The following is a 72,089-nucleotide window of genomic DNA, read 5'->3' as shown; positions in this document are numbered from 1 at the left end:
AATATTCTACTCCTGAATACACATATACATAAATCATAACATTTGGGCCTCTCTAGGCTTGGAACCCCACCATACAATAAAACATTAAGACCTAGATAGATGCCTCACCTAAGAATTCGAGTCTATCGACACCATAGCTGTACCTTGGTCATCCATAAGAACCAACCCAGATGTTACACGAAGGATCCCCTGAGGGCGACACTAAAGTGACCAATCCACTACAACAGAGACACCATCATCAATCCATGAAACCACAAACTATAAACCAACATACCACCATCACAAAACACCTCTGGCAAGTGAACACTGAAATTACGAGCCCCAAATAAGTTGAGATACATCATAGTTAGGAAAAACAACACACCCAGCTAAAACAAAAACACATGGATGTGACTTTGATAGGTCACCGTAATCCAAGAAATGAAAGGCCAACCAAGGCCTATCAAAACAAAAAAGCAGGAGATTTAGGAGAGAGCCATTTACCATCACCCATCACATTTTATTACTTCTCATTATTGGAAGATGCCACATTTGATAGAACTAGATCACTTGATCTAGGAGGGTCTCTAACGTCTTCATCATTAAACACACAAGGAATGTGGCTCTCCACATGCATGAGGCGAGCATCCATTCTGTCCACGCAGAACCTCAATTTTCTCAACATTCTTTTGACATCCTCCAAGGATGCAAAGATGTTTTACTTCTCTACTTGCTTATCCCTAAGTACCAAACCCAATGATTTGTCAATGAAGTGCAGTCGAGTTCAAGTAATATTTATTTCTACCCTTGGTGCGCCCGAGGTATGGCACCCACTCTGTTAGGTCCTCAAGCAATTTAAAGTCAGACATGGACTGCCTCTCCTTGTGTAGAAATATGTCACCACAGATTTGTTGGGAAATAGCCTTACCCCTATATCCAATTTGGGTTTTTCCACCACCACCCGTTCTACTCCTCTGCCTCTTTCATGGCGACATCTCCGAATAGTGAAGAGATAATTCTAGTTCCTTGTGGGCATTCTCCCTACTTACAAATGAACACATATACCAACCCAAACCCCCCTCAACCAAGTCTGGACACCAACACACAAACTCATCAAAATAACGCCAGATAAAGGAATGAAGGTTTGGGAATAATCCACCAGAGAAGGAAGAAGGAAACACTACTTCATCCACAATTTCAACTCCCTCAACCATTGGAAAAAATAAACACCAGCCCAAGACTACGAGACAATAAAAAATTGATGAATAGAGACCTAACTTCAAACCCCACCCACAATGCCAGACTCTATATGCAAATAAAACAACCCAAGCCAATCCTCGCCACATTAAATAGTTAGAATTGTGCAATCAGCAGTGGGAAACTGACCTAGACCTAGACACCAACTCACCTTAGAATGCTCAAGAAAAAATGAGACTTTAAAAGGAAATTAACATGCCGTGACTAAGACATGCCTCTTAAGACCCAATTTACCACAAAGGCACAATAGGACATTCACCAACACCAAACAAGAGACTAATACACAAGAGATTAACTTACATGCCAGGAAGTCTAGCCCTAATTGAAATGGTTTAAGTTCCGATGCCCAACATGACCCAACTACAAATTCCACCACTACCTCCACACATCAGAGTGCAAGAACTCTCGAGATGAAAAACAATTGTTTTTTAATTTAAGGGAAAAATCCATTCTTTTAAAGAGGAAAAATAATTAAAATACAATACTAAAAAAATAAAAAATAAAATTTTCCTTTAAAATTCCAAAAAACACCATTTTTTTGTTGATAAAAAACACTAGATTATATTGCCATTGATAAAACAAGTACATTCTAATTTTCTATCGCTCTTCCTTCCTCATTCCGACCAAAATTGTTGGTGAGGAGAGCTGGAATATGAGACAAAAGATTTAACAATTTACCCCTTATTTCTAGAGGGTTACGTAGCCATACAAGCTAAAAAACTGCCAAAATAAATAGACAACATGTCAATTTCATATCAAGGTGGCGGACGAGGATGGTTCATGGATGGAGCAATCAATTAACCCTTCTACTTGGGCATGTGGTAGCCAATGTGCTCGAGGAAGGCCTCTAACTCGTGTAGGTGATCATTTGTTCACCTCTGGCTTTTGCGAATACTCTCTAATTGCTCCAGGATTTCCAACTGGGAGAACTAAATGTCATTAATGTATGCCACAAGATCCCTTTTGTCTTAATATCGATGCTCTCTAAGGATATCTACATTGGCCTGGATCCCTCGTAATTGATCAACAATCATTTCCAGGGAAGGAGGTTGAACAACATGACCAGGAGAGGGAGTTGGATTCTGGGCTAGCTCCTCCTCCCTTTCCGAGCTGGTTGAGTGATCCCCAGTGAAAGATGGTGCATCCCTTTCACGAGTGGTAGGATTTCCATGTTTCCCCCTCCCCTACAGGGTCTTCCTAATTGTTGTGACATACATGAAAATGAGAGGAGTTCTTAGATATGGACATGACCCTGGGCCAGATTTGCTTCAATATCACCACTATACAATAGGCTCCCAATTCCCCCCCACGACGAAAAACTATGGTAGGGAGCTGCCACAGTTGTATCAATGCAACACAACCTATCTTCCCTAATTCCCCCAACACACAAGAAAGGTAGCCACCCTGTGAGCGGAGTTAGCCACCAAGAATTTACACAATCAACCCCCTGGAGTGGCGCCAAGAACCCAATTTCCTACCCAGGCTCTAAGCCAAAATAGTCTGGGGTCATAAACGAACGAGGGAGCCCCAAATGACCACAAATCCATGAGGAAAAAATGAAATAATTCCCCACAGAGACCAGGGGCACCAGCTACAATTGACTGACTCACACCTTGTCAAACCCACAAGAACACTGGACTAGGATCCCACCCTATAACTTCTAATCATGACCAGAATAAGACAAAGATACCATCCTCTCTCAGGGGAGATTACCACAATAGGCCTAAAAAAATGGAATTAAAAGAAAAAAAACAAACACCAATGAAAGGTATAATACATTACCAAAATATTCCAACCATGGCAGTGCGCCATCAATGCAGATAGGATGTGGCTAGCGTATGGGAGAGAAACAACCCAACAAGGAAACAACCACCTAGAAGAGTAGAATTACCATCCACACACACTGCCAGATCCCAACAAAAATCCCGAGAGCAACACCACACACAAGAGATGGCATCCGTGTTTAAATCTTTACTAGCCCAACATTTCAACTTTTGCTCGCAGGACTAAATAGCAATCTTGACCGTTACCTCCATCTACAACGTTTCTTCTCATCACCCAACACAACCAACCTCTCACATACCACAACCAGAGCATATAACTAAAAACCACCACTTCTAGAACAATCCGACATCGGGCCAAGTTCCGTGTACTTACCCTCTTTAACATTTGCATGGGGGAAGATTGGCTAGGGGTGGGGATCCCAAGCCCTGCTCAACCGAGGGTCGGTCACCCCATCGGAGGAATACCATAATTTTTTTTTAAATCTAAAAACTAAAAATACAAAAATAAAATAAAAACTTAAAAAATATAAAATACATAACTAAAAAATTATTTTAAAAAGTTATTAATATATTTAAGGAAATTATAAATTAAAAGAAAAATAAAAGAAAAAAAAATTATAATATAAATGAAAAATGTTAAGCAAAATTTAATTAAAAAATTTAAATTAAAACATAAAAGAATTAAAAAAACCAAACCAAAAAGAAGAAATAAGGGGGCAGGGGAAGGGGGCATCACCCCTCTATCCATGCAACTAGCCTACAACCCCCACACAAACAAGAGGAAATTTGTGACCACGAAACAAGAGTCACCCAGGTCAGACAAATGCAATCAGATTTAGAAATGCATGAGACAACCACTAATTGGCTCCTAGACACATGAAATTTATGGGATTGTCACAACCAATGCTTCCATTTGGTTACACTTTACTGGTATATGAAAATGTTGTTGGGTCAAGTTCTATAAGGGAAACAAGAGGAATCTAATGATATTTTTGTATTCATGAACAACATCCAACAAATTCAGAAAAAATTCCGCATCAGTCTGGTTAGCTTGAATGCTCGACTTGGGGACATTGAAAAGCTATTGAAAAACAAAAACCAACCTACTTCAGATCCTAATTTCATGGCTTCAACTCCATCTTCGTCCTTCAATGAATTCTGATGGCTTAGGTTTCCTGAAGATTTTCTTACTTTTGGATATGCATGTTATTTAGTTTGTTGGTTCTACAACTAGGTCTTGTTTTTCCAACCAAAAAGTCGTCTCCTCTATCATGCTTGCTTTTAGTGGTGAGTATGAATGCACAATACACTTGTATTTTTGTATTAGCTCGACAATACACAAAATAACAATTTTGGGTCTATGTTACAAATTGAAATTTTATCTCTAATGTTAATGGTATGTTCTCCCTTGTGGAAGACACATTGTATTTTTTGAAATATGAATTAATGGAAGTAGGACCATTAAAAAAAAGTAAGTTTTTAAATATTTTTTAAATTTTTTGTGTATCATTTTGTTTTTAATTTAATTTGGAAAATAAATATTTTTTAGCGTAGTCTAATTAATATATGAAATAACTCTTTCCCATCATTGTTAACTGGGCTATTTGGAAATCAAGGAACTGCGCCATTTTTGATGACAAACCTATTCACTGGCCCTTGCTCGAGGCTAGTGTTGTAGCTGCCCTGAGGGAACTTCCCGACCCTACCCCTCCGCCATCTAGACAACCTGTTCCGCCTCCTCCCATCGACCCAAGCATGCCTTGGGCATATTTCGACGGCGCTGCAAACCAACAGAGCTGTGGAGGAGGCTTCATCCTCCATGTAACAGAAAATCACCATTACAAAATTAAGGCTGGTCTGGGGGTCGGAACAAACAACTTTGCTGAACTGATTACACTTCGTCACCTTCTACACTTTGCATTGAGGCACAATTGCATTAGCATCAATATTTTTGGAGATTCACAGATCATTATTAATTGGATTAATGGCACAGCTACTTGTCACATGCACTCTCTCAGCACTATCTTACAAGAAGCTCTCGATCTCAAAGCAGCTTTTAACTATATTTCTATCTCTCATATATACAGGGAACACAATAAGGGTGCCGACAAACTTTCCAAGGAGGCAGCGCTGATGGACAGAGGACTATGGGAGATTACAGAGATCACTGATCAACAGGAGCAAAATTTTTACCACCGGCCATATATAGATCCAGGATACCCAACCCTGGATCAGCAAATAGCACATTAAATATATTTATTGTTGACAGCTCTCCACAGAAATATACTGTTATTTTGGTTTTTTGTTAGGATGAACAGCATAATGCAATGAACTGATAGCATACCCTGCGTGGTAATGCAACAAACAACAATTGAAGATACTCTGTATATAACAGACTCTTATGTAAAAAACTGCTTATTATTGAAATATATAATGATTTTTCCAGAGGAAAAAAACTCTTTCCCAAACACTTTTTCAAGTTAATTTTACCCAAAATATATATATATATATATATATATATATATATATATATATATATATATATATATATATATATATATATATATATATATATATATATATATATTTTTAAATTATAAGTTTATGATGTTTAATTTGCAAAGTTTGAGTGCCTCACGGGGTTTTTAGCGCTATAAATCTTTTTATAAATTCAAAAATGGATTTTAAATCAGAAAAAATCACAATCTTGCTTGGAATTGTATAACTAGATTTCGGCCAAAAAGCAATTTTTTCCTCATTAGAGAAATTTTGAGGTCTAAAATGGGTCTCCTAAGGGATATTATAAAATAATAGTGGAAATAATAAAATAAGATTAGATTACCTCATCATGTTTTGGAGGGAAAAAATAAAAATTTACTTTTTCAACTTATATCCCTATGATTTTACTCATTTTTCGAGCGAGAGCACCCATGGAATGCATAATTTAATTTTGCATCCAATGAGTACGAATGTTGCATACTTTTGATGGACCATACTACACGAAAAATGTGAAATACATGAAAAAATGAGATTGCAATTATGCGTTTTCATGTATTTCACATTTTTCGTGAAGTAGGGTCCATCTAAAGTATGCAACATGGGTACTCCTTGGATGCAAAATTAAATTCTGCATCTAACGAGTGCTCCCACTCAAAATTTGAGTGAAATCACAAGGAATCAGTTGAAAATACGAGTTGGAAAAGTAGTTTTTTTTGTTTTTTGTTTTTTAATCATTTTACCTTTTTACTCCAAAAGTGTTGAATCATCCCCAATGGTTGACATCATCATATTGAATCCTATTGGTTCTCATAAAGTTTATTTTTGTTGTACATTTTTATTTTAGGGTTCATTTTTTACCTCAAAATTTCTCTAATGGATTGCGATTGGAGTCTCAACCTCGCAAGTCATTAAATGTCACTCACTTAGCCTTTTCTAGTTCTAGATCCCATTGAGGTTGATTCCCCCAATCAATAGGAGTATTTTTCTTACTTTATTATTTTATTACTTCAAATCCATGAAGGCCCTCCAATGCATCGACCAATCAAATCAATGGTGGTGGTTTAAATCGTAGAAATTCATGGCACTGATGTTTTTGGAACCCACAAGACATTTGAGTTTGGAATGGTTCATTTTGGGTTGGGAGAATCCAGAGGTTTGGAGGTTTTACAAGTGGCCACTCTGTGAACAGTGGATGAGCTATATATCCAATCTTATCTGATATTCCAATACTTTTACAAATGGCTTCGATCTACCTCGAGCCGGGTGGTTGGATCTCCTCGACACTAGGCCCCATGCCGGTCTAGGGTCTTCGCACCTATCTCCTTGAGAAAATTTTCAAATCAATTAGATGTCAAACATAACATGTATGATTTATAAATGTGTCAATAATATTGTTTATAAAATCCTATTTGGTTGGAATGCATTACCACTGCAATAATAATTTCACGATAGTTTAATTGATTGAAGGAAAAGGTAAATGGTAGGCTATTAAATTATCCTTTAACATTCATGACAATTAGAACTTTTTAGTTTGGCTGGAATGCACTACCACTACAATATGAATTTAATAACCATCTCTTTGATCAAAGGAACAAGGTAAACCAACAGGCTGTTTAATTATACTTTTGATGTTCGTGATATTTCTAACTTTGCAAGTACATAGACCTGTGTTGTTACTGCTAATTTTGGGATTACCTATAATTTGAGGTTTTATCTTTTTATGAAAGTGCATGGATAAAGGGCATTGAGTTAGAGATAAAGAACGATTTATTCAAGAAATTTGAACAAAGAATCTCAAAGCAAGGATAGAATAACACAATACAGTAGTAGAGGATATAATAACATCTTAGATACAGTTGACCTTTATGTCTTTGATGAGTGATTGTTGAAATGCTACTGGCGAAGGAAGACCTCCTTCTCTATTAAACTAATCCCATTTTATTCATGGTTATCATATTTGATTATTTTTCTTTCCAGATTGAATAGGAAAGATGAAGAAGTGAATGGGAAGTAACAATGATCCAAGACTTTGAGTGAAGGAGCTTGCTTGCCCAATTGGTAGGTACTTAAGCAGAGATAGTTAAAAGGCATAAGCTAATCTAATATTCATAATAACTATATATATATATATATATATATATATATATATATATATATATATTCCATTTGTTTATTTATTTAGTGGAAGGTATTTACATCTTTTATACCGCAAAGAAAGTCTTAACTTGGCAAGTAATGGTTAAAAAAAGCGATAAAAAGGTAAATTACTATGCTAAGCCGATCTCCAAGGTAAAATTATGGAGATGGAGTCTAATTTTTTTGATATTTATCAACTTCCTTAAAACTTAAATTATATGTAATAATTGTGTTCATCTCGTTGAGACCTTTCCAATGATATAAAATTTTCCTCAATCTAACTCCCATATCAAGAGATATGGCCAATTGTAGTATGGCCTATCAGGTCTCACCACGTTACTCTGACCTACCATGTGGGAAGAAAAAACTAATCACATGAATTCTTTCACCTCTCCTCCTACACGACTTCACCTTAGAGTGGACCCCCAATGCCACATCACCTTGGGACTATGCATTCGTCCAAATTCGTCGAGGTGACATCACCCATCCTTATCACTCAGGTGATGTGGAAGTCCACCTCAATCTACTATATTGTACTGAAAAAATCTCATGGGGTTAGGCCTCCGCTTACACTTGTGCATGTCAGATCCACCACAGATTTAATGGGGTTAAGGCACTAGGGTGGCATCATTGATTTTTATCATCGAGGTGACATCACACCCCCCACATGGATCCTGTCCATGAGTGACACATGTCACTGATCTACAAGCCATTTGGCCCCACCAAAACCCCAAAACCATGTGACAAGTGTCTTGCCTCCTAGGCCACCATGTCGCTTGAGGCCACGTCTATTGTCACACTGGCCTTAGGTCCCACCAAACCATTTTCTCCTTGGAAAAGTGTAATTTTATGTTATAAAGTACTTATAGTCCCTCCATCGGGTTATGTTGAAAATCAAGAACGTGGCCCCACTGTGCCACATTGTCCCAACATTAAAATCATGACAGGATCACCCTGGCCTCCTTGTGAAATCATCGGGGTAATTATTTTTGGGTTCATCCAATGATGGAAATGCATCGTAGAAACCAATGGCTTGGAACACTTCTACTGTGCTAGGTTAAGGTGCCTGATTATAAGGTCATCTGAGGTTCAGAGCCCACTCCTTCGTAATCATGTAGACTCCTAGCGCTGCACATCCTACATGGGAGAATATGTATAGCTAAGCTTTTACCCAAAACTCTAGCACATTCCTCCTAAACCTAACATCAAGTCTCAACCATGCATGGATATTTATATATATAAACATATATACCAAATACTATCCTTCTTTAGCTTTGCGAGACTCGACCCATGCCTCTCTCTCTCTCTCTCTCTCTCTATATATATATATATATATATAGACTCCTTCGTAATCATGTAGACTCCTAGCGCTGCACATCCTACATGGGAGAATATGTATAGCTAAGCTTTTACCCAAAACTCTAGCACATTCCTCCTAAACCTAACATCAAGTCTCAACCATGCATGGATATTTATATATATAAACATATATACCAAATACTATCCTTCTTTAGCTTTGCAAGACTCAACCCATGCCTCTCTCTCTCTCTCTCTCTCTCTCTCTCTCTCTCTCTCTCTCTATATATATATATATATATGCATACAAAGAGAAATACCATCTGATTTTTTATCGCCTCAACCCAACCTTTATGTAGATAAAACAGAGCTCTACAATTTATTATTATTATTATCCAATTTTAAGGTCATGACCAAGCCATACACCAAATTGGTGTACAAGAACCCCTTGTTTGTGGGACAAGGGACCCGCCTCTGTGCATCGATTTGACTGCTAATTATACAAAGACATACATAATCTACCCCCCTCTGATTTTGAACTTATGACCTCTTAAGAGGAAACACATGTTATTAACCATTAGGCCCACTCAAGCTATAAACTAAGGTCTGATGGCCAAAATAAAATATACAATCAAGCATTTATTAGAGATTTGTCTCTCTCTTTCATGCTTAGGCCTTTAGACAATTATATTTATTACATAATATACAAAACATAATTCTATCCATTTATTTCAACTTAGGCCCCTTGGACTAGTTCCATGCTCATAACAGTTCAGATCTATATGCCTCTTATGCTGGTAATAAACAAGAAACAAGCTCATGATGGCATACAAGAATCCATTCAATTACTCAAGAGACACATAGGAAATCAACATTCCTCAAGAAGTAGGAAAACACATTCTTGTTGTAGCTACTACAACCACCCTCCAAATTTTTTCCTATACTGTGATTTTGGAGCCTTTCCTTATGTCCACACTAGCTTCTCTTTTATTACCATCAAGTATTCATGGTTTCATCAATATTTATTCTTTTCATTTGTGCTTGTGTTTGCTTGTTTTCATACTTATTTGATATTTTGAGTCACAAGCTAACCTTGTGACTTGAACTTGTAGTAGTCTTGGGCTTGCCTCTATAAACTGCACAATCATGGATGGAAAGCCAACCTTAATGACCAAAATTAAAAAATCCAGAATGAAAGCTCAACCTTGAGCTTGATAATTGTGCACTGATGGATGGCAACCCAACACTAAGATCGCAAAATGCGCAATCCATTCCCTGAGCTTAGAAAATATGAAATGCACTGAGTTGGGAAGTTGTCCAGTTCCCTGTAATTGTGCAATCTTCCTTGGCAATGTGCATGGAAAGTTTTCTGAAAAAGAAAAAAAATCAAAAAAAAATCAAAAAATAAATCCCTAGGAAATAGGGATTCATCATTAGTTTCCCGAAGGTGGTGTTATTGTCTATCAGTCCTGCTAGTCACCAGTGATCAAATGTGTTCTTTCAAAGTTTGTTGATAGGGTTATTAGGTCAAAATATTATATTTTCAAATAAAATTTTATCATTGGTTAGTTCTAGGTTGTTACTACTCCCTCCATTTCATGGTTTAATGCCATCACGGTCTTGACATTACTCCTTGTAAATAAAGAGCGTCTTGGTAATATCATCAATGAGTCATGTTGGGACAGGGTCCCCCGTGGTCAATTTTGGGGCAAAATCCCAAGTTTTGGGGTAGAAAGCCCAAGTTTTTGTTATGTAAAATGTAAAATATCTGCAAAATTTGGTTGCGTAGCACGTAGATAGTAAAGTGTCATAAAGGTTTTTTCCCTCTTTTATGTAAGTTGTGTCGACTTTAATAGATCTATCCATGGTCTGCAGACCATGAGATTTTATAAAAACGAGAGTCTTAGAGAGTCTAAGGTAGTTTGTAGTTGAGGATATTGATGAAGATGAATGTAATGGGTCATTAAGAAGTGAAGGGCGAAGAGTCTTAGAGTAGAAGAGAGGCTCTGCAGCTTTGTGCGCAGAGGCCTAGAGTAGAGTCCGCAGCTGAGTGCGCAAACCCCTGCAGCTGAGTGCCCAGGCTAGTCTTGAGTTTGTAAGCAGAACTCAAGTATCAATAAAGTGATTATCCCAGAAATATTTGTGTTTTTTCTATTTACTTCAGTTATGAATGAATGCAATTATATTATGATGAACGATGGGTTTACGATTTAATACTGTATTGATGCACGATTTTACACAATTTGTACTATCATATGAACGCAAGTAATAATAACTGTTTACGCAAAGAATATCTTGTTGCATGTTAAAGATATTAGATGCTTAAGCTGATATGGGTAATAAAAAATTAGGAATAATCACAGAGGTGCTTAAGCGGTTGATTTACCTGTTTAGGGTCCACGAAAGGCAGTCGTAGACCTTCGCGAAGGTCTAAAGGATGATTAGGAGAAGTATATCGACAAGCCCTAAAGGGATTATCAATCTGTGCGAAGACAGAGTTAGGGAATAAAACGACAATAAACTAATCTCTGGGTGTGGAAACTTGGTTCCAGCATCCCCCAATACTTCTTCGGGTGAGACTTCAGTCCGTGCTCCGTAGATTGATGCCGAAAGGGATAGTAGTGTAGGGATTTGTTTGGAAAACTTAACTCTGAACTTGGGTCAGGACCCACTAAGTTATCAAATGGTTCCGTTGCAAGTATCGAGATTTTAATAAAGAGATGTGTGATATTGCATCACTAGAATCCAACAAAAAAAGAAATTGAGGAGTGGTTGGATAATAATATCCACGAATTCACGATGCAAGAAAACATAATCTGCAATTGATGAAAGAACAGTGGTTGGACAAATATCTATACATAGAGATACACAAAATCTTCTTTTGTTCCTTCCGGATTGAGTTATACGAGTGGATCGCCAAATTAGCAGACCAGCAAGGAAGGTGGAGGCTTGACAATCCAATAGTGTGGACCCCGGAGTTAGTGCAGAGATTGGAAGCCTCAGAAGATAAGATCGCGCGCAGTGTTGATCACTGGATTGATCATGTCATTGGAGGATTTTTGATAGAGTTTCACGGTCGATACCTCGGTCATCTACAATGAAATAGAGTGACGCTTCTTCAAAGGACCACAAGGTAAGTATTTAAGGTCTTTGAATACTTGGATTAAAATGCTCTTGTGTGAAAAGCAGGTTATGCAATTACCTTGATGTTTGGAGCTACACGAAGTGGAAAGTTATTCTAGGATAGAAGGAGAATAGGGCTCGAATATAGCCCGCTGATTGAGCCTCCTTTGAGTGACAACGAAGGAGCAGCACAGGCTTCGCCATAAAGCGTTGTCCAGTTAGTAAGGCAAGGGTTCTAGTGAAGTTACTCGTTTTCAAGGGCTTGGGAAATGAGGACCTAGACCAATTTTGGTTCGTTGTGAAGGCTCTGTGGCAAGCCCAAAACATTACATATGATTAGATGAAGAAATAAATGTTGGTTACTCCTTTATAGGATCGCATGCTAACGTGGTACATTAAGTATTGCATTGATAACCAACAGCTATGTTGGAAGACATTCAGACTGCGTTGAATATGGAATTTAGTAGGCCCAAGTCTGAAGCGCAATCAATCGTTGGATTCAAGAAAATCATGACGAAGCCAAGCAAGACACCCTAAGAGCTGGATCAGAGATTGAAATGTAAGATCCGCGAAGCTAACATGAATATCACGGATGGGAAACACCGTGAATGGTTTGTGGCTTCACTCTTTCCTCATATAAGGGTTACTTTATCACAACAAAATATTGGGACCCAGACGGAAGCCTTGGAGATTGTGATAAGATTGCATGAGACACCAATTCAAGATGTTGCTGTGGGAGTTTAGCAAATTCACGCGAAGTTGTAAAATCTTTGCTTAGAGTTCCAAAGTCTGAAGAAGGATAGAGAAGCTCAGCCAAAGGTGCACGAAGAAGTTTGGTGTTTGAAATGTAAGAGTCATGGGCATGATAAAGATCATTTCCCTCTCTTCGAGAATTATGTTGCAGGAGGAGGGCCAATGCCTCTGAGGCCGGAAGCTCAAGAAGGGCCAAGTACAGGGCCCTTGTTGTGGTGTGTTATCTATCAGGTAGCTAGAAAACATGTGATAGTCAATTGTCACTTTCTACAGAAATTTGTATAGACACCGCAACAACTCTTCTACAACTTTTGCAATTCAGTAGGTCATGATGAGCGCAATTGCCGTAGTTATGAGTTAATGATGGAGAGAATGCCCACATATCGGAGGCAGACAGAAACTCGACCTCCAGATCAAGGCAATGGGGGAGCACGAGGAGGATATCAGGGGCGTCGACGAGGCCAAGGCGGAGGAGGACTTGCGAGAGGTCGGGGACAAGTTATTTTATACAATTATGGAGGGCCAGGACACTACACAAGAGAATGTATGAACTCGACTTGTCTGTCATGCTGATACTGTAATTAGTTTGACCATGCAACAAAATACTTCCCTGTATTAATAGATAATACACGCGAAAAGGGGACGCAACCTACCCAGAACCTGTAGATGCTGAGGGATAAACCCCACGAAGAGGATCCTAATGTGAATATCGTGTTGCGAAGTGGAATGACGACTGTTGAAGATAAGGGAAAGCAGCTCGAAGAAAGTGAATGGGCTCGCAAAGTTCTAGAGAGGGAGGTTGGATTTGATTTAGAGCGTGCAAAAGAAACCTTCATGGAAGCGAATAAAAGCTTCACTGAGGCTTCTACCTTAGGAAGTTAGGATAAGCAGTCTGAAGAAATGGACCCATCCATGCTTACTACCTTTTTGAAGACCTGTATGAAGCTGCTACGTGATAGAAAGGCTGTAAAAGGATTGCAGGAGTTGATCAATAAATGTGATGGTAAAGAAAATGCTCTTGAGGGACCACGCATGGTCAGGGAAATTGGTAAGCATAAGGCAAGAACAAGGCGTGAGATGAGTCTCACCGTGCAAATAGGGAATATGAAAGGGATCAAGTTATTTTGGATCTTAGGTTCGATGAAAATGTTTTTCCAAAACAAACATGGGAGACAATGGGGAGACCTATGCTGCAGTGGTCTCTGATTCAATTGAGGATGGAGAATCAGCAAAAGATTATCCCCATGGGAAGATTGCAGGGAGTGATAGTAGATATTGAAGGTGCGAGCGCATTGGCTGATTTCGAAGTGAGAGAGATTGTGGATGATAGAGATTGGATATTGACATGAATGGGGTGATCAATTTGAAGAAGCAGACGATGTCATTTGAAAAAAAATCACTTCGCATAGTAGTAGCTTTGGACCCTTCAGAAGGACCGCGCTATACTGAACTAGTTCGCAATTATGGAAGTGACGATGATTTGGACCAAATCTACAAGATAACAGTGCGAGATCAAGATTGGGTGAATCCGACAACTGATGGATGTACTGCATGGGACCGTGAAAGTTTTTGTACATCATATTCGGATGAAGAATTAGAACATTGCTAGAATCGATTGCACGAAGTATCTACGTTGCGTTGTAACATGATGACTAAATCCATGTGCTGTGTATCATCGAAGGTAAGGAGTTTTCCTTATTATGATGGTTTAACTAACGTAGATAAATTTTTGGATGCATTTGAAAGGGAAGTACCAGAGAAGCATTGCTTACAAGCCTTGGATTTGGCGTTGTGCGCTATGCTCACAAGATGGTGGAGTACACATAAAGACAATTTTGATGGATGGCACGAATACAGAAGAATGATGAGGGTGTGGTTTGGTCACCCAAAGGTGCGATTGATAGAGAAATATGATGGGAGGAGTGATCTGCACGGTCACTTAGCAAAATGGATTGATGCTTGTGGAGCAGAACCACAATCAGAATGGGTGCATTTGTTCTGTCACAATTTGGATGTAATACCAATGAATTAGTACTTGGAGACAGAGCTCTGCCATGACATGGATGAATGGGATATTTTGAGACTAGTGTTCTTGATGACATTCAACTTTAAGGATGGATTCAAGTGCGTCGATGAAGCACTGCAGGAGGTCAAGGCAATGATATTCAGAATCCCACAGGATCCCCTGGATTTGATTCAACCATATTGGACCACCCAGCTACGCCATGCGCTGGAGTGCTACAATGTGACTGCTGAAGAAGAAGAGGATGATCTAAGGAACATTAATATCCCAGAGGTAGAAGGTCACCACGAAGTTGAGGGGCCATAGATAGAGAACCCATATATCACCGCACCGCTGAAAACTAGACAAGTGAACATTGGAACAGAGGCAGAGCCGAAGTTTGTGAAGATAGGGGACTACTAGGATGATGCTATAGTGGATAAGGTCGCTAAGCTGCTCCACGAGTACCAGGATTTGTTCCCTACAGAGTTTTTAGACTTGAAAGGGATAATAGGCAATTTAGGAGTGATGAAAATAATGTTGAAACCAGATGTGAAGCCTGTGAAGTAGAGGCCATATTGCCTTAATACTAAGTACAAGGAGAAGGTCCACTTGGAGTTGGACAAGATGTTGGCAGCGAGTATTATTGAACCTGTGGAGGAGTCTTATTGGGTAAGTCCAATGGTCATTTAGGAAAAGAAGAAGAAGGATGAGATAAGGATCTGCGTATATCTTAGGAATTTGAACGATGCTTGTGTTCATGATCCTTTTATAACTCCGTTCACAGATGAAGTGCTAGATAATGTTGACAGGCAGGAGGCCTATTCATTCACTGATGAGTTCTCTGGATACCAACAGATAAAGATCGCGTAGAAAGATAGGAGTAAGATTACCTTTGCAATCGAGTGGGGATGCTTTCAGTATACAGTAATGCCTTTTGGACTTAAGAATACACCAACGATATTTTTTCCTGTAGTTATTGCGGCATTCAAAGAGTTCATTCACAAGTTTTGGAGGTTTATTTGATGACTAGATTGTGTTTGGACTAGTCAAATGCCATGTAGCTAGTTTGCGCTTGAAGCTGGATACGTGCCGAAGGTCTCAGATCACGTTAAACTTGAAGAAGTGCTTATTTTGTGTTCCTTTCATAATCTTGCCGGGTCATGTAGTGTGCAGACAAGGATTAATGGTGGAACCTGCAAAGATCACGGTCATAATTAACTTGGAGGTGCCAAGGAGTGTTAAACAACTGCACGCAACACTGGGTCATAATGGATACTATCGAAAGTTCATCATGATTTATGCTCAGATTACCACGCTGATGGAAAAACTATTGAATAAGGATGCTACATTATGTTGGAATGAAGAATGTCAGTGGAGCCTGGATGTGTTAAAGGAGAAACTGGTCACTGCGCCGACCCTAGTCTTCCTGGATTGGAAGAAGTATTTTCATGTGCATGTGGATGCATCATGTATTGTGCTAGGAGTAGTACTAAAACAGGCCGACAAAGGAGAATTGGATCACCTAATGGCATTTGCAAGTAGGAAGTTGTCTAAGGTTGAAAAGAACAATTCGACGATGGAGCGCGAAGGGTTGGATATGGTGTACGTGCTCCAAAATTTCAAGCATTACTTGCTAGGCATATACTTTAAGATGTACAAAGACCATTTTGCATTAAAGTACCTGGTCAACAAGCCTATGTTGGGGGGAAAAATATGCAGATGGCTGCTGCTGTTTTAGGAGTACGATTTCAAAGTAATTGTGAAGCTAGGACGATTGAATGTAGGGCCGAATCACCTGTCGCGCATTGAAACATGGGAGGAGCCTACCAATTTGGAGGAAGGGTTGCCTGACACGCAGCTCTTTGTGGTGCATGTAGTAGACAATAATTTTTCAAACATTATCCATTTCCTATACAGGAACGACTCTAGAAGGATACATGAGTCAACAAAATAAGGAATTGGTGGTGCGCATGACATATTTTTCTGTTATTGCAGGTCACTTATATAAGATGGTATCAGATGAAATAATGTGACGCTATGTGCCTGATTTTGAATGAAGTAGTATCCTAGCTAAAGCTCATGGTGGAGCTACAGGAGGTCATTATGCAGGAAAAGAAACAACGTAGAAGATTTTCCGCATTGGGTTGTGGTGGCCAACATTGCATAAGGATTCGAAAGCATATTGTAGGGAGTGCGATGCATGTCAGAGAACTAACAGGCCATCATGGAGGGATGAACTGCATCTGAATCTGCATGTGTCATTGTAGCCATTCGAAAAATGCACAATTGACTTTGTAGGACTGATTCATCCTCCAGGAAAGAAGAGAGGTGCACGGTACATCATCACCACGATCGAGTATTTGACTAGATGGGTGGAGGCACAACCTATAAAGGACTATACAGGGGCAGCCACAACAAAATTTCTATTTGAATATGTGTTGACCAGGTTCACTTACCCAAAGATTTTGATGAGTGATCGCGGTACGCATTTCCTTAATGAAACGATCAAAGTGCTGACAGAGGAGTTCCAAGTTTATTATCAAAAGAGTATGCCATATCACCCTTAGGCCAATGGGATGGACAAAGTGTTTAATAAGATATTGGAGAACGTGTTGACAAAGGTTTGCAATGCGCAACGAAATGATTGGGACGAGCATGTACCAATGGTGCTATGGGCTTATAGAACTACTTGTAAGAAGTTGACTGGACAAGCACCTTTAAGGTTGGTCTATGGCGTGGAGGCAGTGATTCCTATGGAATACATTGTGTCTAGTCTACGCATAGTAGCATTCACAGGTATGGCAGATCATGGAGCCTTAGAAGAGTGGCTCACGCAACTGACAAAGCTTGAGGAATATAGATTTTTAGCTAGATTACATCAATAAGTTCAGAAGGATCGCAAAAAGGCATGACACGATCGGCACATCAAACTGTGCACCTTCAAGGTAAATGATTTAGTTTTATTATATGACAACAAGTTTGATAAATTTCCAGGAAAATTTCAGATGCATTGGTTGGGGCCATATGTGATCAAGGAGATTACCGATGGTGGAGTACTTCAACTTGTGAAATTGAATGGAGATCCATTTCCAAGAAAGGTAAATGGCAGCTGATTGAAGTCATACACCAGGGATTTGGCTAGATGACTATATGATGGTAGCACAGTCTTAGCGCTCCAGGTAGCTGGAAGGAGGCAGGGGACTATAAACTACACTTTCCGGGTTGTAGAGCTGCGCAATCAGGGGTCTGCGTGAAACATGAGGATGTCACAATACCAACAGAAGTGCGAAGGGAGTTGTGCTATAGGGGTGGAGACCATGAAACATAGCCAGAAAGGGACCATTACCGTCATTGTTCATGATTTGACTACTAGAAGACAATTAAGAGGAGCGAGCGGCTGACATTTAAGGTTAAACTCAAGTGTGAAATCTATGGAAATCTACCGCCAATCTCCCATTTATGGATGGATTTTGGGGCGAATGGTCAAATTTGAATTTGAATTTTCCTATAAATTACAGGTGGCTATCCAGTGAGAAACACTTTTCATCCTGAGAATTTCTGAGTTGTGCTGTCTGTTGCGTGAGCTCTTTGAGAATTTTCTTGCAAGCCCCGTGTCTGATCAATATCCCGAGTCCGATCAGAACCTCATTAACAACTTCATGTCTGCACCAGCTAAGACAATTAGTACTGGGGGTGCTGTCACCTCTCAGGGAGCTTCCTCTGAGGTCATGAGTATGGAGGTTCCCGTAGCAGTGCCTAAGGCGCCGAGGTCACCTAGGCCGACGCCTACGCCGAATAGAGAGGCTCCCAAGCCTAAAAGGGATAAATAAAAGAAGATGATGCCAATCCACGAGTCACCAAGGAAACATCCAAATACATAGGCTCAGAGAAAAGAGAAGAAAACCACATAGGAGAAAGGAAAAGTGGTAGAACTAGATGCTGAAGAGGGCGCAAAAGACATAGATATTGAGGGGGTAGACCCTATTTTGAAGCTGCTGGAATACATCCATCCATGCCAGGGCAAGGTGGAGGTCCCGAAGGACCCAAATGAGGGATAATTCCTTCTTAACACACCCTTGCTTCCATAAAATATAACTTTTGAAGGTTCGCGCTTGGCGCACATCCCACATCTGAAGCTTGAATATTTGGATTTGGGGGACATCGAGTGGTTCCCCCACTTGGCTACAGATACCTTCATGAAGCGAGTTTTCTACAAGGAGTTTGGTGTCATCGCATTGGAGCTGATGGAATGGATTCACGGGGTAAACAAGGTAGGGTTGTTGAACCTCCTATGGGTGCATCACTACCACCACGACCCTATAAATTTAATAGTCATTAAGCATTTGCTGTGCCTTTTTCATGACAGATGCTTTTGGTTGAGTGAACCGATACCAATAAATGATATGTTGATCCATCAGATCACATTGTTACCTCACTCTGGACTGAATCTGACAAAGGCATTTGGTGGAAAGACGGGCGAGCACAATCTCTTTGAGAGGTTGAAGGACAAGTTCAAACTTGTCAAGAAATCGCGCAGGTATTCCATTTCCAGTATTACTGACCCTGCAGTGAAGGTGGACATCCAAATTTTGGTTGGAAAATTGATGATGAAGTGCCACGCGGATGAGGTGTTGGAACCGGTGGTTTCATTAGAAACACAGTGCAGGAAGGGCATATAGTTCAACTGGGCACACTACCTGTGCAGCGAGTTCCTTGTGAACTGTAGAGAGGCACAAGACCAAAGTAAAACCTTTCCTTACTCATGGCTATTACTATTAGTTGTGTTGGCCACATGGGAGTTACTGGAGGATAGCTAGTTTCCTCCAGTCGAGACATATTTACCAGAAGCAGCCAATTTTTCTTCTCTCTGGACCACAAAGGATGCTGTTCGGGTTTGCGAAAACAAAATATTTTGGGTACTGATGGAGGTAAGCATCCATGCAACCATCAACCGAAATCCGTGGTTGTCGCTGACCATCTTTGAGTAGTTACCTGGGTACACAAATTTCAAAGCGGACTTCCACCGTGTTTACATTCGGGTGCGGAAGGGTCTGGATCAGAAGTGGTATGATCTCCCCTACTTGGCTACGGATGATGCCATTGCCGAAGTCCTTAAGCGTTGGCCAAAAAATTGGCACACAACATCGGATTTGATCACTGGGACTAGCAAGTCTATGGAGAAGCAGAAAAAGGAAGTGACCTAACTGAAGGTTCAGCAGTTGGAGGAAAAGAGAAAGAAGGAGATTGAGGAGTAAGCTCAAGCAGAAGCGGAGTACGCCACAAAGGAAAAAGCAGAGCAAGAAGACCGCAACTCTCACAGAAGTCAGAAATTTCCTTTGCCCCAAACGAAGGAAGACGAACGGTTAGAATAGGGCGGCAGAGATCAAGAGAGCACTCCTTTTTATGTAAAGCAACATAGGGAATATGAAAAGGAGGTACAACGAAAGAAGACAAAATCCTCCAAGTCGTCACTTGACCCAATCACCTTGAGAGAGGGTGACTTAGATGATATTGGCAATAAAGTAAGGGACACAACCACAGAACTACTGCAACAATTTGAGCAGCAGCAGAAGCAGGCACTAAGTGCCATATAGACAGGTTTGCGCAAGAGATAGATCAAAACAAATTGACTCCAGGACGGTGTAGGGCAGAGTAACGTGACATCAACTCGCATGGCGCAGGGGATCGCTCAAGCAGTTGAGTTGGTTCGATCCTTGGATCTCTGTGTATTCGTGCTGCCTTATGGAGCTCTGAGCATGGAGGCAGATGCTAACAAGGCTACTATTAGCACTTTGGGGAATATTGGTATGAACTTGGCCATGCTCCCCAGTGAATTCCTTCACATGCTGCAAGAAGGTGCGATTGTAGAAATTAGGGCCCAGGAGCAGTGTGTGATAAGCTTGATCAACGAGCTGAAATTCAACAACGAATAGATGTTCATTGAAAATATGACAGTGATCGAAGCATGGAAGAAGGTTCAGGAGCATAATGAGAAAACTGTAGCCGTGGTAACTAAAGCATGCAAGACGGTTCCTAAACTACACATAACAGAAGAAGCACTGTTAGAGGACAAAATTAGAAATTTGGCTGCAGGTGTGCGCGATGCGAAAACAAAAATGGCCATAGTTTAGTTTGAGCTGAACATGAAGATCACAGAGCTTGAGTTGAAGTGTGGTGAAGTAAAATTATGACTGCAGACACAAACAATTCCTCTAGCTTGATAGCGGGTCTAGCCACAACCGATACATTCTATGGAAGATCTCCTTAGGTTAGAACCAATTAAGAGGGCCTACCTCTTATTATGCTTATCCTGTTTGGTGATGAGCTTGCTTGCTCGCTCCAGCTATTTGTCGTTTCCTTATTCAAACGCCTGAAACAAGTAAACAAAAGCAAACAACAACCATGATAATAGACAAATTGTAATTCAACCTACTTAACAAGTCAAGAAACATTAAGCCATAAACATGTGAGATGACACTTTATGTAGGAAATCAATCGATAGTTGCGTATATATTGAATCGAGAAGAGATTACAACCATTGTCTTGGCGTTGTTGTTCTCCTCCAACAAAAACCAGGTTCCCACACAATTTCGTTAGCATTCCATGATGGCCTCAACAATGATAGTTTTAAGGCTCTTCCCTTTAGGCTTCACACTAAAACAACTTCACGCTTCTCCCTCACACACAACTAGAGAGCTACAAATATGAATAGCTTGCTGTTTACTCCAAACTTAATTAGCACTAGCACACCAACATTAACACTATCTTGTGCTTGGGAAAAAGGGAGGTTTATATAGCATGAATGGATGGGAGATGGTTCCTCTTCTCATGGGAGAAGGTATTATCTCTTGAGTTAGTTCCATCCTTATAGGGGAAATAGCCCAGACATCCTCGACTCCATCCAGCTCAACCATTTACCAGACTTCCGTTACGAAGCTTCTAGATCTGCAAGCTTTAGCTCCTTATTTAAAAAACTTTCCAAAAGAGGATCGACGTGATTGAAACAAAGCTTAGTTGCTCCGATCGGTGCTAGGGACAGTGTTAATCCCTGCATATCGGCGAGACGAGGACAAGGGTCATTAGCGTCGGTCTTGTAAACTAGGAAAAAACAGAAGATTTTGGGGAAATGGTGCAAAAGGGAATTGTTCTGCTCATGAAGAGGGACATAATGGGAGTTTCTTCATGAAGGGAAATTTAGGGTTCACTGTAGAGGTCCTTCAGAATCGAGGAATGGGAAGTACAGGGAAAGTGACAAAATGTTGTGTAATAGATGCCCCCTAAAGCGTGAATGCCGAACTAGAGTGAGGGATGAAATGCTTTATGAATCAATGTGGGGAATCAGAGTGTGTCATTAGAAAACCTGCAAGCAAGTATAGATACACATACATAATTGAAAACTCTATCAAATGATACATGAATCGTGGTATGGATGCAACCATCCAGAGAATGATCATGTAAATGGATCTAGGCATGGGTGCAGCCATATGATAAAGAGGATCATATCGAAACCAAGGTATGGTCGCAGCCATCCAATAATGAGAAAGATCACATATGATAACTCATGGTATGGTCGCATCCATCCATCTGAGAGAGACATGCATACCGACATAATCATGTCACATCATCTTGCAACCTAGAATTTTTGTAATCTGAGCTTAGGATCTTGTGCTCCAAAACAACCTGATCAAAGTAAAAATTATAACATGTGAAAAGATGCGTTGACGTCGAACGCGCTATAAAATCGCTTGATTACCATCCAATGATGTGAAATGTTAACAAGCGTGAGAGAAACCATCAATAATGACAATGGTCCTCAAGGTACTAGCAACAAAATCCATGGAATTTGAATAGAGGGACATAAGTCGAACACCCATGAAATCACTCGATCGAAAGCCAATGATGTGAACTTGTCGTCAAGTGTGAAGAACTTTCCATTAGGGCATGCAAGCTCTAAGGTACCAGAAGGGAGTCTCTTGGTCAACTTCCTGGATAATGAGCTGAAGTTGACAAGAAGCGACCGTGTCGAAGGAGGGACATAATGTATCCCACATCATTGACATGAGACAAAAGGATGCAAAATGATTTTGGATGATACAGAGAATCAGGGGTAAGTGCAACTGCAGAAGGACAACTCTTGAACATATAGGCGACACGACTGGAAGTTTGGAAGCTTTTGGATCCATAGGATCAATCGTCATGATGACATGGTAGAGATCAAATGGAAGGCAAAAATAAACGTCCCAACCTAGGAAGGTCAATGATACAAAGGAGGATATCCCAACCTGACACGAAGCAGAAAGTGTCATGTTCAAGAGTGAGATGCTGACACAACTGATTAGATTTCCAAATTTCTCCCCACCATTTCTAGCAGGTACCCCAATTATTTTTTAATCGTGAGCTTGAAGGGGATAGCAATCTGACCTAGTAAGTTTAATGAGCCTTAGGAAGGAGAAGCTCATGTTCGTCATGGTGACGAATTTGATGTCATTATATGTTTTAACGAGTCTGACAAAGTTGTAACTTGGTATCTTTTTCATGTTTAGAGAGTTTGAAAAAGACATGGAAAATAAAACTCCACATGGTCCCTTTTTGTACATTTGTGTCTCTCAAGTTCGAAAAGGTAGAAAACGATACTTGAGAGATCCGCTTGACCATTTCAGTCAAGGAGTACCATTTTCGTAAATAGTGCATCCCAGCCAGAAAAATGGGTAAACGTATACTGGGTGCACGATGCTTCATACCCATTAACGAGTTTGAATCGACAAGGGATCGACTACCTTTTCGTGTTTAAAGGGTCAGAAAATAGCTTGAAATTCGACCCCCCCATTTTATTCACTTTTATGAGTCAAAAGAGAAAAAATACTCGGTAATATTTTCATTTGAGTTTTACAAGTCGAGAAAAGAGCTGAAATGTGACTTGACATCATCGTCGAACATCCATCACCTGTTGTTACAAAAAAGGGTAAAGTGCATTATCCAACTCTTGAGGCAAAATAGGTCAAAATACTCACAAAACCTAATATTTCATGAAAAACTGAATAAAAAGGGGAAAAAGTAAATATTTTTTACCATTTACCATTTTACCTTGCTGTGGAAAACTTTTCACCCACTTTTTCCCTAATTGTTTCGGAGCAGATTCCAGGAGATCCGGGAGGTCATTTTCCGAGCTGCCAATCACAGGTAAGAGACAAGGCCCTAAGCTCCATTTCCATACTGTTTATTTCTGATTTCATCCATTTTTTGGATTTTGGAGGGAAGTTTTAGAAAACGTTTTTCACCCTCGGTCGGCGCGAGTTCCGAGCACAGAATCACGCCGACCAAGGGTGATTAAAACGCCCAATTACGTCGTCGGCGCAACTATTTTTAAAATAGGTGCACCAGCTCGATGAACAAGGAAAAATCACTTTTTCTCCCAAAATCACCGTTTGAATCCATATTTTGTTGGCCAAAAATGATTATTGACTTGAATATATGGTTTTTGCAGGAAAGAATCGTCGAAAATGGTAGACTGGAAAGAATGTGAGCACAAAGATGTGGACACTCAGGCATTGAATGATCCAAATTGCTTGAATGATTTGAGGAACTATGGGCTCCTCAAGTTATTTCCCACACCAGGGATGCAGGCTCAACCTAAGTTGCTTCGATATCTGACTAGTCTCTGGGACATAAATAAAGAAATATTTATCATTGGTGACCAAGAGCTGGAGTTAGAAAGTTCAAACATATATTTCATCACAGGACTGTCCTGGAGAGGGGAACTAGTCAACCTATATGGGTCATGACCGATTGGGGCAAGCATATCCATGCTACTTGTCGAACATTGCCCTGAAGCCCTCAAATCCAAGAGCAGAAAGATTGAGATTGCCACAATGCGAGATCTGACATTGAGAGTGCTACTATTGACTATCAACAGAGTGGTGGGGTCCCAAGCAGTGCACGAGACTAACAAGTTGAAATTTCTATACACCATTGATTGTATAACACCAATGATATTCAATTGGGTGGAAGCCATGAAGATCAACATAAAGCACCAACTGACAAAAGCTAAGGTAGGGAATCTGAAGCAAATTTTCTTCGGATCCATAATAGTGACCTTTTTCTTGGAACAGGTGCCGCTGTTCCAGTACCAACTAACTGAGGTAGATCCTCAAATGCCACGAGACCCACGGATGGCCCGTTGGATTTGTTTGATGCCTAGGATCACTGGGGGCCAACATATGACTTATAAGCCCGCCTTCTTTTCATGGCTACGACGACAGTTGATCATCGTGGAGGATTGGCCATACAGTGGTATGGACTTCCGTGGAGATCTGGACATGCTGCTACTAGATGGGGAGGATTTTGATGACGAAGGTAAAAAATCAATTTCTAATTTTGTGATTTTTTAATTGTTTTTGATATATATGTGTGTGTGTGTGTGTGTGTGTGTGTTTCTAACATTTTGTTTTGTCAATGTAGATGTTGGACTAGATCGTTCTGCCAGGATGTCCCCGATAGCTAGGCGCATTGCTCGCCAGTTTGATGTCGCTCCTTATTAGGAGGGGAGTATCAGACCGGATCCGCCGATTGCTAACTCGTGTTGCATGAGAAATTTCATGCTACCACAATCACCATGTTTATTAGTTCCTAGGTCCAACATTTTACATTTTTTAGGCCTGTGTGCCACGGATATATGAGGCCTGCGAGTCGCCGATGTTATATGAACACACATATTATTTTTTGGGGTTTTGATGTATTAAACATTATCACCATATATATATATATATATATATATATATATATATATATATATATATATATAGATATATATATATATATATGCTTTATTTTCTTTCTTACTATGGTACAAATGATTTCTTTTGACTCTTCACATGTTTCGTAAATGTCTATCTAACACATAATTAGCTAATGCATCTGTCAATGTATTCATGCATCTAGGAATATGATGATATGTAGTGTAATCAAAATGCCTTTCCAGTAGATGAATACATAGATACATTATTAATATCTGAGGGTTTCTGACGGAATATTTCTCGTTGAGTTGAAGGACAACAAGTTGTGAATCCAAGTTCACAACCAATGCTCGAATGTCAAGAGCAATGGCTTCTGACAACATTTCGATGACTGCACTGTATTCAACAATGTTATTAGTTGTGCGACCTAAACAAATACCTTGAAGATTAATCAACTCACCATCAGGGTCATAGATAGCCCATGACATAGAGGATATATTTTGGGTACTACGACAAGCACCGTCAGCAAAGCCGATGCGAGGAGTCATAGACATCTGCAAAGTAGGGAAAACATAGTAAACAAGAAAGCTGTTTGAAAACTAACACACCAAACCACACTGCACAGAAATGAATGAATAATGTACACAAGTAACCATGCAAGATGACCTAAGCATAATACTTTTTGAGATAAATCCCATTTCGGGGCTTGTCTAAAAGATTGCCTTCATAATCAATAAGCTCATAAGCCCCTTTTTTCAAAACGCATTTTACAATGTAGGGCCCATGCCACATGGGTTCGAACTTTCCTGCCCCTAGCTTATCATTAGATTGATCATATAGTAAAACCAAATCACTCTCAGACAATGCGCGGGGGGAGACTGACCGATCGAAATAGGACTTGACTCGCTTCTTTTGTGCTTCGATGACCAAAGCAGCGAGATAATGAGACTCATCCAGCCATTCTAGATATAAGAGGCGCTCTTCGTGAGGTGATGTTTCAGGGAGAAGTTTGAAAACTAGATTGAGTGAAGGAGTTTCACATTCAATCCGTAACGTTGCTTCTAGACCATAGACAAGCTGGAATGGTGTGAAACCAGTTGTGTCCATGGTCGAGGTTCGATAAGCTCACAGAGCTGAGACGAGCATGACATGCCAATTTGACTTGTGCATCCCAATAGTACACTGAAGAATTGTAACCAAAACTTTGTTCACAATTTCAACTTGACCGTTGGCCTGCGGATAATACGGGGTTGAGCCATCATGGCACAAACCAAACATAGAGGTCAGCTCAACCATCATGTAATCTCGGAAATGGGAACCATGGTTTGTGACAATGGCTTGAGGTACGCCAAACCTAGAAATAACGTGATTGAAAAGAAATTGAGCCGTCGTTTTACCGTCTGCAGAGTATGTAGGCATCGCTTTGTCCCATTTGGTGAAATAATCCATAGCAACGATAATATAACCATGCCCCCCAGCCGAACGAGGGTTACATGTCATATATTAACTCCCCATTTGGAAAAAGTACCAACAGTAATGATGGGATGTAGGTGAGCGGGTGGGGCGTGCATCTTGCGCTGGTAGATTTGGAATTCATGGCATTTGTGAACAACAAGGATGCAGTCCTTGAAAAGGATTTTTTGAGCGGTAGCATAGCCAGACATATGACCACCACAAGCCCCATAATGGCAGTCATTGAGAACTCTCTCAACCTCCTCGAGAGTAAGGCATAGACGAAGAACTGAATCGACACCGACATGGTATAAAATATCACCAATAATATGGTAGGGTTGGGAGTGATGCCAAATCCATCAACGATTATCCTTAGTCAACAGGGACTGGAATGTGGACGTCTAGAGATACATGATGATATCAACATACCATGGGTCAAGGGTGCTAATCAGGAAAAGAGTCTCATCCGGGAGCTATTCATTTGGACCAGTGGGAAGGGAACAAATCAACATGGCAAAAACTCGTGACTTCTTAGATTGGGCAACGGTAAACACCAAATCGAATTCTTGCAAGATGATGATCCATTTAGAATACTTGCCCCCCAGTAACTGATGAGTCAGGATGTAGGTCATGGGATTGCACTCATAAATCACAGTAGTAGTGAGTAAGAGAATGTAGTTCAGAAAGCGCTGAACAACCTGTACGATAGCTAAAGCAAACTTCTCGGCATGGGCATAACATGTTTCGGTGTCGAGGAGATTATGACTAAGGTAGTAGATAACATGTTCATTGCCTTTGTCATCGTCTTGTACTAATACCATAGCAATGGTACAAGGGGCTTTAGCTAGGTAAAGGAAGTAATCACGATGATAATCCGGGGGATGCAGAAAAGGAGATGACTGACTATTTTGAAAACTATGAGATTGATGATGATGATGTCAGAATGAAAGTGTTTGTTCAAAGTTTAACTGGAGATGTTAAAACCTGGTTTAGAGCCATCCCTGCAAACAGTATCAATGACCCACAAGCTCTTTATTAGAGCTTCTCAAACAGATGGGAAAAGAAGAAAGATCCTCTCCAAATTTTATCAGAATATGAAAACTTAAGAAGAGGCACACAAGAAACTGTCCAAGATTACTGTACCAGATTCAATAACATCTACAATGCTATTCCTCAAAATCTCAGATCTCCTCCAGATTTGGCCTTGATTAAATTCCCTGATGCATTTGATTCTGATATGGCATAATAACTTAGGGAAAGAGCCCCTCGAAACTTAGAAGAGATGCAGAGCATAGCTGTCAGTGTTGAGATCAATCTGATATCCAAATGATCTAGAGCTAGAGCTGAAAGAAGGACACCTTTCAAAGAAGAACCTTCTGCCTTTGAACAGAAATTAGATGCTATTATCAAAGGAATGGATAGACTTGGTGATAGAGTGGAAACAATTGAGAGAAAGTCCCCTTGGGATGGTCACCAAGCAACACTGGGAGAAATCCAAATTTCAGGAAGAATCAAAATCCTAACACTGGAAAGACAGGGCCGGACCAAAATACTAGGCCCCCATTTCAAGAAAATTATGCTGAAGCCTCAACTTCCGATGAACTAACAAAAGATACCCAAATTAATTTGATGGGACTTAACAATGAACAACAAGTTTTCTTGACCCAAGAGGATCAAGAAGCTCACATTGTGAAACAATTCCAAACTCAGTCAGGTGAATCATTTGACTTTACGGAGGGATATGATACAGCCATTTATGAAGTCCACAAACAATACAATCTAAAGAGCAGAAGAATAGATGTCCCTGAAATCAGCAAACAGAAAGATACCAAGCAGCCTAATAAAGGTAATATCAGTAACCCCCCTGTACATATTCTTGCTAGAACAGATCCTAACTCGAAAAACCCAATTGTTGAAGATATATCAGAAAATCAGCCACCTAGCAGACAACCTTCCACTGATAGTCATGCTAAAGAAAAAGAAGAAGGGCCTCTAGAACTTGATTTGGAAAAAAATTCATCCCGTAATCCCACTCCTGAAGAGGAGAAAAACGGAGAAAATCGAGTTGTCCGAAATGCAAAAACTTAGACCGAGAAACCTTTCAATCTTGAGACAGAAGTAGGCAAACTAAAGATAGTTGTTCCATTATCAAAATTAGCTAAACATGATGTCTACAGAAGTCAAATCAGCAGATCACTCAAAATATCTGTGAATGAAGATTCAGTAAATGTTTTTGATGACCAGCCAGAATTGATATTTGACCCTGAAGTGAATGGAAAAACAACAGAGAGAGAAGTTTCTCCTTTCTATGTAGGCCTAAAGATACTTGATAAAATACTTCATAATGCCATGTTTGATTCTGGAGCTTCTCATAACTTAATGCCCAAATCTGTAATGGAGAAACTTGACCTTGACATCACCAGGCCATATAAAGATCTTTTCTCTTTTGATTCAAGTCAGGTCAAATGTTTGGGTTTAATCAAAGACTTATGTGTGTCACTAGTCCAATATCCTGCCAAAACCATCCTAATGGACATAGTAGTTGCTGATATTCCACCGAAGTATGGCATGTTATTATCTAGATCTTGGGGTGCAAAGCTTCAAGGATCCCTATAGTTGGACATGTCTTACGCTACTATTTCAGTGTTTGGTCAACCAAAGAGTCTATAACGAGAAACCTTAATGAAGTATGTAGTGAGTAGCCAAGAGAAACCTCAAAATTTCCCTATCTACTCAATACGTTCAGATATGGATTCTTTTATCCTATACAATGCCGAAATTGGTCCCCCACATGAAATAAAAAATTTGGCAGATGAAACAGAAGAAACAACAAGTGAAAAGTCTAGTGTCTAAATCCAAGAAATTGCTGAAAATCATGAAACATCAGATAAACCAAAAGAAAATGAAAAACCAAATCCTCCCTCTTGAATAGATCCCTGAAGCTTTAGATTCTAATTATAAACATGAAATCCTTTGGTACTTAGAATTTGATGGTTTTGTGAACAAGTTAGGAGCAGAGGCAGGAGTCTGGGGGCACAATATTGAAAACAATCATGCTGAAGGTCATGCCTACAGGTTAAACTTTAGGTGCACTAATAATATGGCTGAATATGAAGCTTTGTTGCTAGGTCTTAAACTGGTCAAAAAATTGGGAGCAACTAGAGTGTTAGTCCTAGGAGATTCTGATTTAATTATTCAACAGATAAAAGGGAAGTTCTTGACAAATGATCCTAGATTGAGAGAATACAGAGGAACAACTATAGACATCCTCAACACATTTCTAGAAACTCAGCTTGCCAAAATCCCGAGAAAACAGAACTTGCAAGCTCACAACCTAGCAATGTTTGCCAGCGCCTTTAAATTACCATTTGAACCAAATCATCAATTCATAGCTAAAATTAGACACAAGCCAGCCATACCTGATAATGTAAAGAATTCGCAAGTGTTTTAAAGTGATAACCAGATCAACAATTTTTTAACTCTAGAAGAGGAATTTTCCAGCACTAATGTAGATGGAGACACAGTCAGTGACTTTGATCCAGCGAATCAAATAGAGACAGACATTTCAGTAGAAAATGCAACTCAAATGCTTTATCCAACAAAATTCACCAAAGAGGAAATACAAGATCTTAACCAAACAGACATTGATGACATCATTGAAGGAGAATCTGAAATTATAAATTTGAAAGACAATCATTTGCCCAAAGGATTAACTCCTTTGGAAGATCTCTTTGATTTCAACGACATTCCAAAGAAATCTCAGATGGAACCTCCAAAAGCAGACATTGAAGACTACAACATAGGAACTGAAGACAATCCAAAAATGATAAAATTGTCCAAATCTTTGCCCCCATATCAAAAGCTTAAGTATGTTGAATTGATCAAATAATTCCAGGATGTTTTTTCCTGGAGCTATGAAGACCTGAAATATTATGACACCTTTGTAATTCAACATACAATACCCCTCAAGGAAAATAAAAAACCATTCAAACAAAAGCTCAGAAGAATCAACCCAGTAATGCTTCCTTTAATTGAAAAGGAAATCAGATGAATGCATGATGCAGGGATAATTGCTCCAATTAGGTTTTCAGAGTGGGTATCTAATTTAGTGCCTACAAGGAAGAAAACAGGGGAAATCAGATTATGTGTTGACTTAATAAATGTAAACAAGGTTTCTTTGAAGGACAACTACCCTTTACCTAAAATGGATCACATCTTACAGAGGGTAGTAGGTGCTTCTAGGATTTCACTGTTGGATGGGTTTTTAGGTTCTAATCAGATTCTAGTTCATCCTGATGACCAAGAAAAGACTACATTTACAACACCATGGGGTACATTTAAATATGTTAAAATTACCGTTCAGACTTAAGAATGCAGGGGCAACCTTTCAATGAGCAATGGGCATAGCTTTTGCAAAAGAAATTCATGATTTTCTGGCTGTATATGTAGATGACCTCACTGTGTTTTCCAAATTAGACCAGCAACATTTAGATCATTTGAGACAAGTGTTCCTAAAATGCAGAGAATATGGTATTTCATTAAATCCTAAAAAATCTTTGTTTGGTTTAGAAGAAGGCAAATTTTTAGGCCACATCATCTCCAAAGATGGCATTAGAATTGATCCTGCTAGGATAAAAGCTATTCTGCAAATACCCCGCCCGAGAAATATCAAAGAACTTCAAGCTTTCCTAGGGAAGATTAACTTTTTGAGAAGATTCATACATAATCCGGCTGAATTAATTAGATTTTTGAACAACATGTTAAAAAAGGATTCAAATGTTAAATGGATAACAAAAGCCAAAAAAGCATTCGGAGAGATTAAAATGGCTTTGACCAGAACACTAGTCCTTACAAGTCCAAAGTTTGATAGACACTTCATAATTTTCTCATTTGCATCAGAACACACTATAACAATTGTTTTACTGCAAAAAGATGATCAAGGATGTGAAAAATCCATAGCCTTTTTCAGTAAAGCACTTAGAGATGCACCTCTGAATTACAAAATCATGGAAAAATTGGCTTATGCACTTGTGAAAACCATTCAAGACTTCAGAGTCTACATATTGTATTCACGTGTAATAGCTTACGTACCAAATGCTGTTGTAAAAGATATCCTGACTCGGGATGGAATTGAAGCGAACGAGGTAAATGGATAGCTAAAATATTGGAGTATGACATTGAAATACAACCTACAAAAGCTGATAAAAGGACAAGGATTGGCTAAACTCATGACTGAAACAAACTTTCGAGCCCTAGACATCAATGAACTGGATAACGAACAGGAGATGGCGACTCCACAAATCAGCGAGGCCTTCTTAGAATCACCTTGGTATGCTGATATATTTCATGTATTATTAAACCTGCAGGCTCTTACATGGTTATTTAGAACAAAGAAAAGATTTTTAAAGATGAAAGCTTCAAAATTCTGTATTTTAGATGGTGCTATTTTTTGGAAAAATTATGAATGTATTCTATTGAATTGTTTGATAAAAGAAGAAGTTGACAAAATTCTCAAAGAATTTCATGCAGGAGACTGCGGTGGACATCTCTACTGGAAATCAACTGCAGACAAAATCCTAAGGGCTAGATTTTACTGGCCATTCTTGTTCGCTGATGTAGAGAAGTTTGTCACTGCTTGCCACAAATGCCAAATTTTTGAAGGCAAAAAGAAACTATTACCCTTGCCATTGAGACCAATTTCCATTGAAAGACCCTTTCAACAATGGGGTTTGGACTTCATTGGAGAAATCCATCCTCCCTCATCTAGCCAACATAAATGGATTCTTACCGCCATAGACTATTCACCAAATGGATAGAAGCCATTCCCACTAGGCAAGCCAATGATACAGTGATTAAATGATTCTTAGAAGCCAACATCTTGTCTAGATTTGGTTGTCCTGAAAAAATCATAACCGATAATGTTGCTGCCTTCAAGTCCAAGAAACTGATAAATTTCTGCAGCAAATACCATATCAATTTAGGCCATTCTACAGCCTATTGCCCTCAAGGTAATGGTCTAGCTGAGTCTTCCAATAAAAGCGTGATCAATATTATTAAGAAACTGTTGGAAGAGAACAAGAAAAACTGACACAAAAAGCTTACAAATGCACTATGGGCAGACAGACTTACTACAAAGAGATCAATTGGATCTAGCCCTTATGAGTTGGTTTATGGCATGGAGGCTGCGTTTCCTTCATCATTAGGAGTTCCTGTAATGAAATTACTGCAAGAAGCTCAGGTTGAACCAAATGCCATTCAAAGGAGAATAAATCAGACCATCCATTTGCAGCAGAACAGGGAGGAAGTGCACCAAAGATCTCAAGTGTTACAAGAAAAACTCAAGAAGATATTTGATAAAAGGACCAAAGCTGAAGACTTATACATTAGAGACAAAGTTCTAAAGTGGGATTCCAGGAGATAAGACAAAGGAAAACATGGGAAGTTTGACTTCTTGTGGAAAGGGCCATTCATCATTCAGGCATTGCAAGGAAACAATACGTACTTTCTAAAGAGCCTAGATGGTTCAGAAACAGAAGAAGGACCAGTGAATGGTCGAATGCTGAAACACTACTTTGATCCAATTTTTTGATATATTCTGACTCTAACATGTACATAAGAAAATTCAGGATCAACAGCTTGAAAGAAGGGATCAACTTGTTCATTTCAGCAATGAGAATGAGGAGAAAAGTGCAGTAAATGTTGAAATCAATGAAGGAACTTTACCATTTTGTTTTTCCTCATTTTAGTTTATCAGAGCCCCAAAATGCCATTGAATGTCAGATTGCAGAAGAAGACTTTGGAGCAAGAACAAATAGTCCAACTAAAAGCTATCCAAAATAGATGTACGATTGTTTGAATCAGCTCAAGAAAAGTGTATATATTTTACATGATCCTTTTGTACAGTTTCTAGATTCAGCAAAGGAAGATTTCAGAACACAGTAAAAGTTACTCATAAGGCCATCTGACCTGCTGTTCTTGACTTTCCACCAGGGAAAGCCATCCCCAAGTGGAGCCAGTGTTATACTCCTATAGTAATAGGTGTCATATTTCATGATTGACTGGCTAAGCTCTGTAATATGTTCATCCTTTTCCTTGTAGCAAAGGTTTCCATATTATAAAAAAATCAAAAAATTAAAAAATTTAAAGAGGGTATACCATAAAAGAAAAATCAAAGTGTCAAAAGAATAAAATGGTCAAAAGAAAAAATGAACCCCAAATAAAGAAAGACTAGGAAAGTGTGCAAGTCCAAAAAGCCACTAATTTTTCATTTTTTGCAAATAAAGCATTGTGCGCAGCTTGTTAAATACATGCCATAATTGATGAATGGCCAGACAACTTAATCTTGGCCAGTTCATGTTTGAATTTTCTGTTTTAGAGATAGAGAATAAAATCTGTCCAAACTGTTTAATCTTGGCAGATAAGTAGATAGGTAGAGAAGCAAAGGAGCTCAACAACTTAACTTGAGCCCTTGGAAGTAATAAGTGCAGACATAGGTAGGCTTACAATGCAAAGAAAATAAAAGTTGAAAAGGGTTTTCCAGTCTAAGTGCACCCAAGAAAGAAGAAAAAATGTTAGGCAAAGTAGGCAGGGTAGGTAGATTGTTGTTGTAGAATGAGACTTGTGATAAGTTTTGTCTCTTAAAACATGTGTTAACTTACTGTTCTATCACAAAGTGCTATGGCATACATTACTCTTGGAGCAGCTCAAGCGAGGCAGATCTCATAACTAACTTCCCTTTACATCTTTCCCCTAATCATTTACTAACTCCCCCAAGGTATTAAGATCTGCTTAATATCTTTCACAAATCACTCATTTCATTTCATAAACAGTGCCTAAGTAAAACTCCATTTTACTTAGGAAATCGTACAAATATCACATAAACCTCTCTTTTTTCCCTAAGCCTAAGTTCATCACTTAGCGCTTTCATTTACATTTCTCTCATATTAATTATTAACACTTATTATATAAATCCTTTGCAAAACCCTCATTCTGTATTATGTAAATATAATGAAAACCCCAAAAATATTAATATCTCGCCCCGATTAACTATAACCATATCACTGCTTAAAACAGGGATTAATTAACCCCACGTTAATTAATAACCTAGCCTCGAACCAATAGAAATGCGCCGGAAACCATTAAAAAATGGTTTATCATACTGGGCCCGCGCATTAAACCTCTGCCATATTCTGTGAGCACCCACCGTTCGATCACCGCTCCACCATCGGACGACCGATAATCAATATTGCGCCACCCTTTTGACCGATGTTTAAGTCCCGGGGAAACGGTGGTTTTGGCGTCATGCCTTTGCCACACGACACGCTCCTGGGGTGTTCGCTCCCTCCCCGCTCGAAACCACCCAAGCCCAAAAGCGGTGCGGGAAAACTGCTTACTACCTTCCCCCTGTTGATGTCATCCGCTAATGTCAGTTGTCCTCTGCTTACGTCACCTTCCTCTGACGTCACCCGTCCGTCAAATCATGCTTTCCCGCCAAAATTTATTTTTCCAATTAAAGGGTAAAAACATCATTTTTGCTATATTTTTCCAGCATGCAGCGCTCCAAGCATAAGATTGACTGATGTTCATAATTCCAGTTTTCGACCGCCTCCAGACCACAAAGACTCCATCAATGAGCTCGCAGCCTCAGCCAAGCTGCCAGTTACAGTTTCCTTCCTTCAAACACAGTTGAAATCGAATCGAGGGACTTCCTAGCTCACAGAAGAAAGAAACAGAGATATATAGGGATATTTGCTACCTTAGCCAGTGGAAACCTGCGGAAACATGCATTGCAAGAGGAAAGGCGGTGTGAAGACATGTTAGCAGTTCTATTTTTCCAAAATAAAGCGGTGAACAGGGGTCATCTCAGCATTAAAGAGCACCAAGAGAAGTCAAAGAGTATTAGTTCAAGGATTAAAGTGTAAGATGAGCATTGAAGATGTCAGAACATAATTAAAGAAGGCAGATCAGAATTTAATGCACAGTAAAGATAGACAGTCGGCGCAAAGCTACATCAGAAGACAGTTGCAAGCCGAACCCCAAAGGCCTGTCTCCAACACAACATCAGTTATCTTTCTTGGGCCGCTTCTATGTTACTTGTAAACTAATTTAGGTTAAGATCTAGATATTATCTCACAGCTTTGATGAGATATTGTTTGTACATATTTTGTTGTATAAATACCCTCTTCATTAGAGTTTTGACGAGGTTGGGTGTGTGCGTATTTCTTAGACTCTGTTGTAATATTGAACTTTGGAATAAAAAGCCTTTGGAACCAACTGTTTTCTGGCCTACTGAATGAAGAATTGAAGCAGAGGATTTGTCACAAAATTCTTGAATCAAACTCCGGATCAATAAGTCCCTTATATCTTGTGTTTTACAGTTTTTCATGTTTATTATATCATCTGTGTTTCATGATCTAAATGATAAAGAAAATGGTTAATTCAGAATTTGCTTGGCTGCACTCTATTTTCAATCTTTATTATTCTTTGTGTTTTCTTCAGAATTAGAATAAACAATGAATTCTTAATTGCTCATTTTTCCTGGTTTTCTTATCTTGTTTATTTGCTAGGGAATTCTTAACTGCTCCTTATCAGTACTCATCCATTTTCCCTCTTTCAATATGTTGAAGGATTCTTAACTGCCCTTCACCCATTTGAGCCCATTCCATCTGCTTCAAGTTTTTCATTTGTTCCTTGTTTGACTACCTTGCTCTGTGATGCCATCCTTTGTTAAGAAATCAAATCCAGAAAGCCATCCTTCTTTGACTCCATCATGCCCAATGGACTAAACTGTTTTGTTTTACCTCACTGTTCTATTGAATCTCACCACCCAAACTCAAAACAAAACCCTTGAACTTCATAACTAGCCTAAAACCTTTTAAAAACAAATCTAAATCATAAAGAGAGAGCCCTCTCTGGATACAGATTGGCTAGATTCTGTATCTAAAAGATTGGTCTGTGGTTACCTCGACCGTATTCCATTTCTTACAACTTTTGCGAACAACCTGAGTTATAACAGGGCCTTGTTCAAATACAACTCCTGAACTCATCCAAAGAGCCATGAGAGCATTGGAAAATTTAGAGCAGACTAGAGAGGCCAAAGAAGAAATCAAAAGTCAACTAAAAAGGTCAGCTGAAGGAAGTGGCACTGGTTCTACTGCAACACCAACCAATCCGATAGCTGCCACATCATTTTTTGTTCCTCGAACCACACCTGGTTCATAGCCATCTATCAGTTCAATGCTAAAAAGAACTGAGAAAGAACAAGCTGACAAGTTGTTGGCAAAATTTCTCCTCTATAGTGATATTGCTTTCAGCATTGTAAGGAATAATCCATTTTTCCAACTTGTTGTTGATGCTATTTCCAGTGTTGGCCAAGGGTACAAAATCCCTTCTTATCATGATTTCAGAGGCCGGATTCTTCAAAATGAAAAGCGTGACTGCACCCAAATATTGGAGGACTTTCGGGCATCATGGGCACAAACAGGATGCACTGTTATGTCAGATGGTTGGACTGACCAAAAGGGGAGAACCATTATAAACTTCTTGGTTATTTGTTCGAAGGGGACTATGTTTATCAAATCTGTTGATGCATCTGCACAAATCAAAGATGCAAGAACTTTATTTGATTTGTTAGATGTGTTTATTTTTGAGGTGGGTGTAGAAAATGTTGTCCAAGTCATAATGGACAATGCTGCAAATTATGTTTTTGTTGGTAGGATGTTTATGGATAGGCATCCTACTTTATTTTGGACACCTTATGCTGCACACTGTATTGATTTGATGTTGGAGGACATAGGGAAAATTCCATTTGTCAAAGATATTGTTGATTCATCCAAAAGCATTACAAAATTTATATATAATCATACATCTATGCTTAGCTTGATGAGAAGATTCACCAACAACTAAGAGTTGGTGCACCCTGCCATTACATGATTTGCCACCAGTTTCATATCTCTTCAATCCCTCTTGAATTCTATGTGGGATGTGAAGAGAATGTTTCTTTCAGAGGAGTGGCGTGCTTTGCCAATGAGCCGCAAACCAGAGGGAGAGGCCGTATGCAGACTAGTTTCATACTAGGAAGACTTCTGGGCAGGAGTACAGGAGGTGTGCGCCATTACTGAACCTTTGGTAAAGGTTGTTCGGTTGGTTGATGGTGAGAAGCCCGCAATGGGCTATTTCTATGAGGCCATGGACAGGGCCAAAGAAGTCACTCGGGCCTACTAGATGGTAAAGGAGATGATGGGTTTCAGAGACAACTCCTCCTATGGGGAGTGATTGATGAGCGATGGAACAACACACTCCATCGTCCCATTCATGTTGCTGGGCTTTTCCTGAACCCTGCATTTTCTTACACATGTTGGTTTGATTTTGATGCTGAGATCATGGATGGATTTTTATCCTGTGTCCAGAAGATGGTGCGATCTCCAGAACAATGTATAGAGATCTCTAAACAAATTGAGACATATAGGATGGCAGGTGGCACATTTGGCTTTGACATGGCTGTCACTGATATGACGATTAAAATGCCAGGTATTTTTTAGTTTGTAACTTTATTTCAAATTTCATTGTCTCTTCAAATTCCATTTTTTCTTATGTTTATTTAAAATTTTATTTGTAATTTTGTTGTAGATGCATGGTGGAAAGTGTATGGTGGCAGGGTATCCCTTCTGCAAAAGCTTGTCATTCGCATCCTCAGCCAAACATGTAGCTCCTCAAGATGTGAGCGCAATTGAAGTGTATTTGAAAAAATACACAACAAGAAGCGCAACAGGTTAACACTTAAACATTTAAAATATTGCAAATTTACAAATAATTTTTTGAATTCATTAAACAATATTTTTTTTATAATTATTAATTATTATTTCATGGTCTTTGTACAGGCTGGAGTCCCAGCGCCTTAATGACATGGTCTATGTCTACTACAATCTTCGATTGTGGGTGAGGCAACTTGAGAATACACCTGATGTGGAGGCCATCTCATTGGATGGGATTGACACCACTGCTGCGTGGAGGGTTGAGGTCGAGAGGCCTCTCATGGAGTCTGTTGATGATTGGTTAGTGCAGGATGTAGTGGAGGGGGAGGAGGAGAAAGAGCAGGAGGAGGAGGAGGAGGAGGAGGAACAGGAGGAGGAGGTGACACCACCTGCCCGAGATACCACTGCCACCAGTAGAGGACGTGGTCTACCTCCTATAGCTCCTACCTCTAGTTCTTCAGTTTCTAGAGCACATCATACTCCACTGCCATCTCCACCACCATGGGCACCAGCATCTACATCTAGAGGGAAAGGGAAAGCTGTGGCATTTTCTCGCAAGAGGGGCAGAGGAAATCAATAGGATTAGACTTTAGTTATTTTCTTCATTTTATTGTATATGACATTATGACATGATGAGATACAATATCATATTTTTTGTTGATATTTTGAGGCTGAGTTGGGACTCAGGAGTCAGGACTTACTATTCAGGACATGATTTAATATTATGCTCGATTTTAGCACTAGAAATGATATTAAACATCTTATATATTAGTTATTTTATCATATTTATGAGTCAATGTATTTATTTTATGTTGTAGATGGTTTAGATATTAAAAAAATTGAAAAAAATGAAAAAAAATGAATATTTTTGTACCAAACGATTATTTCCAATTATTTCCCGATAATTACGATTTTTTCCGATTTTTTCCTCGTGTCAATATTATCCTGATAATGATTAATGCAACATTGCTTCTACCACATACCTCCTATTGGGATGAAAAGGCATTTTTCAAGTGTTGGCTTAAACAACCAAGGCATCAGCTAAAATATTTTGGCTTCTAGGGATAACAAACAAATCATATTCAGAAAAGCATTGCAAAAAATCCAAAACAACATTTCTATAGGCTCTTATTCTAGGGTGATTCACAACATATTCACCCTTAATTTGATTGATTATTAGCTCAGAATCCCTATGCATATAAATTGGTTTTTCCCTAATCTCTTTAAAATTTACAGCCCTAAGATTAGTGCCTCATATTCATCTATGTTATTAGTGCACTGAAAATTAAGTTTGTAACCATGTGAGTTTGCCATATTTGTGGATGAGTTTACAATGAAAACACCTGCCTCTGTTCCATCCTTACAGCCCCATCGAAATTCATATTCCAAAGAGCCTCTCCCTCTACATCTTTTTCTTCAGTGTCCAATTTTATTTTCTCTGTATTACTGTTTTTAGCTTCTAGGTGTGAAACTTCATTTTCTACATATTCATTATTGTATAATATAAATAAATCCATGTTTGAATGTGCTAAATACAAGGGATAATTGTTGGGTTTTTCTTGACTACTAACCATGTACTTCATTAGTGTTTCCTTGTATAATCTTCTTGGCTGACCAAACACTAGAATGGTAGCATAAGTCATATCCATTTGTAAAGTACCTTGTAATTTTTCTCCCTGGGATCCAGAGAGAAACATTCCATACTTAGGAGGTATGTTTGCTACTACAATGTCCATTACCAAGCTATTTACTGGTATTTAACACATAAATATTTGATTAATCCTAAGGATCTTAATTTACTTGAATCAAATGAATATAAATATTTGTAGGGCTTGGTTATGTCTAAGCCTAGTTTCTCCATAATACCTCTAGGCATTAGATTATGTGAGGCTCTAGAATCAAGCGTAACATTGTGTATAATTTTATCATGAATGTTCAAGCTAATGTAGAATGGGGGTACACTGCCATCCTGAGATTTTCCTATGACCTCATGCCCAAACAATAACTCAGGTTGGTCATTAGCCAAATTGACTGTGTCAGTTCCCTCCCCTATCTTCAAGGATTTTATGATTTGTCATCTGTATGCATTTTTGTTGATTAATTCAGTGAGAGGAATATAAATGTTCACTTTAGCCAGTTCATATTCAATGATAAAAGATGTAGGAGGTTTTTCTATTTCTTTAGTAGCTGCATCTTGTTTCTTAGAAGCTTCCTTCTAAGAACCATCTTTAGGCTAACTAGTAGAAGGGATATCATTTTGGGTCCTTTTGGGAGGGGCGTCAGGAGTATTTTTACTCCTCAAGTTATATTTTCTATGCACTTCCATAATTGTGTTTTGATATCCTCGTTCTTAGTCTTCAGAGTCTAATGGAATGGTTTCTGGTTGTGAGAGTAGGAAAATGTCTTTCTCCTCCTTAGTCAGGAAAATGTGGTCAACTTTGGCTTCCTCAAACAAATTTATTTTATTTTCCTAAGGATCTTCAAGTATGTCCGCTTCCTCATTTGCAAAGTTTTCTTGAAATGGAGGTCTAATCTGTTATTGATCATTTTGGCCTCTCTGCTCTCTTTGTTTAATGTGAGGCTGGTTTTTCCTAAAATTTGGATTTCTAATTTGGGAACCACCTTGGTTTTCTCTTCAAGGAGTTCTATCATCTATAGAAATTCTCTCCATCATTTTATCCATTGTTCTTACTAAAGTTTCCAGCTTAACATTAGAGGAAGAAGAAGTTTGTTCCTCTTTTATAATAACTCTCCTTTCAACTTTCAGTCTAGTTATCTTTGTTAATAGATTGGCTTCAACACTAACTATATTTCTTTGCATTTCCTCAAGGGTTGCAGGGTTCCCTTCTCTTAATTGGTAAGATATATCAGGGTCAAAACCATTTGTGAATTTAATTAGGGCTAGCCCTAGAGGAGGTTGTATTTCCATAGGGATAGAGTAGACATTGTTAAATATGATACAACAGTCTTGGATTGATTCACCTGGGGATCTTTTGATACTTTCACACTCTGCTAAAATTTGTATAGGGTTCTTTTTCACTTCCCATCTTCTAAGGAAGGTGTCATGAAATTGAGCAAGGTCCGAGATAGAGTTGGCTAGTAACCCTTTAAACCATTTTTAACCTCACCAGTGAGACTTTGATAAAACAATCTCATTTTCACATCAACATCATCTATCTCTTGGAGGTCTAAGTAGTCATTCATTTTATCAATATGATGTTGAGTAGTTATGGGCCCAGTGTTATCAAAAGGAATCCTACCATGGTAATCTTGAGGCATTGCATTGAGTTGTGGAGGTAGGACCAAAGGGGCATATCAAGCTGCCATGATTGGTGTTTGAGATGTAGATGGAACTACAATAGGTGTGGGTATGGAAGGTATGAAACGAGGTGTAATTAAACTTTGTTGTGTTGACGTAGAAGTGGTAGTGGTTGAAGATGAAATGGGTGTAGTGAAAAAGGGAGTGATTATTGGAGGTGCAGTAGGAATAGAAGGAATTTCTATAGGAATAGAAAAATAGGTGGAATTAATGGTGGGGTTGGGGATGAAGCAATAGAAGAAGAATGTGAGGATTTAGGTGATTCAAGTGATTTTTGTATAGCTTGATCTAGTTCAGACACCAACACTTTAAGTTTGTTTAATTGTTTGATGACATCATCCTCAGAGTCTGACTTCACAGTTTTATGCTTTGAAATGTAGGGTTCTAAGATGTTTTCATATAAAATAGTTTCGACTCCAAACTGTCAGTAAATCAAATTCTATGTCTTCTACCTTTTCAAAGCTTTCAGGTAGAGAATTAAACCTAGGGAGAGGATTATTACTTGCCTGGCTCTCATCTAAACTTTTCTTTCTAAGAATTGTTTCTAGATTATCTACAATTTTCGATGGACTTGGATCTAGATTAGATATAGTATAAATTATTTTAGGAGCCAGATCTACTATTAAGTATTCACAGATAAGATATATACAACTTTTGAAGTGGAATACAACCTTAAATCAAGATCTATTTTTAAGCCAAGAAAACCTAGAAATAGATTTAAGTACTGAAACAAAACATTACGAGGGAAAATTTTAACACAATTGATTTGTTTGAAGTCCCTAGTATGGTCACCAGGATTTTATCACTCCGTAATTGTTGGGTCCCTATAATACTAGTGATTACCCCATTACTATTGTAGTTATACCCCTTATTTATATTGTTGTGCCCCTATTACCCCCATATTGTTATTTCTGTGCCTCATAGAATCCCTCTCTTGTTATTTTTGTGGCTTTATATTATTATTGTTAGGTCGACTGGATTATATTGTGACTCCCTAGACTCCTATATATAGAAAGGAGGTTTTGTCATTTGTATCATCCAAGAATTGTTCATTTATGTAATGTAAAGGAGGTCGCCCCCTCGAAGAGGCTGAATTCTAAGGCGTGGATCTCTCTTTTCTATCTTTTTGTGAGCTGGTTTCATAACATTTGGTATCAGAGCTTTGGATTCTAGGGTTTCGCTACTCCAAATAGGTCATCGTGGAATTTTCGCTATAAATTTTTTTCTGTGACGTTTCAGAAGTCACAAAAAAAACCCATTTGAGAAGAAATCACTCTGAACCTTGGGTCCGAATTTCAGAGCTTTTCGCGTGATATTTGCGGAGATATGATCTGAGTAAGTTGGTCTTTTTGCAGACTCCTGAATTACATTCAAAACAGGTGACCTGGGGAAAATCGTCATAACTTTCTCTCTGGGGATCGGATTGAAATTTCATAAGAAGTTATAGAAAGAGGACAGACTGTAGTTTCTTGTGTGTATGTTTCAGATTCAAAGGTTGAAACAGTGACTCGTGGCACGTCGTACAAGTTCGCTTTACTCAACCAGTCTAAAAACAAGTCACTGTGGGAGATTTCACATAACTCTTCCTTGGAGAATCCAATTTGGCTCAGACTTGTGGCATTGGAAAGAGGACACAGAAGGCTACTACAGGTAGCAATTTCAGAATTGGATGATCCGAAATTACAGAGATACGTCAGATTCAATATCAGGCTTCTATAAAGTAAAAAAAGGTGTGTAGTTTTTTTTTTAAATTTTTGTGTAAGCTTGGTTTAACGGAATTCAAAGGGCATAGTAAAGCATTATTATCGGTAACTGATGCCCCGAGGAAAGAAAATGCAAACACCTAGTAAGGAACCTGAAAGCTCTAGCATGACCCATGAAGAAGAGGAAGAAATGCTACATGATATATCAAAATTACAAGAACAAGTGCAACAAATGTCACGCTCACAAAAGCTAACAGAAGCTAAGATAAGTGGCGTGGAATCTAAGATAAATGGCGTGGAATCTAAGATAAAGGGCATGGAAGCTAATATGGATGATTCGAAGACAGATTTGAAGAGAGACGTGGCAGATTTGAAGATAGATATGAAGACAGACATGGAAGAATTGAAGAAGTTGCTACAAGAAAGGGGCACTAATGGTGAAAAGGTAGTAAAGGAAACTCATGATGAGAACAAAAGAAATGTTAATCATGATTCCATAGACGCTAATGTTGGATCGAAGAATCACCATATTCCAAAAATCGATATGAGGAAGTTTTATGGCAAGGATCCCGCCACATGGATATTACAGATGGAGCAATTCTTCGATCTCAATAATGTGCAAAATGCACAAAAGGTACGTATGGAAACTGTATATTTGGAACCAAATCAGTTTGTATGGTATCAATGGCTTTGCTCTCGTAAACAATTTATCACTTGGGCAATTTTTACGGAAGAATTGATAGCACATTATGAAGATACAAAAAGCAACACTTTTTTTAGCTAATTGATAAGTCTCAAACAAAAGGGTTCAGTAATGGAGCACATTGAGGAGTTCCAAAAATTGAACATAAGGGTAAAAGATATTCCAGAGGAGCATAGGATTGATGTGTTCATAGGGTCTTTAAAGGATAATATCCAACATGATGTTCGCCTTTGGGAACCTGATTCATTAGAGAAGGCATTCAGGTTAGCAAGAAAAATGGAAAGCAAAATTATGGCAACCAGGAAGCATACCACTCACAACTATAAAGACGGAAGTGTTGTTGCCCCTAGTCTTCCACAACCTATAAGGTTGACACCACAACAATTGGAAGAAAAAAGAGCAAAAGGGCTTTGTTACAGTTGTGATAGTAAATACACTAAAGGTCATAAGTGTGCTGAGAAGAAATTATTCTACATAGATTGTGAAGAGGAAGAAGAAAAGGAGAAAGAAAGGTCAAAAGAAGAAGATATACTTCAGGAACAAAGCCTAGATGAAGAAAAAATAAATCCGACCATATCTTGTAATGCATTGGCGGGAATTACCACTCCTCAAACCATCAAGATAGAAGGACAAATCAAGAAGAAAAAGGTAATAGTGTTGATTGATTCACGAAGCACCCACAATTTTATTCATTATAGGGTAGCAAAAGAATTGAATTTCTTCCTATATCCAGCACCAAAGTGTCAAGTGATGATTGCAAATGGAGGAACAATAAATTGCTCTGGAAAGTGCCATAATATCAAGCTATCCATGGGAGAATATGTATTGACTAGCCCAATGCTTTCCATTCCAATGGGAGGTGCGGATGTTGTACTAGGAGTCCAATGGCTACAATCCTTGGGTACAATAGCTTTTAATTTTCAAGAACTTTTCATCAAATTTTCTACGGAAGGAAAGGAAGTTGAATTAAGGGGTATTGCAGGGAAACCAGGAAAGATAATCAGCTCTCATGGTATGACAAAGCTTCTAAAAAAGGAGCAAAGAGGTGTAATTGCACAATTATGCTTGCTAGATGTTTCCACATTGGAATCATCTATTTCTCCAGATCTCCAAAAAGTCCTGGACAATCATTCCAAGGTATTTGAGACTCCCAAGGGTCTCCCACCTATGCGTGATCATGATCATGCTATTCATCTGATTCCAGGAAGTGTTCCTCCAAACATCAGGCCGTACAGATATCCCTATGTCCAAAAAAGTGAAATTGAACGTATGGTTGCAGAAATGCTAGAGGCTGGTATAATTCAACCGAGTCAGTTCTTTCTCAGCTCCAGTAGTATTGGTGCACAAGAAGGATGGATCATGGCGCATGTGTCCGGATTATAGGGAGCTCAACAAGCTCACTATTAAAGATAAGTTCCCCATTCCTGTTATTGATGAATTACTGGATGAATTGCATGGATCAATTTACTTCACCAAGTTGGATCTTCGTTCGGGATATCATCAAATCAGAATGAAGGTTGAAGATATTCCGAAAACGGCATTTAGAACTCATGAGGGTCATTATGAATTTTTGGTCATGCCTTTTGGCCTTACCAATGCACCTTCAACATTTCAAGGTTTGATGAATTCAATTTTCAAACCATTCCTTAGAAAATTTGTGTTAGTATTTTTTGATGATATACTAATCTACAGCAAGTCTTGGAAGGATCATGTTGAACATGTTGACAGGGTGCTACAACTATTGGAGGAGAAACAATTATATGCAAAAAGATCCAAATGTTTCTTTGGAGTCCAGGAGGTGGAATATTTGGGTCATATTGTATCTCATGAATGAGTTAAGGTAGACCCTAGCAAAATTAAAGCCATCAAGGAATGGAAAATCCCCACATCCATAAAGCATCTGCGACGATTTCTTGGGTTGACAGGGTATTACCACAAGTTTGTTAAGAATTATGGGAGAATAACAGCACCTCTAACAACATTATTGAAGAAAGATTCATTTTCATGGACTCCGGAAGCAACAAAGGCCTTTGAACATATTAAAGAGGAAATGTGCCAAGCACCGGTCTTAGCTACACCGGACTTCACAAAAACCTTTATTGTGGAATGTGATGCTTCAGGAAATGGAATTGGTGCTTTTCTAATGCAAGATGAAAGACCCATTGCTTTTGAAAGTCGTTCAATCAAGGGAAAGTTTTTAAGCAAAGCTATTTATGAGAAGGAAATGTTGGCAATACTCCATGCACTTAAGAAATGGCGACCCTACCTAATGGGAAGACACTTCAAGGTAAAAACGGATCATGATAGCCTTAAATACTTTTTAGAACAAAGATTATCCTTTGAAGAGCAACAAAAGTGGGTCACAAAGATGTTGGGTTATGACTTTGAAATCATCTACAAAAAAGGGAAGCAAAATGTGGTGGCAGATGCACTCTCAAGAAAGGATGAGGATGTGGAAGCATTGTTGTGTGCCATTTCTATTATCCAACCAGATTGGATAAACGAAGCAAGGGAGGAATGGAAGAATGACGAAGAAGTGTGGGCACTTATTCGAAAGCTACAACAAGATTCCAGTACTTCTGATACATTTAGCTGGAAAAATGATTCGTTATGGTACAAAGATCGCTTATACCTCTGTAAGAATTCCCAGCTAAAACAAAAGATTCTTATGGAATTGCAAACTTCTCCCTTAGGAGGGCACTCAGGATTTTTAAAAACTTACCACAGGGTTAAGAAGGAATTTTTTTGGGATGGCCTTAAATCAGATATTCAAAAGTTTGTGGCGGAATGTTTGGTTTGCCAGCAAAATAAAGTTGAAACAATTAAGACACCGGGTCTATTACAACCTTTATCCATTCCAAGCCAACGTTGGGAGGAGGTTTCAATGGATTTTATCACAGGTTTACCCAAGTCTGAGGGAAAGAGTGTCATCATGGTGGTAGTTGACAGACTTACCAAGTATGCACACTTTTGTGCATTATCACATCCACTTAAAGCCAGTACAGTTTCTACTGCATTTATGGAAACAGTTCAAAAGCTACATGGAAACCCAAAGATTATTGTAAGTGACAGAGATCCCATTTTCACTGGAAATTTTTGGACAGAATTATTTTCTTGTCTTGGTACTCAGTTAGCTCATAGCTCATCTTATCATCCTCAATCTGATGGGCAAACTGAGATAGTAAACAAATGTTTGGAAGGATATCTTCGTTGCTTTGTATCTGATAAACAGACACAATGGGTCAAATGGTTGCCTCTGGCTGAATGGTGGTATAACACTTCCTTCCATACAACAACAAAAATGACCCCATTTATGGCACTTTATGGGTATCAAACACCATCCATCACATCATATTTAAGAGAAAATTCTAAGGTTCAGGCAGTGGAACATCACATCGAACATCAACAACAAGTCCTCCAACTCTTAAGGGATAACCTCGTGCTGGCACAAAATAGAATGAAACAACAGGCAGATCAACATCGCAGTGAAAGAGGTTTTGATGTAGGTGATTGGGTATTCCTACGACTGCAACCATATAAGAAAATGTCCCTAAAGCAAGCTAAAAAGGATAATAAATTATCACCAAAGTATTATGGTCCGTACAAGGTGTTGCAAAAGATTGGTACTATGGCATACAAATTGGAGCTTCCTGCAGCTTCTCGATTGCACCCAGTTTTCCATGTTTTATGTTTAAAGAAGGTTATAGGTGAAAAGCTCCCAATTCAAACAATACTTCCAGAACTTGACGAGGAAGGAAAAATTATATTGGAACTGGAATCAGTCACAGAAACAAGAACTCGACAGCTACGAAATCGATCAATTTCAGAGTATCTTATCAAGTGGAAAAACTTATCCGCTGAAGATTCCACATGGGAGGATGAGAATTTTATGCAGAAGTATCCAGAACTACTCAAGTGTTGAGGACAACACTTTTTTGAAGGAGAGGGGCATGTTGGGTCCCTATAATACTAGTGATTACCCCATTACTATTGTAGTTATACCCCTTATTTATATTGTTGTGCCCCTATTACCCCCATATTGTTATTTCTGTGCCTCATAGAATCCCTCTATTGTTATTTTTGTGGCTTTATATTATTATTGTTAGGTTGGCTGGATTATATTGTGACTCCCTAGACTGCTATATATAGAAAGGAGGTTTTGTCATTTGTATCATCCAAGAATTGTTCATTTATGTAATGTAAAGGAGGTTGCCCCCTCGAAGAGGCTGAATTCTAAGGCGTGGATCTCTCTTTTCTATCTTTTTGTGAGCTGGTTTCATAACAGTAATTTCTTAAGGCTGTAAAATAAATTGCAAAGGTAACCACGAAACCACTTTTAAGTTTAGAAGCTAGCCCTTCTAAAATCAGAGAGGGATCTCTCTGCGAGATTTAGTTTTGTTTGCAGTGGGATCTTAGGCTAGATATAAGGTTCAGAATTTGGTTTTTTGAATTGTTTGGCTGAGGATACAAGGTAAGGCCATTGGTAAATGGAGTCAAAGTCTTAGAGTGATCAAGTGCATAAATATCATACCAGAAATAACAGGGCAAGATAGACAGGTCATTAGATCTTTAGAGCTTGATGGAGTGATAGGGAAGAAAAGGTTTAGAATCAATTAAACATAGAGAAATTATGAATTTTGTATTTAATTTCACTTGGAAAACATATATATTGTTTAAATCTAGGACATAGTATAATTAAACAAGTTCAACCCATAATTTTCTTTTAAATAATAGAGGAAACAAACACATACGAAAAAGAACAGAGATATTACAAAATTACTCGTAGAAAAATGTCACCAATTAAGCCTGACACATGAATCTTGGAACATTTTCCGTATTAATGAAAAATGATCACTTTATCTCGGTGAAAAGTTTGACATCAAATGGTAGTCCTTTGTTGCCACAATTCCAAACATTTGTACTTCGATTGGGAAGTACTTATAAAAAATTATCCAAAAAATATCTTGAGTGAAACCTCAAGATTTTTACAAATATCTTTAAATTATTATAAAAATAGAAAAAAAATAGATAACTGAAAGGCTATGCTGATCTGGCACTATCTTCGAGGCTTGTTGTTTATGACTGGGCCTGAAAAGTAAAACATTTTTTACTCCAAAATTTGACACAGTTGATCCCACCTGTCTTCATCTGGAATTGGTGTTTTAACCAATTTTCTATAAGTTTCATCTACCTCGATGTGTTTTTGGAAAGATGGTTTGACCAAAAATAGATGCTTGATTTCATGTCTGATATGTAGATCGAATTCCAAAGCCTCCATGAAATCTTTTCCTGTATTTGAGCCTTTGATAGTTGAAAACCTTGATTTGTCCCAGACTATTAAGTACAATTTCTATTGATAATCTGGTAGGGTTACTAGCTTATCTCTAATTCCCTTCAGTCCTGGTAGTCCTTTCAAATGCAATGCATTGTATTTCCTATGAAACTTTTGAAGGATGGTCTCCAATTGTTGGCAAGTGTTCTCCAATTGTACTAGCAGGTTCCTTTTGGTAAGGACTCTTCTTACTTCCAAGATAGTCTCAGTCCTATATGCAATTTCAAAATATTCCAACTCATCCTTGGTTTTTGAATTCAAATTTTAATTACAGTGGTAGCTTCCCCTGGCCTCTGTCCTAATCTTCTTCTGACTCCTTCTATTAACGCCTTTGATCTTTCCACTAAGTCCTCCTGTTTAAATATTATCTCAATTGAATGTTATATTCTATAATGGCCTCATTAATCTCAATCCACGTGCATTCTTTAGCTTTTGCTAGTGTTTGAGCCATCACAGAATCATTCTCTAGTTGCTCAATCCTTTGGGCTAGACTGTGAGATTTATGTAGCTCTGCTATGTATGAATTGTCTATCTTTAACTTTTGATCCTACAAAGTTTTGACTTGGGCTTTTAATTTATCAATTTCCTTCCCTCTTATGGACATGTCTTCCATATCTTTGACCAACTCATTTGAAGAATCTGCAGTCGGTACTTTTGTTGTTGTCGATGTAGATGCTCCTGTTGTGGTTGCAACTGAAATAGGCACTGCTATTAGAGGAACTATGGCTAGTTGTGATGGTTGCTCTTTTTCCTTGAGAAAACTTTCCATCTCCATTTCCACATCCTTAATTTGGTTGCTTTGTTCAACTATTATCTTGAACATGTTCTCTTTTTCTTTCTCAATCTCCCTAAGCTCTTTAGCTTGGGGATCCTCAATGGAGGGAAGTTTGAGTTGCTTCCATAATGTCGCTATGTCTGCATTTTTAAACCTCACAATTTATTTTGCTTCTTTTACTTCTTTGGGGTCATACCCCAATTTAATTACCAGGTCCTCCAATGATTTTACCTTGGTGTCCTTAGCCAAAGATGAAATATTTTCAAGCTTCAATTGTGATAGCATGTTGCTGAGTGAGGCCTGCAACTTGGAAGTTGTTATGGCAGTGTTGGTCAAGGTAGAGTAAAACATTTCACCAGTCTATTTATGCAGGTCTATTTGGTCAATGGGGTGAATCTTCTCAACATCAAACGAGAAGATGGACTTCTTGTAATCGGCTAGTGTCTTTGGAAATGGAACCTGTGCTTGAAGGAATGAAATTTACATTTTCCCCTTTTTTGTATCAATGGATGAAAGAAGACTATGTTGTGAATAGGTTGTTTGGTTCCAGATTTGGGTGTATGTGGATGCCTTGAGCTGCTTATTCTTCTTTTTAATTTCTCTATATTTTGCAAAGATATTTGGTTCATCCTGGTCCTGAACCAATTCTAATGCCTGAGCTGTATCTGGGGGATCTTGGGAAGCTGAGGAATATGGAGATCCTATGAAGATATCTTCTCCTCTTGTAGAAGCATGATGGTCTATCAGGACTATGGTGGCCCGCCCTTCATCCTCCTGCTGAAAAACTGCTTGAGAACTAGTCTTGTGCTTCTTTTTGTATATCAGAAATCCCTTGACTCCAATTTTTGTCACTGAAGGGGAATCCTCCTCCCTTGGTATCTTGGCTCTTTTTTCTTAAGGTACTGGAGTTTGTGAGGAAGTTGTGGATATTACATGTTCTTCTGCTTCCTGTAGTGTATTCTCCTCCCACTGACTTTGATTCATGAACTTTTCCATCTCTGGTCTTGGAGTGTGAGTGTAAGGAGTGGTTTTCTGCTCCACTTTTAGCTTAGAAATTATGCCAAAAGGTTCATATGACTAAGTGAAACTCAACTTGAAGTTCATCTCCTTAAGGAGAAAATTTACCTCCTTACTTGCTGCCTTGGTATTACACAAAAATGGGCTAACCTGTGCCTTGATTTTAAATTGGGAATTCATTTTTGCTGCGACAAAGTGAAGGTCATCCATATGAATCATATTCCTTATATATTCTAGTGAGAATATCCTCATAGGAACAAATTTTGGCAGCCTGTATGGTGGAATTTCACACCCATAAACCCTGATCTCGATATAATTTTGGTACAAGTACCAATCTCCTATCTTAGCTTGCTCACTTAGATGCATAATTCTTTGAATCTCTGGTCCTATCCTAGGCTCTATATTATGGTTTAACAAACAAGACATTGTGTGTAAAAATTGATCAACATAATTAGAGAAGGAGTAATCAATGGAATTTTTCCTCACCAAGGATGTCCAATAGATTATTGACAATGGATTACCCTACTCATCTAATTTTTGCAAAGGAAATGAAAAAATATATGCTTGATGATAAAGAAACAAATAAACGAACACTGAAGCATATTTAAAAGTCACTTTTGTAGAAAACTTGAGGAACTGGTCATGAATTGACTCTGTAATGAACTCACTGTAATTAAAAATAGAAGGTTTCTCACCAGTTGCAAAAATTGATAAGAAGCAAAAAATGGCCTCGTTAAGCTACTGATCAAATTGATAGCGAAGTATGCATGAAATTATTGCAATTACTTGCTTGGTAATCTCAGGAAAGATAGAGGATGAGTATGGGGGATTATTTTTTGGTAATTGGGCATCCTCACGGAGAAAAATCTCAAATATTTTGGCTCTCTATGGGAAAGTTAGGTTTTGTAGAATTCCATGAGGGAATCTACTTAAAGTGGTTGCAGAGAGTCGGAAATTGGAAATTGAAGCATTTGGGAGATGGTGATGGATCCTAATACCGCTCAATTGGTTGAGATTTGTCTCACTTCCACTTTTTTCAGCTTCGAAGGCGAGTTCTTTGAACAGACCTGTGGTATCGCCATGGGATTCCCCTTATCCCCCGTTGTTGCTAATATTTTTATGGAAGATTTTGAATCCAAAGCTTTAGCCTCTACCCGTCTCCTTCCCAAACTCTGGAATAGCTCTGTAGATGACACTAATGTCATCTGGTCTCATGGACAAAAGGAATTGGATCTCTTCTTCAAGCATCTTAACAATCAATCATCCGCCATAAAATTCACCATGGAACAAGAAGTCGATGGTTGCCTCCCTTTCCTTGATATTCTGATTTCGAAGAATGTAGATGGTTCACTCTCCCACAAGGTATATCGGAAGAAAACTCACACTGAGCAATACCTTCATGCCAATTCCCATCATTTCCTAGCTCAGAAGTTGGGCGTTTTTAACACCCTCGCTACTCGTGCCCTGAGAATCTCCGATAAAAAGAGCTTTGATGAAGTGAAATCCCATCTCCTTAATGTCCTTGTTGAAAACTGTTATACAAACACCTTGGTCAGAAATCTTTCCTTAAAGCCTTCAAGAACTCGATGGTCAAAAAGGAACCTAAAGATCGTATCCCGGGGGTCCATATGCCTTTTATCCAAGGGACCATTGATAAGATTGCTAAGATTCTTAAGAAGCATAATGTTCCCTCGACCTTTAGACCTCTTAAAACCATTCGTAATTCCCTCTGATCAGTTAAAGATCCCATTAACCCCAAGGACATGAAAGGTGTCTATTTTATTTCTTGTTCCTGCAGAACCCCCTACATTGGTGAGACTGGTCGCTCTATTAACCAAAGGATTAATGAGCACGCAGCTGACCTAAAACATGGGAGAACAAAGTCCTCTGCATTGGCAAAACATGCGGAGAAGACTAATCATCATGTTTGTATTGAAGATGCCCAAGTGATTGCTAGAGTTACGCATTTTCATCACCAGAAATTTAGGGAAGCTATTGAAATTGAAAAGAGGCCTTTTAATTCAATAGGGATGATGGATGGAAGATAAGTAGTTGTTGGATCCCTGCCCTTTCTTCCCGGTCATATCTCCCCTCTGCTTCGCTTCCCCCCGTTCCCTCCCCCTCTATTAAAAACTTAAATTAAAAAATTCCCCCCTTCCCTTTTTTTTGTCCTTATCATAATTAACCAGTTTGTTTCTCTTTAGATGGCTGAACGAATTAATTTAAAAAGTTTTCCAAAAACCGTTAATGATTTAATATTACTTTCTATAATTGTTTAATAATTTTCAATTTAAAGGCAATGTTAAAGCAATACTATTGACTCTTATTAAACATTAATAATATTACCCTTGTTATTAAATGAGTTAATATAAGATTACTATCTAGATTAAATATAGGAAGTTTATTACTATAATAATATTACTATTATACTTAGTATCATTTTATTAAGCATGTATGACTTGGTTTAAATAAATATTAATATTATTATAATTAAGATTAGACCCATATTAAATTATTATCAATATCATTATAATTAAGATTGACTTGTAATAAATATTAATATTATACATTAAATTATGATTACCCTTGTTATAACTAATGGTAATGGGTTAATATTAACCATTACAAGATTGATATCTAGATTTGAGTAATAGGTTTTGGCTAAAATTTTTAAATTCTACCCTATTATAATTTAATAAGATTTGTATAATAATTTTATAAAACTTATTAGATAATCACAGATTGTATTAAATGGCATTATAGAATACTAATATTTTTACTCTAATTCATTGATAATAATATTATTATTAAATATTTTTAACCTTCCTAGTCTAGCCGTTTCTTAATCAATGATGGCATTGGTCCAATTTAGCCTAATATAGCCGTTTTTCAGTCAAACCTAACCGTTGGAAGATCTGCCATCCCTATTTAACATGTAGCAATGATATGATTTTTAACTTGTCTTGTGATGAACCACACTCGTTGGTTCGAAATGCGTCGACAAAGATTTTCTAATGTGATTTTTCCGAAAATATTTCTAAAAACTCAAGATATCACTGTTTTGGGCCACAATTGCCCTCTGACTGGGGATATACTTGAATTGACACAATGAGACGAATTCAGGGAAGTGGTATGTCTAAGGGAAGATGAATTGTGGTAGGATAGAATTTGAGAGGGTCAATTCATCGCTCTGGTCTAAGAAATTTTGTTTTAAGAAGTTGTGAAGTTCGAACAAGTCGAATTTGCAACTAGTTTCAACAATCTTGTAGTCCTGGTCTACCAGGGGTTGGTGATCTAAGTTTATGATCGGGGAAGCATAGGATTGTCATCAGAGGCCTTAGATTTTCCTTTAGGTGCCATGATAAAAGAGGAAAGAGTAGAGAATTTAGAATTACCTGGGAAAAATAGGTGAATCTAGTGTTAGGATGCAAATTGAAGGCTAGGTACTCAGTTGCAGGGAGTTGGTTATGCTGGATGGTTACAAAGATCGTGGATCACTGGTTGGGTGCTGAGCAGACTCAGTTTGGTCAACTGTGCACTGGATCTTCTGATTACCTGTTATCATAAAATAGAGAAATGAGGCGATGTAACGAGTTTTGGTGGGTTATATAGAAAAACATGTTTACCATTGTTAATTTACCGTTACAACAGAGCAGGTCTGTTGTGGCAGGAGCGAATAACATGAATTAGAAACAGTCTACTAATGTGGTGGTAGCAGTGTGAGATGGCAACATCATATTGGGGGAAAAGTAATAGTGGGAGGTTACTTTGGCGGAAGGGGAGTTGGATTCGTAGGCATGAGGTGGAGGACATGAAGTGGAGGAGTATGGAATGACATGGGAGAAAGGTGGGGACAGGAGGTCCAATTGTCGGGATGTAAGTGGCATGGGAGTGTAAAGGGTCAACGTTCAACGTAAGGGGGGAGGTGGGATGGTAGTTTTCGGGGGGAGGGGCGGTTAGTGGTTTTAGGCAGGGGGTGTGAAATGCCGAAAAGTCGCCATGTTGCAAGGGATTACCACCTTTTCAGACCCCCCCTTGTAACTAAACATCGGAGGGGCTCGGGTGGGGGTCTCGCATACGATCCCGCACCATTGATTTGGGCAGGGTGGATGGTGACCGTTCGAACATGTGGCACTCTCTATCATGTGGTGAAAAAACATGTCGCACCCAAGAGACTTTATTACAAATTAGAAATTTTGTTTAACTTAGCAATTTATTTAACTTTAAACCTTAATCCACCACGTTTAAACATTGTGGTTAATTAATTTTATTCTCACTAATCTAAATCAACCACGATTAGACTGTGTGGCTTATTTATTCACTAATCTAAACTAATTTTCTTTAATCTATCTTAAGCATGCTTAAACCGTGTGATTAAAATAACTAATCTACTTCTCTGTGGCATTTTGACTAGGAGCACATTTATTCAAAATTTCAAAGGTATTATTGATTTATTTTTCATTTTTTGAGTGGCATTTAGATTTGCTCACTTATTTTTTTTGGGGTAATTTTCATTATTTTTTCTATTTTTTCATATATATATATATATATATATATATATTTATTTCTTTTCACACACACACACACATATCCCCTTTGTTGATTTTTTCTTCTTTTTCTCTTTTTTTGGAAATAACTTGCAGAATGAAAGATTATTTACAACATCTCATATATAAAACTCAACAACAAATAGTGAGCTCATTCTATAAAATATAGGACCCTAACAAAGCTTATATCCAAATATCAAGCTACAACAAATTTTTATTTTCCAAGCACTATCCAATCAAACTTTATAAAGTCGTACTCATGATCATAGCATAAATCATTTCTGCTACTAAATATGAATGGATAAATCATGGAAAAGTCATATGAGTTTCATTCATACAAGTTTAATCCATTCATAGCGATATTTTTGCATATTGAATTACAAATGTTTGTACTTCAACCAATGTGTTAAATCTAATGATGTCAACACAAAATACCAATATAAGTCACTGAAAGTCACTATGCCCATATAGCATTGTTACCAAGGAAAATCATCAGTCGTCAAATAAAATCATTAATCGTCAAGTCAAATCCCAAATTTTCTATCATAATGAGATATGCAACCCAAAAGATATCTTAACATGAAGTCAAAGTTCTAAATCATTATCAAGCATCATGTCAAAACTCCAAACATTGCTTATCTATATCAATCAACCAAATCTAGTTAAACCCTTTCAATTGTTATCAAATATTGTCATATATAGGCCTCAATGGTTAAGTCACAATGACATATTGATATGCTTATCCTAGTCACCTTCAAACACAAGTTTAGTCAACATATTCACATTATAGTAAGTTAAACATTCAAACTTCCATGCTTATAGAACTTTTTGTTTTCTTCTCCATGTAGGACTGCCATCCTTCATGTGAACTTCTAATTTCATGCACAAAAATTCACTTTTGTGTCCTACAAGCATAACCACACCCTCAGGCCTTCTTCTGTGTGATTGAGAAGCTATAGTCACACCCTTTGGCTTGCTTCTATGCGGTTGAGGCTTAGAGTGAGAAAAACTATTTCTTCTTAGAATAGAACTTTGTTGCAGACAAAAAATATCATATATTTGTTTATTCATGTCCATATATCGTACTTCAATAGTAATTAATCTTCTATAAATATAATGCAAATGATAATAGGATTAAGGATCTTATCGAGAGTTTCTCCCTCTTAATGAGCATCCCCTTCAACCAATATTATTCATGTCATCAACCTATTTATAATACTATCATGCATCAACAGATTTGTTAGATCATTAAGTTAGATTATATAACATATTTATCATGTTCATATCATGTTAGCATAAACTACTTCACCATTACATCATGACAACAACTTTCATCAAGGGTTAGTCTCAAATAGCTAATCATGATCATAATATTAGTTCTTTGTCACATAACTCAATCCATCAAGTTAGGGCATTCAATTTTACGATATGCCATAATTACTAAGCACATTAAAGCATAACCATGGTCAAAAAAAGATCATGCATATCAATCTCATTGTTATACTTCTATCATCATGGCTAGCATGCTTTTCACAAACATTATCAATATCAAGTTATCATCTATTAGAATCAAGGTGCTAGCCTTCTTTATGGGATCAAGATGTCCAAAATGATAAATGTTATCCAAACATCAAGTATACCAATATATCAATGATCAATATTAAGTAGCTTCATAGAATCAAGAAGTTCATCATGTATAAAAGATAAGATACTTGTTCACTACCAAGAACACCATTTCGTCATAGGTATCATGAATCAAACTTCCATATGCATGAGACATATACTCATCATGTCTTAGGGCTTACTTTGCCATCAATATTGCAGCTGAAACATAACATTGAAACAACACCATAAATACCTTGCAGTGTTTAGATACCTGTGCATCCTATTATTTTACGTCAACAACTGTAGCAATTTTTCACCTTGTGCCTCTTTACATTTTCCAATGCTATTTCTTCTCTTCCTACTCTAGCCATCTTTCCTGCATCTAAGATGATCCTTAGGAAGGATCCACTTATCATATCTCGTCAAGAAGTTAGAGGTATCCAAATACTCACATATACATGCATGAAGTATAAGTAATAATAATAAAAATAATTAGATCCATAAGTCTAAACAAAATTAAAGTCATAACATAACATCATAAATTGAGAAATATTTATCTTTAATGAGAGCTAATCATCTCCCTCTTGAACCAGCCTTCAAGAGCCATAATTTTCCATTTTCCACTTGTTTCCTTCAATATATATTCATCAACTTCATCAACAACCATCAAACTCTAACCTCATAATATACATCAAACCCTAATAGCCAAATTGCCTAGGGTTTCCTTCAAACCCTAGAATTATTTTAGGTCTCCTCTTACTTCCATCAATGGTGTCATCATAGGGGTGATCTCCATGATTTTTATTCTACCCAACTCTGATCCCATGTTAATTTTTCTTAGGGCTATATTGTTCTTTTCTTTGATAATTGCATTTCTTCATTTACAAATTAAATTCACCGCATAACATCATAACATTATTAATATTTACATCATTATTCAACAACATATGAAACTATGTAGAAAGAAAAATATCATCATCATCTGTGCAGCGGAACATAAAGGATCAATAGAAGAAAATCATTCACACATAGAGACACTAGGATTGGTTGGAGACTAAGAGAAAACCCACTATGGGGAAAACCATTTCGAATTCTTATTCTTATTATATTTTCATTGAATGATTCATAAAAAGAGAGTACAATGATCCATATCTTCATCCATACAACTATCCAGAAAAAATCAAATAAACAATATCCATGAGATGAACCCAACAATGCTCATACTCAAAACCCTAATTTAGAAGCCTATAATGAATTGTTACTATCCACGGTCAATTGTTGAACACTGCGGCCAATGAGATTTTTTTTTGGACAAATGAAAATTCAACCTTTAGGTCTGGGCCGCATAGAGGAGGAGTCATGAATGCGATTGAGAGGTTCCATTTTCTCCCTTGAGAATGTAATGTAGAGCCTACAGCTAAAAGTATCCTTTGTCAAGCTGATGACTATTATCCAAAACCCTAGTTTCCAGCTGTATGGAGGATGAGTTGTGCGAGAAACTAAAAAGATTCAATCTCATGGATGAGCCACCCAATGAGCAACTACAACTGAGATCTCTCTGTGACATGCCTACGACTAAGGTCCAAAACCCTAAAACAATGATGCGAGCTTTAGACCGTGCAATTTCACCTTCGTGCAAACCCATTCCTTTGTGGATCTGCCTCAGAACTATGCTATCCGAAAACAAGAAAGAGAATAGAAGAATGATCCATGATGATGTCCAAATTAGGTGGAGGTCACTTGTATTTATAGCCTTCCAAGGGTGTCCAATTTGATTTAGGGCTGACCTGATCAAATGTGCACATGTGGGCTTATAATTCAAAAATACACTTTCCCTTGTCCAAATTTGATGATTTTTAGGTTGATTTTGGTCCTCTCGAAAAGAGGAATTCAATGAAAACATCATCTCCATCCAATGAGCAGTCCAAAGTGGAATTTAGCTGTAGTTTCTAATTTTAATAGAAGGGTAAGAAAGAACTGGTATGCAGGTTAAAAAAGTCTCTACATGGGTTAAAGAAGTCACCAAGGATGTAGTATAAAAAATTTGCTACATATATATGGGAGCTTGGCTTCATAAGGAGAAAAGTTGATCACTGTGTGTATTTTTATTTAATTGGTGACCGCATTATTTATTTGGTCTTGTATGTGAATGATATATTATTGATTGGAAATGACAAAGAAATTATCCAGGATTTGAAGATCCATTTGACCTATAAATTTGACATGAAGGATCTTGGTGCTGTAAATGATATTTTGGGCATGGAAATTAAAAGAGATCAGGAAAAGAGAAAATTCTAGTTAAACCAGAGGAAGTATGTCAAAAAAATATTGTACAGGTTTAATACATAGGATAATAAACCAATGAAGGTTCCTATTCATATAGGTGTAAAGTTATCTATTGAACAATGTCCCAAGACATAAGAAGAAGAAAATATGTCTCGTGTTCCATATGCAAGTGCAGCTGATAGCCTGATGTATGCAATGGTCTGTAGTAAACCAGACATTGCACATGCAATGGGAGTATTGAGCAGGTTTATGTCAAAACTAGGGAAGAAGCATTAGAAAATAATGAAGCAGGTCTTTAGGTATTTATGTGGCACTAGTGATTATGGTCTGTGCTACCAAGGAGACAAAGTCTGGATAGAGTTTTGGACATACTTGACTTTTTTGATGCTGACTGGGCTGAAGTTGTGGATTGGAGAATACCTACAAGTGGGTATGTGGTTAACCTATTTGGAGGAGAATTTAGTTTGATGAACAAGATACACTATGTGGTGGAATTTTCAACTACAGAGGTTGAATACATGGAAGCCATTCATGAAAGCAAGCAATCAGTTTGGCTGCAGAGATTGTGTTCAAGTATGGGGTTGGTACAACAAGCTATAAGGATAGATTGTGAGAACAAAAGTATAGTTTTCTTGGTAAAGAACCTTGTGTTGAGATTGCAACAAGATGATGGAGCTTAGTGAAAAGAGTTTCCTTCACTAAGTGGGCCCGCAGGCTATTTTTGGCACAAGTCTATTTTTAGACATATGGATCATGTCTATGGATTGCAGGTCGCTGTTTATGGATGATTGATCAAGTTGGGAAAAAATAGATGGACTTCTATTTTTGATGAAAGTGTGAGTGATCAAAGTCTATTTTTAGACTGGCTGTCAAAAATAGAAAAGTCAAATATTATTATCTCACAATAATATTTGGACTATAAACTTAATCTTATTCTCTTGGAGCACTTCAGTTTGAGCTACAGAGGTGGCACATGTAGTTGTCAGAAGGAAATACGCTTTTCTTATGAGTCAGTTGAGTTGTTGCATGCATGACTTCAGTTAGAACTCAATCAGTTGAGTTTGGTGGAGTTGATTATGGAGTTGATGGAGTTGTGTTCAGTTTAGCTTTGTTAAACTGGTTGTATTTAGTCTAACTGGCAAATAGAATAGAGATGAGTTGGGTGAATTAGTTATTAATTAATTCACAAGTTATTAACTCATAATACAACTAATGAATACATCAGTTAACTCAGTTGCATGTCAGTGCATGTTCAGTTCAACAGGGACAGGTGGTAGAGAATCAGATTGCTATCAGTTGTGACTATAGTTGTGCACCAGATCTTGCAAAATCAAGGGATTGAGTATGCCAATGAGTTTGCTCACGTATTTTCCCACATTATAGCTTGTGCTCACATCCAACAAAGAGTGAGTGACTATTTTGCAGGTGAAAAACGAGTTTGGTGAGCCATTCTCATCAGTTCTTGAGCAGGTATTGAGCAGTGGAGGCAGGCAAGCAGTGGAAGAGATTTGGAGATCAGATCTGAGTTGTATTGTGTGTAACAGAGGTGGAGATACTTGTGAGAAGTATTATGCTGCGTAATGTTACATGACTCAACCATTAATATACAGATAGTTGGGGTTTTTTAGCGAGATGCTTTCCCCGGGATACATACTGTGTTAATGTGTGAATGCTCTTGATGTTTTATTGTTATTGATGCTGCTATATTGATTATCAACGTAGAGGAGCTTATGTATTGTGTATGTTTTCCGCAATAGTACATGATCATGATAATCTCCATTGAATATGTGTTAAATTATTCAAAATTTATACATGGTATCAGAGCGAGCTAGATAATTGTAGAAAAAATTTCTACATGGTATCAGAGCTGTTGATCATTAGATCTACTATTCAGGAAGTGTTTACATTCTATTTCTTCAGGCAGAGTCTGTAATCGGGCCAGGTAGCCTCTGGATTCATCCTTCCTTTGGAAGGTGAAATATTCGGTAAAAGCCCATACAGCCAATCTCTGTACGAGAAATATTTTGTTCTCACGAATTCTAGATCGGAAGCAGTTGAGTTGGTTGCTGGTGGAATTCGAATTTGCAGCAGTGTTTTCTTGGTGACAACGCAGCAATGTCTTTCAACGGATTGCGATTGGAGTATGCTCTTGAGGGCAGCTCAAACTATATTGCATGGAAGGACAGGATGGAGGCAGTATTGGATGATAACGGGCTGAAGGAGTTCATAGATACGGATATCCCAAAGCCTACTGATGTTGCTGAGGTGGAAGTTTGGCAAAAGAAGACCGCAAAATGTCGAAGGATTCTGTTGGAGGGCGTGAAGGATCACATTGTGTCCAACCTCCATGGAAAGGCTACTCCATATTTGATGTGGAAATCATTAACAGAATTATTCCAAAGCAAGAGAGATCAGAGGAAGCTGGCACTCAAAGATAAACTCAGAAACATCAAATGCGAGAAGGGTGACAGTATTCCCAAGTATCTCATGAAGTTCACTCAGTGTCGAGATGAGATGGGAAGTGTGGGGGTTACTGTCGATGATGAGGACTTGGTGAGCTTGGCTCTCCTTGGTCTTCCGAAGAGTTGGCATTCCTATCAAGACTCTGTCAATGGTCGGGAGAAGTTGCCAGGATGGGAAAGACTATGGTCAGATCTTGTGCAGGAGGAGATCAGGCGGAGTACCAGGGACGGATCTTCGTCAAAGGGAGCTGATGAAGACAATTGTGCTTTGGCTGCCAAAGCAAAGAAAGGGAAGAGCAAGAAAGCTTCTCAGTCTGGTGCGAAAGGCAAGACGCGGGATATGTCCAAGGTGAAGTGTTTTCACTGTCACCAGCACGGACACTATGCCACAAATTGTCCGCAGAAGAAGAAGAACAAGCAAGCTGCTGGATCTGCAGGGGGAGAGGCCTTAGCTTCTCAGTTTGAGCTTGATTTTTCATTGATCGCATGCTTGGTTTCAAGTGTGATGGGATCAGTGTGGTTCTTGGACAGTGGTGCGTCTTTTCACATGACGGGAGATAGAGATTTGTTCTCTGATATGGAGGACAAAGATCTTGGAGTGCACATCGAGATGGGCAATGATGGTAGATACAGTGCGACCGGTATCGGTACCATTTCCTTTGAGAGGGAGTCTGGTAAACCCTTTGTATTGAAGGAAGTCATGCATGTTCTAGGATTGAAGAAGAATCTCATCTCAGTGGCGATGTTAGAAGACAAGGGGTATGATGTTGTTTTCAGTGAGGGAAAGGCCTTCCTGCGCAGCAAGACAACTAGTGAGACCCGGAAGATAGGGGTTCGAGTGAGGAACCTTTATCAGTTGCATGTAGATGGATGCGCAGCAATGGCAGGCAAGGCAGAAGGATTGGTGAGCCGGGATGATGGCGAGTTGTGGCACAGGAGATTGGGTCACCTTCACCATGGAGCCTTGAAGATACTGCAGCAGATCACTACAGGGCTTCCTAAAGGCACACTTGCGCAGTCAGATCAGTGCAAGGGGTGTACTTTGGGGAAGTTTGTGAAAGCCACCTTTCACGAGAAGGATAGTGGCGCCACGACGATCCTTGAGAGAATTCACACAGACGTGTGTGGACCTTTCTCAGTTGTTTCGACAGCAAAACACAGGTATTATGTGATTTTTGTTGATGCTTTCTCTCGTAAGTGTTGGATCTTCTTCATGCAGAAGAAGAGCGAGACATATTCAAAGTTCTGTGAATTCAAAGCACTGGTCGAGAAGGAGTCGGGGAAGAAGGTGAAGGCTCTTAGGAGCGATAATGGTGGTGAATACATCTCAGACGAGTTCAAGGATTTCTGCAAGACATAAGGGATTCGTAGAGAGCTCATAGCTCCCCATAGCCCACAGCAGAACGGGGTAGTTGAGCGGAAGAACAGAACGATTGTGGGTGCTGCACGGGCAATGTTGCATGATCAGGGCCTACCCCTTCACTTGTGGGCGGAAGCATGCAATACAACAGTTTATGTGCAGAACCGTTGTCCTCATAGGATACTTGGCATGAGTACACCTGAGGAGACTTATTCTGGTAAGAAGCCTGATCTTTCTCATTTGAGGATTTTTGGTGCTAACGTTTACATGCATGTGACGAAGGATGCCAGGAAGAAGTTGGAGCCGATCGCAGAGGTTGGGATATTTGTGGGGTACACTGATACGCCCCACAACTATCGTGTGTATTTGCCATACAGTGGTAAAACTGTTGTGCGACGGGATATAAAATTTCAGGAGGAGAAAGCCATGAAGTGTTTGCTTGAGAGGGAGCTACACTTGCATGCAAATGAGGAGCTATTAGTTCCTAAGGATGAGCTTCAGGACGTGGATCAGCCACAGGACGAGGTTCATGGAGTGGAAGAGACCACTCATGCAGCGCCAACCATCAGAGGGCGAAAGCGCTTGACAGAAGCTGAGCGACTGGCTCAAGATGCAGAGAAAGTTGTAGGACCACCTACAGCCCAATGCAGGCAGAGACAGTCACCTGATCGGTACACTGGATACATGGCTCTTATGAGCAAGTGTGTTGTGACTGAGCCATCCTCTTTCGAGGAAGCTGTGGAGGATCCCGCATGGGTAGACGCCATGGTGGAAGAGTATGATTCTATTGTCAGAAACAGTGCATGGGAGATTGTTCCTAGACCGGAAGGGAAATCAGTGGTGGGTTCGAGATGGATCTACAAAGTTAAGCAGGTAGCTGACGGGAGTGTGGAGAAGTACAAGGCAAGATTTGTTGCCCGAGGTTTTTCACAGATTGATGGGATCGATTATGAGGAGACCTTTGCACCTGTCGCAAGGTATTCTTCCATACGGACAATTCTTGCTCTCTCAGCGCAGATGGGATGGCACATTCATTAGATGGATGTGAAGACTGCGTTCCTCAACGGAGTCATTGAGGAGGAGGTGTACATTGAGCAACCCGAAGGCTTTGAAGTCTTCAGCAGCGAGTCGCATGTGTGCAGGCTCAAGAGAGCGCTGTATGGGTTGAAGCAAGCACCACGTGCTTGGTACACACGGATAGATAGCTATTTCACAGGACTTGGATTCTCCAAGAGCGAGGCGGATCCGAACCTATACCAGATTGTGGTGGAGGGTAAGTTGCTTATCATTGTATTGTATGTTGATGATTAGATTCTAATGGGTGATGAGCTGTTGATACTGTCATGCAAGAAGGATCTTGCTACAGAGTTTGAGATGAAGGATTTGGGCCTCCTTCACTATTTCCTGGGAGTGGACTATTTGTTTCTCAGGGCAAGTATGCTCGGGAGATACTGGAGAAGTTCAACATGCATGGCTGCAAGCCTGTTGATACTCCTCTTCCTGGAGGTTGGAGGAAGGAGGATGCCACTTCGGGAGAAGAAGTGGATGCCACTGTTTATCGACAGTTGGTGGGGTCGCTGATGTATTTGGTCAATACACGACCTGATATATGCTATGCAGTTAACTAGCTTTCACAAGCTATGGTTAAGCCTACCAAGCTATTCTGGAAGGCTGACAAGCATGTATTGCGCTACTTGAGAGGCACATTGGGATATGGTTTGTGGTACAAACAGGAGGATGAGGTGAAGCTATGTGGCTTCACGGATGCAGATTGGGCAGGGAGCCCAACAGACAGAAAGAGCACATCAGGAGGGGTCTTCAGTATTGGATCGACAAGAGTTTCTTGGTACAGCAGGAAACAGAGATCCGTGGTACTCAGTTCAGCGGAGGCTGAGTATATGGCAGCAAGTTTGGCTGCATGCGAGGCTATATGGATGAGGAAGATCCTAGTTGGTTTGTTCGGTTCTCATTTGGATCCTACTGTGATTTACTGTGATAACCAGAGTTGCATTAAACTCTCGGCTAATCTTGTATTTCATGATAGGTCTAAACATATTGACATCAGGTACCATCATATCAGAGATTGTGTGCAGCGGAGGATCATGTTACTTTCGTACATTCCAACGGAGGATCAAGATGCTGATATTCTGACGAAGGCTCTCACCAGGAGCAAATTCGAGTACCACCGAGGCAGGATAGGGGTTGCTGATAATCCATATCTTGTCGAGAGGGAGTGTTGAGATTGCAGCAAGATGATGGAGCCTAGTGAAAAGAGTCGCCTTCACTAAGTGGGCCCGCAGGCTATTTTTGGCGCAAGTCTATTTTTAGACTATGTCTATTTTTAGACATATGGATCATGTCTATGGATTGCAGGTTGTTGTTTATGGATGATTGATCAAGTTGGGAAAAAATAGATGGAATTCTATTTTTGATGAAAGTGTGAGTGATCAAAGTCTATTTTTAGACTGGCTGTCAAAAATAGAAAAGTCAAATATTATTATCTCACAATAATATTTGGACTATAAAATTAATCTTATTCTCTTGGAGCACTTCAGTTTGAGCTATAGAGGTGGCACATGCAACTGTCAGAAGGAAATACGCTTTTCTTATGAGTCATTTGAGTTGTTGCATACATGACTTCAGTTAGAACTCAATCAGTTGAGTTTGGTGGAGTTGATTGTGGAGTTGATGGAGTTGTGTTCAGTTTAGCTTTGTTAAACTGGTTGTATTTAGTCTAACTGGCAAATAGACTAGAGATGAGTTGGGTGAATTAGTTATTAATTAATTCACAAGTTATTAACTCATAATACAACTAATGAATACATCAGTTAACTCAGTTGCATGTCAGTGCATGTTCAGTTCAACGGGGACAGGTGGTAGAGAATCAGATTGCTATCAGTTGTGACTATAGTTGTGCACCAGATCTTGCACAATCAAGGGATTGAGTATGCCAATGAGTTTGCTCACGTATTTGCCCACATTATAGCTTGTGCTCACGTCCAACAAAGAGTGAGTGACTATTTTGCAGGTGAAAAACGAGTTTGGTGAGCCATTCTCATCAGTTCTTGAGCAGGTATTGAGCAGTGGAGGCAGGCAAGCAGTGGAAGAGATTTGGAGATTAGATTTGAGCTATATTGTGTGTAACAGAGGTGGAGATACTTGTGAGAAGTATTATGCTGTGTAATGTTACATGACTCAATCATTAATATACAGATAGTTGGGGTTTTTTTAGCGAGATGCTTTCCCCGGGATACATACTGTGTTAATGTGTGAATTCTCTTGATGTTTATTGTTATTGATGCTGCTATATTGATGATCAACGTAGAGGAGCTTATGTATTGTGTATGTTTTCCGCAATAGTACATGATCAGGATAATCTCCATTGAATATGTGTTAAATTATTCAAAATTTCTACACCTTGCATATCATTCGAATACAAATCACATTGATGTTTAGTATTACTTTGTGAGGGATATGGTTGAAGACAAAAGGGTGTTGCTGGTAAATGTGGACACTGAAGAATACTGCAGATGCATTGACGAAGTCTGTGAGAACTGAGAAATTTTCTTGGTGTAAAGAAATAATGTGCATTGTAGGCTTGAACCAATAACTATGCACTCCTGCACCCCCTTGTGTGGAAAGAAAACAAGTAGTGGGAGAATGTTGGATGTGTTATATCCTTTCCATGACTAGCCCAACATGTTGTTATGTTGTGTTGGGAGTAGCAGGGGGGCAGTAGCCCCCTTGCATGTGGTCCAGGGTAGTGCCCTAGGAATTTTTTTATGCGGACCCAATAATAGTTGGGTGGGCCCAAGGATGGGGGGCAAACCCAAAGATGGTGGGAGAACCTACCTATGGTTTTGTGCATGATGGTTTTTCCCATGGTATTTTGTAGATCTGATCAAGGGAACTACAATTATGTTCTAATCCAGGGTTAATGGATCAAGGTTTATGAATGCTTCAACATGTATATAATGTATTGTAACATTGAAATGAATATAATGAAAAATCAATATGGTTTTCTTGGTTTGGGTTCCAAGAGAAAATATCTCACCATTGTATATTGTTGTTTTTTTTTTTTAAGAAATTGTTTGCAGGTGATTTTTATACAGGGTTAAAACCTACATGAGCATGTTGAGCCTTGACCATGTGGACATGAAGAACTTGGTGACCATGTCCAATGTGTCGTGGGATGGAAAAAACATGGGCAAGGTCATCCTGAGAGGAAATAACATCATCAAGGGGTATCTCCACGACCCCAAGAGCACCATTGAATTGTTTATGTGTGGGTGGTTCCACATTGGTGACATTGGTGTCATCCATCCCTACGCGTATGTTGAGATAAAGGACTGTTCAAAGAATGTCATAATCTTTGGCGGAGAAAACATCAACTGTGTGGAAGTCAAATCGACTTTGTACACCCACCCTGGAGTCATCAAGTCCGATGTGGTTGCCATGCCCCATCCTCACTGGGGTGAGATGTCATGTGTCTTTATCGAAATAAAGGACAATGATGAAATCATCATAAAACAAGTGTAATATACAATGTTGCTCCTTAGTATTTTACTCTTATGCAAAAAGTAAGAAGTTATTATAACTAAGATAAAACAAATACTACAATATTTCAAAAAAAATTTAGGCTATAAATATGAAAAAATAATATTATTATTTTTTAAACTTATTGGTCTCATAAAGATATTGGATGCCTAGAGGAAACATTAAAATTGTTTGTATTTTGTTGATTACTTGTAGTTTAAGGGTTGTCCTAGTTGTCAATTCCACTAGTTCACACATACAATAATGTTTAATAAGATTAAATTTGGTTCATGGAATTTTTAGAAAGGTAAGAGAATTGTTTGATTTGCTTTAAAATTTTATATATATTTGAATTTTTTTAATAAATCCAATAATAAATCATTCTGATTTTTTTATGAGCTTAAAGGTTTAGAAGTTGGTATTGTAACAAATATTTTTAAATTATGATTTAATATGGGTGTATATGGGATGTCTACAATAATAAATAACTATTTGTAATAACAACTTTCTATATGATTTTTTTTTTTTTTTGCTTGTTAAGACTAACCTACGCACCGACGGGGATTTGAACTGGTGACCTATCGCAAGGAGTGCCTTAACAGCGCACCCATTCACCATCAATCCAAAGCCCCGTGGGCTCAACTTTCTATATGATTACTAATTATATAATTCCATTTATTTTGATGATAAAGATATTAATTATTTTTAAAAATCAGATTTTGATATATAGTAATAATTAATTATGAAAATTTTAACTTTCAATATTATTTTAAATAATTAATTTTTTGAAACTATTTTTTGATATTAATATTAAAAAAAATTAATTATAAAATTAAAACATAATCGTATAAAAGTTTTAAAATTTAAAATATTAATCTTTAATTACTTAATTAATTAAAAAAATGTATTTACATACTTATATCTTTTTTAAATAAATACATATAAGTTTAACCAAATGCATAAGTTTAAGGAAAAAGGTAAAATGAAAAAGTTAATATTGAGTACCTTAGAAATTAAAATAAAATAAATTTGATAATTGAAATGGTAACTTTTATATATACTCAACAATGGAAGTGTACCTTAGAAATTAAAATCGTTTGACAACTTTATAAAGGGTTTTAGCCTTGTCTCTTTTCCAAAACATTTGTGTTGCTATATAACATAAATAATCTATATACATAGTACCTATAAATCAAAATCCTTTGACAACCTTATAAAGACATTTCACTTCAAAAATGTGTGTTGGTGTATTATACAAATAAAATAAAATAAATTACACCACCATGCATAATATTAATAAAATATATATATTAAAGAAATATATGCAAACATCATATGGTCTTTTGTGTTGAATGATAAGATGTTCCTCTTATGAGAATTGAGTGATAAAGTGTTTATCTTGCTTCCACATGATGCTTGGGATGAAACATATATAAAATTAAAATATTATTTGGGAATTCAACAATTTTAATGGGCATTTAAGTCAAATAATTTTATGTAAATTTAACATTATTATTATTTTTTTTCATTTCAATTTAAAAAATCTATTATTTCACACTAAGCAATAGTTATATTTATATCAAAACACAACTAGTAGACATGTCAAATTAGGAAAGAATTGCTGTAAGTGTTGGTCTTTGCAAAAACCTAAAAAGCTTAATAATTAGAAACACGTAAAATTACTTTCTCAAATTTCCATCCTAAAAAAATTGGAATAACAAAAATTAAAAGTAACTTTCAAAATCTAATCACGGGTGAAAATTTCCATCCTTATCCCACATGGATTGAGATCCTTGACTATCTTAAATATACGTTTTCTGTGACCATCTTAAACATAAGTTCAGAAGAGCTTTTTTATGCATAAAAATTTAGCACAGAAATTACAAAATGACCTTACTTTATCAGATATCTGAGTAGACTTCATTTACGTTACCATCTTAAACCTAGCTTCAAAAGCATACAAATTTAACACGGAAATTACAAAATGACCTTATATGAGTAGACTTTATTTAAGCATATGACTCGTGACAAATAATTTTGTAAATTCAACTTTATAGGGTATGCATTCCAGGTTGACACATTTAAAAAAGCAGAAAATTAATATACGCACTGCATAACAACTAATTCTATATATGTACAATTTTAGATACTATGCTTTACAGCTTGACAAATAAGTGAGAAAAAAAAGTAATATGCTCACATGGAAGTTGGAACACCTAATTATATAGGTTCAATTTTATCTACCCTCATTTACAAATGGTCAAAAGTAGTCGGAATCCAGGTAATTAATTAATTAATTTATTTATTTTTTAAAATTTTGTAGAGACAGTGTTTGAATCATTTTTTTGATGGTGGAAATGGGTTCAGCACCATCAAAAATGTCTAGGACACCTAAAATTTTGAAGTTTAACAACTATAACTTGGATTTACAAAAATCCTTGCGAGATTTTCTCTAAATATGACTAGAATTTCCATAGCTTTCCAAAAAAATCCTCCACCTCGTTAAACTACCCAAAATTAATATGCCCACAACCACTTTGCATTCACTTTAACTTTACATACGTAATAGAAATAAGATAGAAAATTGGAATGACATACCAACGCTCAATCTAGAAAGGATTTGAAGTCCAATACCTATTCTCAAGTTGTATAAAGAGACTTATATGAGGCCCCCTCAACCCATGCAACAGACTCTAGCGATATTAATATAATATAGTGGGGGCATAGCTTGGGAATAGGGAGCAAGCTATTCATAAAGTGAGTGAACAATAGGCGTGTGTTCCATTCCATTTAGTTAAGGGAACGCAGATAGGTGGTCTACAATTAAGTTACAACAGAGAGGGAGAGGGAGAGGGAGAGGGATATTGTATGCTTGTGCTTATGATAGGTGGTGGAGGCCGGAGGAGAGGGAGAGGGAGAGGGAGAGGGATATTGTATGCTTGTGCTTATGATAGGTGGTGGAGGCCGGAATTCTCTGCGGTTATGATACCCTCTAGTTATGGCATGTTCATTGATCCTTGTTTTCGTCTTTGTCGTATAGAACATGCAAAATCAATAACATCAATGCCACCACGTTATTCATATTCATACTACCTTCTTCATTACCATAATTGCAACGACCTGTCAAACAATGACATTTGATTTTACTGAATATTTTAAATCCTTTTTTGTAAAGAAATTTAACAATAAAACCATGTCAATTGGTTTTTTATTTAAAAATCTCAATTTGTCTTTTAAAAGTTATGAACAGCAAAATGTGATTTAAAAAAAAAAAAATCTTATTTTTCAAAACCTAAATTCAATCAAATTATTACAAATAAAAACAAAGGTAAACAAAATAACGAAAAAAAATATGATGTTAAAAAACAAAAGTTAAAAAAAAAATGCCATACCTAATTTTAATCTTTTTAAGAAGCCCGTTGCAACCTCTGTCCGCACAACTCCGCATTGATTGCACGGTCATAAGCATATAAAGGAGGGCAGGGAAGGACAATAAGATATGATATATAAGAAACAAACAAAATCGACAAAGTTCAATTATAAAACTTTCGACGGTTGTTATAAAATTGGCTCTTTTCAAATCACAGAGGCATAAATATGTAAATCGATTATCTTATAAGTATTGATTAAACCTATTATTACATTACGTAAATTCAAAAGCAAAAGCAAAAGCA

This window comes from Pinus tabuliformis, chromosome 1_2 (genome assembly GCF_031772625.1).
Source record: "Pinus tabuliformis cultivar Carrire ecotype Pingquan chromosome 1_2, CPIR1, whole genome shotgun sequence".
Taxonomy (NCBI): Eukaryota; Viridiplantae; Streptophyta; class Pinopsida; order Pinales; family Pinaceae; genus Pinus; species Pinus tabuliformis.
This window is presented reverse-complemented; position numbering follows the sequence as displayed.